The sequence below is a fragment of the Atractosteus spatula genome, chromosome 11, assembly GCF_055471065.1.
Source record: "Atractosteus spatula isolate fAtrSpa1 chromosome 11, fAtrSpa1.hap1, whole genome shotgun sequence".
Lineage (NCBI taxonomy): Eukaryota > Metazoa > Chordata > Actinopteri > Semionotiformes > Lepisosteidae > Atractosteus > Atractosteus spatula.
In genome coordinates this window covers 25,710,386-25,782,474 of record NC_142716.1, presented here as the reverse complement: position 1 = coordinate 25,782,474, position 72,089 = coordinate 25,710,386, and the positions used below count along the sequence as shown (strand labels likewise).

The 72,089-nt window shown below is 39.0% G+C and overlaps 1 protein-coding gene across 1 annotated transcript; it reads right to left on the bottom strand.

Annotated features, from left to right (window-relative positions):
- Nucleotides 1-30,005: 30,005 nt before the first annotated feature.
- LOC148823731 (deoxyribonuclease-2-alpha-like) lies at nucleotides 30,006-68,817 on the bottom strand. The gene is made up of 3 exons (XM_088928096.1): nucleotides 68,637-68,817; nucleotides 33,025-33,189; nucleotides 30,006-30,343 (listed from the first exon to the last, which is right to left on the bottom strand). Exons 1-3 carry the CDS (start codon nucleotides 68,815-68,817, stop codon nucleotides 30,006-30,008), a joined length of 684 nt encoding a protein of 227 aa, XP_088784222.1.
- Between the last annotated feature and the right edge of the window lie 3,272 nt (nucleotides 68,818-72,089).

Sequence of the window (72,089 nt, the reverse complement as noted above, 5' to 3'; positions counted from 1 at the left end):
GCCTTTTACTAGAGCGCCACACTCCCTTCATTGCAGAGTTCTCCTAAGCACTATTATAGCCGAGTGTGCACTTCAAAACCAACACTGACTTTTTCCATTAGATTTTTCATTTGAACTCACACCGATAGAATGTGTTTGTATATGTATAAGAGTGAAGGCTGAGCTACTGTAGTTTGTTGATCTAAACATTTCGATTTAAGATGTACATCTTGGATACAGTGGTTAACCTTGTTATCTCGCAACACTGGGGCCAGGGGCTCTATTCTGGGCCTGAGGTGTTGTTATCTGTGTGGAGTTTGTATGGTCTCCCCATATTCACATGGGTTTTTCACGGTTTGCTCTGGTTTGCTCCCACAGTCCAAAGCCATACTATACTGGTAGAAAAAAAGGTTTCTAGGAAAATTGGTTCTAGTGTGAATTTGTGTCTGTGTGTGCCGTGCAATGGACTAAATTCTGGTCAAGGGTGTATATCGCCTTAAGCCCGTTGCTTTCTGGGATAGGCCCCGGCTCCCTGCAGCCCTTAGATGAGGCAGTTAGATTAGATGACGTGGATGGAAAGGGATGGATGGAAGTTCAAGTCGTTTTTCAGCCTTGTCTGGCAAAGAAGACTTATAAATTCTGTTTTGGACTACACACAAAAGCTGCCTGTATTAACGTGTTTGGAAAAATATGTTTGTTTGCACTGAAAATGGATTAAACTCTACAGAGCAGTACAGATAAGCACTGAATGCTCCGATTGGGGTGGTACAATTAGTGGTTTACCACAAAGAAAGACATCCAGATATATTGCCCAGCCTCAATGAATAAAAAAAACTCTCTTTTTTTTAACTCTGTTATCTTGAACAGAGACGACTACAAGGAGACCTGTTTCAAATATTCAAAATCCTCACAGACAAGTCTGCTTGTTGAACGCTGACTTCTTTCAAGAAACAGCTGGATGAGACTCACAGACCAATTAGCAAGTAATTACCAAACAGGCTAAGGAGCTTCCTCTCATTCGTAACTATTCTTATGATATGAAACCCATATCCTGCATGCAGAAAGGACTATATGGGCTATAAACAACACAAAGTAGCATGAAAAGATGTACAGTATGGTTGAACTAACAAGAAGAAGCTAAAATAGGCTAGAGCAGTGACAAACATAAGCAACAACATCATCAGCGTCAAAACACTAAAACAGAAATGAGCTTTATAGCAATTAGAGAAGAAACTGAAAGAAAAAACTGAAATTGATCCTTAGAATACAAACACAGTCAAGGTAGAGACCTCCTTGAAGAAGACATGATGACAGCAATATATTCAAAGGTGCATAATGGAGAGATCTTATGGAAGCCTTCATCCAGAAACGTTACTGATTGAGGGCTGGATAAAGGCAGAAGTCTATGATGAAGAGTCAGAATCAGATGGATGGTTGTTTAAAAACATCACACTTACCTGTTTAGTCGCATAATTTTTGTCATACTGCAACTTCACATTGCTTAGGTAGTTATGATATTGATTGTATTCTTTCAAAGAGCAGAGGACCTGAAAACAGACAAAACATGTTTCAAGTACTGTCTAGGAGGTTAAAGAAAATGTTTTTATTTTTATTTTACAAATCTAGAGCACAGTCAAGTACTTATTGAGCATAAGGACTTTAGCACAAACCATAGGCCTGCTTTGATTACATCTATTATTACATGCTTTGATTACAACCATAGGCCTGCACACCGAATACATCTATGCTGTAGTGCAGACATGAGTTAAATCACACTACTGGAAACTATTACAGCTAAATGAGCTAGAACCTGGTCTATGTTTTTTTTTTTGACAACACCTCACTCCTTCACCATACCAAAAAAGCCTCATTCTTTGCACAAACTCCAAACAGCCTTACTTTTTTCTGCTCATTGATTAAGCCTCTGTTCTGCAGAGACTCCTGCATGCCCTTGCGATGGTAATAGGTGCGCAGGTGGGGGTCATGGAGGCTGTTGTACTTCGAATCCAAAAGGAAACCGCGGGGATCAGTCAGAGTGAAGTCAGGAGATGGCTGGTGCAGCTGAAATAGAAGGTAAGTATTTTATTAAAACATGATATGTATAGGTAAACACAGATATGTATCCCCCTATGTTTCTGAACATAAAAATGAGAATGTTTTTTTTCTCCCCCCTCTGAAGGCTGTCGCCAGTTTCTTGGAAGACTACTCCAGAATCACTGTTACCATTTTTCCTACGTTCTTCAACATCAAATTCCAATTTCTCAGTCATTGTAGCCAACTAAAAATGACTGAATTTCAAAAAGACAATAAGCACAATAAGCTTTAAGGCATACAGTACAGCTGAATTTCAATAATGTGATCAATATACTGCGTCTAGAAAAATATATAACCTTACTTCTGATGTTATATGCACAAAGATGCCAAGGGAGGACAGCTTGCTTACAGTTTAATCATTACAGCAACCACATTATACTAACACACACAGAAATGTGTTAATGTGTCCCAGGTATCATTTCATATTATAACATTTTACATGTTGGTTTACCCCTAAAAAGAAAGAAAACCATGAATAAACATGTCATTTTTTACAATTTAAATGTTTAGAATTAAATGAGAATAAATGTATTCATGCTTTTCATTTTAGGTTACACTTACTTTCTCCGAAAGAGCAGTCCTGCAAAATTGAGGTTTAGACCCTGGGATTAACGGCAGTTTAGTGCCGACGGGTCTCTCCAACAGCTGCTGCTCTCCCCGCAGTGCATACAGCATGGTGTAGCAGCCCTGAAACACAGAACATAGCTATCGTACTTCACAGAACCACAGCCAAAACGCCAGAAAAAACAAGCAGAGCTGATGGCAGAAATTATTTCATCTGTCACAGAGTGAAATAAAATGGCTGTGGGGGCAACAGCAGGTATCAAGGACAATGTTGACTTGAAGTTTGCATAGAATGACCAGTGACTTCGATGAGGGTGGTAATATGTGTCTTTCTTTGTTCTGGGGCTTCCTAATGATCAAAGATGCTTGTTAATTACCACACAGTTCAGAGAAGACACATGGAATGTCAAAACTGGCCTAGCTGAGCCTCAGACTGAGGAGGTGGGTCTAGAACATAACAATTCTAGAAAATCTAGAATGTTCTAGAGCAATGTTACACTTGGCCATCTGTATATAGCCATTTGATCAATGAGCCCCAAGAAGTTAGCTCTGCTTACACCCAAAACTATCAACCCCCACCTCCCCCAAGAAAGGTAGGGAGGCTTTAATAACCCCAGTGACAGAGCACACAGAAACAGAAGAAACAGGAATAACCAATTTGTACCACAGCACCCAGGAGAGGGTTTGGACACCAGGGACTCTCTACAGTGAGCAAGGGAGGAAGGCTTTAGCATTGTCTTCCTCCCCTCTCCACTCAAAAAATTGACTCAGAGACAAATGGGGGGGGCATATTAAAAACCAGACTCAGCCAGGACTGAGGAGGATCCCTAAGACTACACAGAGTGTCTTTGCTATGACAGAAGCAGGCACACCAGGTCTCCAACTGGGACTGGGTTTGGGAGAATATTTGCAGCTGGACTTTTCCTTTGGAACTCTGGTTTTGGTAACTGGGCTCAAATGGGGCTCTTGAGCTGGTCTGCAATGTGTTCTGTGAGTAAGTAAGTACCTCTAGTGGATAAGTTGTCATATGTGTTCTGTGGATTAGGCTATAATAGATACTGGAATTGCAAAGTACTGTAATAAAAATGGAAATTATGTAGGATGACTGTCTTGTCTGGTCTGTGGATGCACTGGTGGTTCTGGAAGATAAAAAGAACTTGTTGCTGGGGGAAAAGGTCTTTAGAATTGCTAGGTGGTATAATCAGCTACAAAACTACCTTTTAAAAGCAGTCCCTGCATTTAAGGGTCACGGTTCCTGACATATCTTTTTATAGATAACTAAGAAGAGTTACCCTAGGGTGTTTAGAGGGCTAAATCAGTTCATAACATTCTTTTTTTTTTCTTCTGCACAAACGAGTTGATTCTCTGCATCTGGGCTAAGGATCTAAGTCTGTTTAGAGGTTTAGATTAGGAAGGCATATTCTCACGCAAGACATTTTAAGACAACAAAAGAAAAGTACAGTACGTATATTCCCATAAAATACAGAAAGGGTTAACAATAAATTATTATACCACGATTTCAGAAATAGAACACATAGCTGGAATTTTAAAATCACGTTCCATTTATTTTACCTTCTAGAGCTTTTAAAACAGTATTAGAAATATTACTACGTTTTTACTGTTTTACTAAACCTTACATTTTAAAGCTAAACTAATGCTGATTTTTTTTTACAATTCACTACCTAAAAGTTGAAATATATAAACGTATGGATAGTACACTCACAGCTCCAGATCCCGGTTTCTTTCTCTCCATTTTTATCCCTGATCTCGTTCCATTAATCCATTAATCAATTAATCTATTTTGAGAAAACAATTCCGTCGTGTTCGTGAGCGTTTCAACTTTATTTTGTATAATACGGACTTGAGCATAAACCACCGTATAACCAAAATGTTGTCTATTATTACGTCAGATCTGCAAAGCAGTTGCCTTATCTGACGTATCCAGCGTGTACAAGTTAAGTAAAGACGTCATTAAAAGCTGCCGCAGGGAAGCTACAGTATTCGTCCCTGTACGGACTTGTTTTTTATATATATATATTTATAATTAGGTTTTCATTAGAAAATCCAGACAAAAGGGCGATGTCCGATTTAATGTTTAATTTGAATGTCGCCATTCTAACTCAAAGCCTTCACGGTATCAAACCTGTGTGGTCGCACGTCCCAAACAGTCTGGCTCTGCCAGTGGAGCCTGGAGACCCCAAAAATATAACACACGTTTTGCCTTTTAATAAATTACACCTCTAATAATAATAATAATACAAAGTAATAAACACCTTGTTTGAAAAGCGCGGACTGATTAGTAATTTGTACAGAGCAACATAACAAGACAGTGGCCACAGTACATACGGAAATCTCCAACTATACTATATTTAAAAACTGTATCTTTTTTCTGTATATCAAGACCTAGTTTTCAGTGACTACCGCGATACGCCCTTCAATTCCTTACTTTGTTATAGAAAGCAAGTGGCGCTGCTGAAGAAAATATCCTAAAAATAACTACTTTTTGTAGTGTCCGTAATGTGACGAGGGGTCCGGTTCACCTTCAGACTTAATTTCTTATATTAGTATATTGTATATACAGTAGGTTTTACAGTCTGATAAAACCCTTTTTTTCGAAGCGTTTTATAACGCTACTCTTGCACTCTGCTGTCTCCTCGTTCCTTTCAGTCGGGCTTCACCGGTGAAATAAGGATGAAAACATCCTCTCTCTGCCCAGTCTTGCTTTTTGGCGGTTGATGTGTCTTTTCTAGATATGTCTAAAACGGCACCTAATCTGCAGGAAGAAGCTGTTAAATTGGTAAACTGGTATCTGTAGCTGGGTAGCTGCAGAAAGGGATTGAAAACGCACCGACAGAAACTTTTTAAAAACAAATCTGGGCGCGACGGTAGGATGACGTCACAACGGAACGGCCATTTCACGAGGTTCCTAACTCCTCAGCCTCGAGATGTGTTCTGGTTGTTTTCGGTTCGGCTGAAGGTATTTGTACCGTAGCAATGCCGTGCTTTAAATTTCATACTTGGTTATTTAAGATCCCTGTTTATAAGAATAGGTGTGTTAACCCCTCTGTATTCTGGCTAGATTTCACTCTGGAATTCTTAATCTGGCCTTCCTAAAGTTTTTCCTTAAAACAATTGGTGAAGACATTTCTCACTTTTCAACCACTTTTCATCTGTAGCTCTGAGGAACTGCTGGTATAGTGGTGGACAATGCGTGATGGACTTTGGGATCCTTTGGGGTGGAAAAGAAGTGTAGAAATGCAATTTTAATTATGGTCAATTATGGCATTGCAGCCATTTATAGTTATACAGGTCTTGTCCTCAATATTCTCAGTCACAGCATGACACATGGAATATTATCCATCCATTGTCTAATCACTTGATCCAATTCAATGCTGTGGAGAAGGGCTCTGCAATTACCAGAGGTCAGTTTCTTCATTTCTGTTGCAGTGTGAGAGCAAAGAAAATTACAGTCATCAACAATTATACTGCTTATCTGTTAAGTTGCAAGAGGATTATCCTTTCTTTTGGACAGAATATGCATTCGGATTTGTGACCAAGATTACATAATACAAATGCCAAAGCTTGGAACGTCTGAAAAAGACTCAGTGGATGACAGAGGGATCAAATTAGCTAACTGAATGTGTGTTCACTGATTGATCTGCAGAGTCGCGCCGTCAGGCTGGGTGCAATAAGATGTGGATACAGTCCTTCAAATTCACACCCCTAGTAAAAAAAAAGAGCATACAATCCATTTTATCCAGCAGCCATATCACTCTACAACTCACAACTGGCAACCTACTGAAGCTAAGCAGGGACACTATATTGTAAACAGGCGCCATCCTTCGGATGAAACGTAAAACTGAGGTCCTGACTCTCTGTGGTCATTAAAAATCCCAGGGCATTTCTCGAAAAGAGTAGGGGTGTAACCCCGGTGTCCTGGCCAAATTTCCCATTGGCCCTTACCAATCATGGCCTCCTAATAACCCCCATCTATGAATTGGCTTCATTACTCTGCTCTCCTCCCCACTGATAGCTGGTGTGTGGTGAGTGTTCTGGCGCACTATGGCTGCTGTCGCATCATCCAGGTGGGGCTGCACATTGGTGGTGCTGGAGGGGAGTCCCCATTACCTGTAAAGCGCTTTGAGTGGAGTGTCCAGAAGAGCGCTATATAAGTGTAAGCAATTATTATTATTATTATTTTAATACCCTGAATGTATGAAATGAGCACATGCTTGTTTTTAGCCTAGTCTTACTGACAATCACATTGCTGGTCTGATCACCTGCAGGATACGAGAACTCCGTTTCTATAATATTTTGTCTTTGAAGAACTGGCATCTGATTCATTTCCAGTAGTCTCTCTCATTACTTGACTGTCTGTTGGGAACTGTTAGTCCTGCTTGTGTTTATTCTGCAGTCTGGTGAACAACAGGTCGTGAAATTAAGATCTATTTGATTAATTGTCTTTTATCCACCCTTTATCAGAAGGCTACTTATTCCTGTTTAAGGGTTTGCTGACCAGGAGTCTATCCCAGAATCCCAGAGGTGTAACTCGGCATTAGTAGTATACTTGTCCCCTTGTAGGGTACATACACAAACACACAGGGCGATGTAGACATTCCAGTGAACCGAACAAGCATGTGTTGAAGATGGAAGATGGAGGGAATCACCCAAAGGAAGATTATGTGAAAGCAGGGAGAAGACACAAACCCCCTACATAAGGTGCACACGTCTGGAATCAAATTCAATGACCCCCAAACACGTTCACCAATTTTATTTCTAAAAAGATAACTTTCTGCATTATGATAAATGATGAATGCACCCTCGTGTTTATTAAAATTTAATTCTAAATGATTTTTAAAAATTGTGTTATTTTTATGTAAGAACTATTTCAATCAAACGCACTAGAAAAAGAAAAACAATATTTTAGGAAATGCAAGATGGTTGAAAAGCCTGGAATGCAAGTGTAATCCTCACTTAAGGGGAGCCGGGATTTAGAACTGGCTATAGTTGCTCACGGACGTCGCGTTGTCTTTATGAACTACAACTCCCATAACGCACTGCTCAAGTTTACGTCACAGTCCCTATTCTGCCTGGCTGTGGTGACCTCTAGCGGGGCCCTCTCAGTTCTGGCAGCTTTACCGTTGATCGTGTGCACTCACCGGCGCGCGCAAGAGGAACTCACACACGGCTCCCTTTTTTAAAGTTTATTTTCTAAAAAAATAGAAAAAAACACGGGAGGGTTTCCAGAGATATGTACAAGTCAGGTTTACAGCAGGCTGGAAGCGAGAGTCAGACTCCTACCCTCATACATGTTGTTTTCCCCTGTTTAAGACGTTTACTATAACACCATTTAAACGCGACACAACATAACAACTCAACTCACTAAGAACTTAACTCACAACACACAGACAGTTTTCATCTAGCGACTTCACACAGTTAGCTAACGAAGTTCAATTTCGTCTCTGATAACCCGCAGAGCCCGAATACACTTTTGATACTCCTAAAACAAATATAAACGCGTAAACCTTAAACCGAAACTATGACATCAGTAAACATAAATTTACAGACCTTTTAAAAAAGCCTTATTACTTCAGATCTTACCTAAAAGATTAGAAAGAGCCATGGGAGAGTTTCCAGAGATACGTACAAGTCAGGCGTACAGCAGGCTGGTAGCGAGGGTCTACCAGCCTGCACGAGGCGCTGTTCCCGATTCCCGGGCCCAGCTGCTCATCACCTGGTTGCACAAGCTTTGACTTTTCATTTTCATTACTATATTTTCACGTTGTGTTTTTCATACCACTACCGAAAAAAAAACATATTTTAGAGGAAGATGTCAGCTTGATTAAAAAAATATTACTCCTTAAGCCTAGTTCCTTACTGTGCTAATTCTGCCACCTACTGGACAAGGTAATAAATAAAACAAGGAGAAAATCATAGAATATAACACCCACATTACAGGCCAGCCAAGTAAAGGGTGTAAGATGACCAGGGGAAGGGTCATTCATAACAGGTATTTTCGGAATAACCTACTTAAAATACTAGATATGGACCTAAGCAAAATGGCTGCCAAAAAGAACCAGCTGACCCGTATATGGAAAGGGTCTACCCTGAGAAACAATGAGACACAGCTGAGCCGCATCAGGAACCGAAATATAAGTGGCCCGGAGGCAGTGGACAGGGTGGAAACCGATCAGGTGAGAGCGGAGAGCGGTTTATGTTAAAGATCGGACTAAGGAATAACGGACTACTGAAAGGAGAAAAGGTTTATGGTTTTTGGATTGCGGATAGTGGATAAGGATACATCGCGGATTGGCTTTATTACGGATTTTTGTAACTCGGATCGGAACAGGATTAAGAGAGCGGATTACGGACTGGATTTGGAAGATAATTGGAGGAAGAAACGCCACGAAACTCAGGAAAGAAAAGTGTGGTGTGAGTACTTCTCTCATTTACATAACCTTTCCCCCGGAGGCACCACAAGGGATATCTGAAGGACTGGAAAGAAGTGCACTGATTGTCACATTATCTAAGGTTGTCTTTTAAAATGTACTTGTATTCCATTAACAGCATCTATTGCATTGCCTGAGAAAATCAGAAATTACTGTATGTAATCTGTTCGAATTGGGTTTCTATGAAAAAGACTTGTGAAGAAACCCAGCTGGGACTCAAAACCCTTGGTATCTTGTCAGAAGAAGAGAATGCAATGTGCCCCAAGCAGTATGATTTTCAAAACACAGAGAGAGGTAAGAAGGGAAAGCAAATGAAAGAAAAGTCCAGAATAGGCTGTAGGCTGTAGAAAAAATGAGAATAGAATATGACATATTCCAAGGAGAAGTCGAAACAAAATAAGACCTTAAAAAGAAATCAGCCTATCACTGTTTGCTGGGAGAATGGATGAATCCTGTCTAATGCTCAGCTGACACCCTGTTAAAAGCAATAAAAGACAATGTTAGTCCTCCGTGGTTAACCTACATTTATGCTGTTGCTTTAAAACAGATAACAATGGAAGAACTGAATGACATGGCGGAGAATATAGTGGCGTGGGTGGCAGTGTCCATTATCAGAGTGCTGCTCCCAGCCATCTCCCTGTACAATGAAAAGAGGAGCCGGAGAAGAGTCTCTTAATCACCTGCTGCAGATCTAATAACCTTGCCTCTGAATTGTGGATGGTGTTCTTGAATGTGTCAACTCTCCCTTGTCAGCAAATACGAAAGAATTCCCACCCCAAAGACTGTGCGTCTTAATCAATCTGCAGACTCGGAGACTGACAGTGAGATTTTACAGGTTGTCTCTAAAAGCTTGAACCACTTTCACTGTATGTACTGAGTCAGTGTCAGTCTACGGTCTCCATATTAAATGAGATGTAAAGTCTCAAATTGCACTTAATGAGCATGTTTTCTTTAGTGTTTCAATGAGACTTTTGGGCAGCAGAATGTACTGTATGTGGTGTTTTTTGCAATGGAATGCACAGCAGCACTGTTTCAGAAGGATATACAGTACAAAAGGTAAAATGTAATATTGTGGTAAAATAGTTGATAGCTGAATGGATATGATTTAAAATTACAGTGGTTTCCAGTAGTAAAATTAGTGTTAAAAGGAAAGAATTCTCTAAAGGTTATGAAGGTTTTAATCCATCCATTTTCTAACTGCTTTATCCAACACAGTGGAGCCAGAAGCAGGATTCACTCACACCAGGGACAATTTTCACAAAAGCCAATTAGCTGAAGACAACCCAAGCAAACACATGTAGAACATGCAAACCCCAGGTCTGAGGACGAACTCATGGCCCCAGTGCTCTGAGCCATACACATACCAATAGAAAGTCTTATACTACTGTTTGTGCAACAGTACATGAGTATAGTTATTAATTTATTTAGATACGTGAATCCATATTATATTCCCTATTAATCAAATTCTGAAAGTATGCTTTTGTTTACTCCGATAGCGAGCGTATTCGCAGAAAAGGTTAAAATATCACTTTTCTCACAAAGTATATAAACAATATGGTCAGAAGGAGCACGTAAAAACGTTTCCGAAATAACCACATGTAAGACTTTGATGCTTAAAATGTTTAGGGAGAAATGGAATACTGGTGTGTATTTTTTCTTTAAACTACCAATACCAGCAATATACACTTTACATAATGTTTATGTTACTAAATTAATATCGTTTATGACCTATAACCAGATGCATTATGCTCCTATTTTTTTTATGCTCAGCTACTAAAATTTCCCTTTAGTGGTAAAATTCCATGTAAATATTCAATACTAAGCGGATTAAAACGTGCACAGTAAAGAGATGAAATGATTCAATCTTTTCACTACCGACCAATGCCCCACGAGTGCCCCTGTCGGTCATTTTGGCCAGCCAATCACGTACCGCGGTACGGCGCGGGGGCTTGTGCATAGTTGCGTGCGGTATGGGGTTTGTACCGCGAACTTTGAATGGCTGCATCTGTATTCAATTAGTTTTTCATTTTGAAATGTAAAATTGTTACTTTGAAATTAAGACTATGTCTCCGATTGATTTATTCTGATTTTCCAGCCTCACGATGACCCACTTTAATGGCATTAACACTTCTTTGGTCCTCATGTTGAGAGACAGCAGGAACAGACTCGATGCAAATGCTACATCTAGAACCAGCTCTAGACCTTTTGTTAGCTCTCTTGCGCATGAACTAATGATGCAAATACACACAGCTGGCCAAGAAACAGAGCAGCCAAATGTCCAAATACTTTTGGTCCCCTAAAATGGGAGGACTATGTATAAAAAGGGCTGTGATTCCTATATGGTTCACCCAATATAGACGTAAATATCCTCGAATTAAAGCTGACATCCTGCACTTTAACCTCATATCCATTGTTTCATTTCAAACCCAATGTGCTGGAGTACAGAGCCAAAACAAGAAAAATTGTCACTGTCCAAATACTTACGGACTGTATTATATATAAAATAAATGTACAGTGAGTTATCTAAATTAAGCAGGTAGATAACTGTGTGAATAAAAGATGACTTAGTTCTATTGGTCTAGAATCTGGGCCATCTAAATCAACATCCAGATGGAAGGAAGTGAAATTCACTGTTCAAGGGGTGGTCATGACAATCAATGATTATATTGGCCTTTAGCGCTATTTGCTTGATGTAGTTGTCTGAAAGCTGTAGTTGTACACCAATAATTTTGTTAGCTAGCTTCACAATCCTGCTCAGTTTGGTTTTATTACACCTGTATGAATGAATGTTAAGACGGATTCAAAGAAAGTTCTAAAGAACAAAGTCATTGTTGTAGTACATGCATTAAAAGAGCAGATTTTTCTTAGGAGGAACTATCACTGTTGTTTCTTTTTACATATGGAATCTGTGTTTTCCTCAAAGGTTAGTTTGTAATTAACAACAGTGCCAAGATATTTGTAACTGTTGACAACTTCAATTTCTTGCTCTTCAATAACTGTTGGTTTTGCAGCTGGTGGTTGCTTTCTCTAATCAATGATCATGTCTTTGGTTTTTGACACACTATGCTGAAGGAAGGAGCTGTTACACCAATCAACAAAATAACCCACGACAGGCCAATGATCAGTGTCTGTGTCTTGGAGGAGACTGAAATTGACAAGTCATCAGCAAACCTAATGATGTGCCTGTCCACTAAAGGGCTTCTACAGCTGTCTGTATACAGAATGTTCAGGATAGGGGACAGCACACAGCCCTGAGGAGACCCCGTGGAAGAACAAAGCTGCCCTGATACAAGACCACTTACCCTCACTCTTTGTGATCTGTTGGTCAAAAGTCTAAGATCCAGACTACAGTATTAAAGTCCAGATTAAAATTTGAGAGTAATCGCTCCACTAACAAGCATGGTTGAATGGTGCTAAAGGCTGATCCGAAATCTGCTGTATAAATCAATCTCTGGCATGTGTCTTGGGACCTTTCAGATGTGAATTAATTAATAAGAGATTCAGTAATGTTAGGGTAGCATCTTTGACCAGCAGGTGCTCTAAGTGGTGGGGAACATGCCTTTTAACAATTTACTCAAATCATTTTATAACTAAAAAGGACAATGCCACTGCTCTGAAATCTTTTAATCTTGGGGCATTTGTGTTTTGCAAGTGGCATGACTGTTACCTGTTTCCCCAATTCTGGGTAATTTCTGCTGATTCATACACATATTGAAAACATAATGAAATACAGTACAGAACTGCTCAGCACATAACCTCAGTACCTCAAGTTCAAGTTCAAGTTTATTGTCATTATACTCATATACAGGTATATGGTATAACGAAATGCTATTTAGCTAGCTCTCAGACATAAGTAGTACAAAGAAAAAACAACAACAACAACAACAATACAATTGTATAACAAAAGAAAGACAGAGACAACAGGCAGTGTGCAAAAAAACAACAACAGGCAATGTGCAAAACAGCAAAAAGGTAGCCGGTTATGTGCAAAAACATGCATCAACAGAATGAAATAAAGGGATAGAAATTATGGGGAGTGAGCTTTTGAGATGTATGGTAGAGATAGATTTTCAATGTGTGTTTGTGGTTTTTGGTAAGAAAGAAAGAAGGCACTGTGAGGTTCAGATCATGGGTGAGAGGTGAGGTGAGAGTGAGAGAGGCTGGGAGTTTAATAGTTTGATAGTGCGGGAGTAAAAACTGTCTCTGTCTGGTAGTCCGGGCCCGAATGCTCCAGTACCGTTTTCCAGATGGTAGCAGATCATAAAGTCTGTAGCTGGGGTGTGTGGGGTCTTTGATGATGCTTAGAGCTTTCCTCAAGCACGGTCTCTCATAAATGTCCTGTATAGATGGGAGGGCAGCCCCAGTGATGGACTGGGCAGTTCTCACCACCCGCTGTAGGGCTTTGCGGTCAGCAGCACTGCAGTTGCCATACCACACTGTGATGCAGCCTGTCAGTGTGCTTTCTGTAGTGCATCTGTAAAAGTTAGTGAGGATCTGGGGACATATCTTAGCTTTCTTCAACCGTCTTAGGAAGTACAGGCGCTGTTGCGCTTTCTTGATCAGGCAGGTGGCATTGAGAGACCATGTGAGGTCCTCGGTGATATGGACGCCAAGGAATTTCAAGTTACTGACCCTTTCCACTTCAGTCCCATTGATGTGGATAGGGGCATGTCCGGTTTGCAGTTTCCTGAAATCAACGATCAGCTCCTTGGTTTTGCTGACGTTGAGGGTGAGGTTGTTGTCATCACACCACGTTGTAAGGAGATTGACCTCCTCCCTGTAGGCCCTCTCATCATTGTCTGTGATCAGACCTACAACTGTGGCGTCATCGGCAAACTTGATGATGGAGTTGGTGTTGTGTTTGGCCTTACAGTCGTGGGTGTAGAGGGAGTAGAGCAATGGACTAAGCACACACCCCTGGGGGACCCCAGTGTTCAGAGTTAGTGTGCCGGAGGTGTGGTTTCCAAGCCTGACAGCCTGAGGTCTGCCTGTCAGAAAGTCCCGAATCCAGTTGGAGAGGGTGGTGTTGAGACCCAGTGCACTGAGTTTCTTGACTAGTTTCTCTGGGATGATAGTGTAAAAAGCTGAACTGAAGTCGATGAATAGTAGTCTTGTGTATGAGTTCTTTTTGTCCAGATGGGATAGGGCACCTGCTCACTGAGGTTATGAGGTCTGAGACTTTTCCTGACTTTTCTTGAAAATGTCTCGTTGAGTATCACCTTGAGTTACATTGAGTATCAAATTCAACCTTGGTGTTGGCAGCGAGCTTCTCTTTAATACTAAAGCAATGTTTGTCAAATGTATGTTAAAAATGCAAGAGGCAGAACAGACAAATCTTAACAGCATAGAACTTAAAAGTCACCACTACATTTGTTTCACATTATATGCATTAAAAGATGCTACCATGGGACATGTAAAAGTCAAACTGAAGAGACAATGGCAATAAAGCTCTAGCAAGTAAACATACAGTATAGTAATTACCTTCTGGAGAAGGATCAAGTCACCTTTGATAAGAGTATCTCCTAAGCTTCAAATTACAGTATTCTGGAGAAGTTATAATACAGAGAACTTCATAACAATATCAGCTCTAATATCCATATGGCTGTCACTTAATCTTTTCTTGCTCTGCATTAATTAATTACTATTACTGCAATTATTACTTGATAAATAATGTCTTTGTTAGTGCTTTTCATCCAAGAGATCCCAAAATGGTTTACATACAGAAAGGGCTGCTCTTCATCTGCCACCTAGGTCCCCCCTAGGTTTTAAAATAAAATAAAGGTTTTATTTACTTATAGGAATGTTACTTAGAAACGTGGACGTTTCCTTTTCCACGGTGGGTCTAATGTGAGACATATTTGGTTTAACATGTTCAGTGTTCAGTGTGTGGTAGTTTGTTTGGTGCGAGTGAAGTCTTATTTAATCTCTGACCCAGGGAAAAGTGTGGTGTGGACGGCTGAGGACAGAATGCAGGCTCGCGCTGTGTCCGTTATTTTGATTCTTTGTCTTCTTCTTGCTTGATCGGCTAGTTTACTTTTTTTGTTTTACCAATAAAGTTTGATAATCGGCCAGTAAAAGCTCTGTTGTCCTTCACCTGAATGCCCGAAACATTTTACCGAACCCAGGATTTTACATATTTGGTGGCAGCGGCGGGTTTATTTTATTTGTGTGTGTGTGTGGTCTTCACGGACAAAAACTTCAGCACCGTGCCTTGCCGTTTGGACATTTCTTTTGGATGATTCGCTGTTCGCAAAAGGACTACACGTGAGTTTACTACACTGCTTTGGCATTTCATGGATTCAGTAGGATGAGCATCATTATCTGACTGAGTATTTTAATGACTTTAGGATATATGTTTTTATCAATATTACCTTGAAACGAAACATACTGCAATTCGTTACTTGTTCGCCTCAAGTAAAATCTTCAAGTTAAGAACTTTTAACTTTAATACTGCCATCTCCGATCACATTTTGGATATTTTTTTTTGGCTTTGTGTTATTCTGTACTTTGCATACGGATTTGTTGGGGTTTTTTTTTTTCGTCCGGCCAAAATCACTATAATATTTCTGAAGATTATTGGAGTGAATCCGTTAGGAGAAAGTCACAGTTTTGAAACTGAGGATGTCTACAGACATGTCTGACGATGACACATTCACTGCTGTGGTGCACTTCAAAGCCGTTTTGCCGGCGGATTTCACTGGTGAAGGAACCGAAAGTTTTTCACAGTGGGTTAGACGTTTTCAAGTGTGCTGTGAGACTTCAGGTATGGATAAAACACAAATAGCTAAAATTCTTCCATCGAGATTGGCGGGTGCTGCATTTAGTTATTGGGACAGTCTCCCAGATACAGTGAAATGTGATTATGATAACACTTGCAAGCACATGCAATCCGTTTTCGGACAAAAACAGGAACTCAGGACATTTCAAACATATCTGAATGCACGGCCGCGTCAGCCTAATGAACCTTTGGAGGTGTATGCAGCAGAGTTGCGTCGCCTTGTACTGCAAGCTTTCCCAGATTATGGGCAAACTGCCATTACATGAGAAATCCTGAGGCGTTTCATTGCTGGACTTGACCTTGAGTTACAAGCAAAATTGTACTCAAGTTTGGCGTTACCACTCTTGATGAAGCTCTTAAGGTAGCTGGCCAGTGTGAGAGAGCGTGTTCCACATTCCATGGCATCTTCCCAGCAGCAGTGTCAATGACTACTCCACCGCCTGCTCTCTCCACCCCAGTCCATAGCTTGACTAATACCAGTGTTGACAAGCTAGCAGCCCAGCTAGACAAACTTACACTTCAAGTGGACAGATTGCAGTCAGCTGTAACATCACTGACTCGCACCCAGGCATGTACCCATTCTCATTCCCCGGAGGTCCAGTCTTCATCTGCTGCACGTAGGAGACCACAGTCCCCAGACCACAGCAGAGGCAGATCTCCTTCACGCAGCTGCATCAGTCAAAGCCGACCTTTTCGCAAGCCCCAGTCCTGGTGCCAGGTCATACCAACAACACCACGGTTATCATGAGCCTTTACACTGGGACCGGCAGGTGTCAGGCCATCATCAGACACATGAAGCTTGGGACACGTTGCTGAGATCCATTCAGTTTGCCTACAATACAAGTGTACATGCTAGCACTGGGTATACACCATTCTATCTGGTGCATGGTCGTGAGGCTCGGTTGCCAGTTCATCTATTATTTTTGCCTAAGGCTGAACTATCATCTGCATCTCCAGGAACACCAGCTGAATATGCTGCATTTGTTTGTCGTAAACTCCAGCATGCTTATCAGTCCAGCCAGGAACATTGTGAAGCTGCACATCTACAACAAAAGACCCAGTATGACAAAAAAGTAAAGTACTCACCTTACCACAAGGGAGACTTAGTTTGGTTGAACGATCCAGCTCATTTACGGTGTAAACTGGCGCCACGTTGGAAAGGGCCATACTGTATCATACAGTTAATACGTCCTGCTGATGGAGATGGGGTGCTGTATGTCATTAGACAGAAAGACTCCCCTGATGGACCTACCCAAGTTGTTCATCACAACCGTCTGAAAGCTTATTTGACACCTGGTTTTCCACAGACAGAATGTCTCCCTCCAACTGCACCTGTCGAGCTTCAGCAGACTCAAAGGGTGCAACCCCAGGACAACCCAGATGTACAGGTACCTAGTGCTACCCCTGAGTTGCTTTCTATCATTTTCTCTGGTGTGAAGCAGTGCCACCATCCTGCCAGACATACAATTAATGAACAGTCAACTGCACAATGCGTCCAACACCTGAGGCTGAAGACTCAGCTGTTGAAAAGTAGAGCTTTGAGAGCTCTTTAACCAAAGATACAATAATGGCATTGGACACTTCATGATTTTTGGACATTACTGCTTTGTATAATGCAATAAGGGAGCCATTTTCTTGCAGCAAGTCATTGTACACTTTTTCAATCATTTGGTCTGCATCCGAAGGCTGAAGAAAGATGCATCTGTCATGCTCAGCTGTGCCTATAGTAATTCCTGGAACAGCTGATAACTGCATGATCACAGATTCAGTAATACTTATAACCATTTCACTCAAGGTTTGCAGAGGTCTCTTCAGATCTTCAGTACTGGACTCAGGGCTGGAACGGTTTAGCTGAATTTTCTTTAGCAGATTATCTGTGACTCCATGTACTATTTCAGAAGAAACAAGAGAAACTTCAGAAGACTGAGCACTGGGTGTTGCCTCTTTATTGTGCTTACTAGTGATTCTAATATCACTCATCAGCTCATCAACCTTCACATCATGCGAAGAGGACTCCAGAGGTTGTGTTTTCATACAGTCTGGCCTCAAGGAGCTCTTCTTAGTCTTCTTAACTGTCTTCCCTGAAGCCTTACACTGCTGTACTCCTTCTAGATCCTGGACTCTTTGAACCAGATAATCTCCAGGCTTGTCTGGGGTCTCAGAAGCTAAGCAATCTTTTTTCTTATTAGAACAAGGTGTCACACCAACAGCTTCTCCTAGGAGACGTGATGAGCAGGGCTTATCCATAGTGTCTTCTGGCTGGAAACTGTTTTCAAAACCACTTGGGACTGTTGGAGAAAAGCCTTTTGGAGACTTTGTCATAGAAGACTGCAGTTTTTTTACTTCTGACTGTTCGACCAATAACAGGTGAAGGTTCTAACTGGTCCGTTTTGGTGCACATGAGCTGCTCAGTGCTCCGGGTTTCCATATCAATGGCAGCTTGAGGAGTACTGGACTCAGGGCTGGAACAGTTTAGCTGAATTTTCTTTAGCAGATTATCTGTGACTCCATGTACTATTTCAGAAGAAACAAGAGAAACTTCAGAAGATTGAGCACTGGGTGTTGCCTCTTTGTTGTGCTCACTAGTTATTTTAATATCACCCATCACCTCATCAACGATCTCACTTGCTTCTCTGCTAATACTGGTCTCTGGTGAAAGGGATGAACATTGGGAAGCTGAATGTGTCAGCTTGGAAATGTTGGTCACCATAGAACTGATTATGGTTTTGACCACTGTCTCATTTCTGGAGGCTGCAGCTTTCTGTAGAACCTGTTGGGATCCAGTTTGACACAGCAATTCATTGTGAACAGAGCTGGCAACCTGCTGAATCTTGTGTGGTTCATGAAACACATCATTATCCTGTTTCACAACTGTTATCTCCTGGTTTTCTGACAAGTCCTGCAACACACTGTCAAAGAGGTCCACAGCTAGCTGACTCAGCAAAGACACAGACATCTTCCCTGGGATTTCTGTAGAAGTTTCCTCTTTTATCAAAGTAGGGTATATCTGCAATAGCAGCTGTGTTATGATGTTTTCCACAGTCTCAGTACACACTAAAGTCATATTAAGTGATTCTGTTGATTTAGCCATAGAAATTTCCTGGAGCCCAACTGAGGAAACCGGTTCAATATTCAACGGTTCTACAGGGACACTGAGTGGTTTGATTTCAGAACTGTTTTCAAGGTGGGAGTCTCTTTTCAGTTCCTCAGAAGAACTCTTCTCAATTTCTGATGTCATCCTGGCTGCTGGTATATTACCTATGATAACAAAGAGCTTTTTATTTAATGATAGTAAAACAAAATATCAGAAAGTATGTACAATTGAAACAAAAACTAAATTATATTGAGAAGTAACGAATGACAGGCATCACAAAATATTTGAGTATAAAGGTTCATGTTCCTGTAAAACTATTACATCTTGGAGCTCAGGTAACTACATACAAAGAAGCAGCCATATTCACAGATACTGTATATATGGCTACTGAATATATGGCTATATTCACTCATTCTCTCATTCATAGTCATGGCCTACACTATCTTGGTCTAAATACATCAAAAACATTTAAAAGATACAACAGATAGAAAATCAAGGTACTGTATATTTATATACAGTCACTACATTTTTTAAATTGTACTTCATAACAACTAAAATGTTAATACACTATTAAATGATTTGATTTGATTTCCTTCTTACCTTGATTTTCACTGTCTTCAGGCTCCATTGATAAATCACACGCAGAAGACAAAACATCCATGACAGACTTTACAAGCAAGCTGGAAAGCTGATTAATTGCATCATGGTACATCTGTGAACTGGGCACTGATGGTTCAGTACTTTTCTGTGGTCTGTGATCCTTGGCAGTCACAGACACTTTCTCTGAAATCCTTTGGGAAGACTTAAATTCCGTATTTGTATCACAATCTTGAAAAAGTGAAACATCTTTCTCATTTGTGGCAAAAATTGGAGAATCAGGAAAACTGAGGCACTGCTTCAACAGCTTTTTCACTGATTTCTCAGTACATGAATACAACAACTGCATAGAGAGCTCTGAGGACTTTGGATGGGATAAATCCTGAACTACTAGAGGGCTCTTTAAAGTTGGATCTGAATCAGATTTGTGAGCTGTGCCCAATTGTACTGCAATTCCCGATTTCAAAATTAAATGGAAAACATTTTTGACAAGTTCTTCTGAAAATACACGCAGAGAACCACTCGAGACAAGTTGTTCCACTTTCCTTTCAATAGGACTCATTGTAGAACTCTCTGTGGAGGTCCTGACTTGGTCCTTAGGCTCTTCTGAAACCCTTGTCTGCAGTGGGGGGAGATTGTGCTTTGCTGTGGCTCCTGGTACTTGAGATGCACAGGACGCCTCTTCAGCTGAAAGCTTTTCAATGTTCAAGTTAACGTTATTGGAGTGGGTTTGAAATGCTTTATTCTCAGTGACGAGACCAGCAGCACACTCTGATTTCTTTTGGCTTGCTCTAGACTTGCTTTTTGTATCTGAGGCCTCCGTTACATCAAGTTCGCCCATAATAATGTCAACAATACCCATGGCAACAATTTCAATGTCAGACACTGCAGACTCTGCACATGCTATGTGTTCTGCTGAGAAGTCAAGCTTTGGTGAAATGAGAGGGCTTGGCTGGTCTCCTTCCTCAACATTGTCAAGTGTTGTTTTCTCTGAGCCTCTCTTTTGTTCTGCAGCATTTAAGCTGTTTTGATCTGTAAATGAATCTTCTATCTCATTGCTTTTGCAAGGAAGTTCCATGAACTCTTGTTCACCCAGTCCCATGTCATTTGAAGTAGAGGGTTTCTTCCAAACCCAGGACCAGGGAACTCGATTGCTTTTACATGTCAATTCATTTTCTTGTTCTGCTGTAGGAGTAGGTTGATCCTGAAGTTTTGATGAAGCATCAGTCAGGGCTCTATAGGGAGTGTCCCGACTCATGACTTCTGTGTCATCTGTATAAGAATCAATCACCATCCCAGGCACATTTATGGGTGGGAAACGTTGAACAGAATATTCTCTGCGGTTACTTTTAGTGTACTCTTTAGTGTACTCGTCTTGGTGGCCATGGACTATTTTACGAAGTGGCCGGAGGCCTACGCCCTCCCGGACCAGAGTGCCCCCACGGTGGCCGATGCACTTCTGGAGGGGATGTTTGCCAGGCTGGGGGTGCCGAAGGAGTTACACAGTGACCACGGGTGTAAGTTCGAGTCCCAGGTCTTCGCAAGAGTGTGCCAGCGCCTGGGGATCACTAAGACGCGGACCACCCCGCTGCATCCCCAGAGCGACGGGTTGGTGGAGCGGTTTAATCGGACGCTCGCCACCCAGCTGGCCACCCTGGTGTCCCGGAACCAACGGGACTGGGACCGCCACCTCCCCCTTGCGCTCTGGGCGTATCGGACCGCGGTCCAGGAATACACCGGGTGCACCCCGGCCTCGCTCATGCTGGGCCGGGAAATGCGAACCCCGGTGGACCTGGTCTTCGGCCCGCCGCCCGGAGACGGGTCGGCACCGCCGGCTGGACCGGACTACGAGTGGGACCTGCGGCAGCGGATGCGGCGGGTGCACAGCTTTGCACGGACCCACCTGACTCAGATGGGGGTCCGGCAGAAGCGGCACTACCACCTGCGCTGCAGGGGGCCTGCCTTCCAGCCCGGGGACTCAGCCCTAAGCTGGCGCCATCGTGGGAGGAACCCGCTGAGGTACTCGGGGTGGTGGGCGAGGTCTGCTACCGTGTCTGGTTGCGAAGAGTGGTGGGAGAGTGGTGGTCCTGCACCAAGGCCACCTGGCCCCCTACCGGGCCCGGGAGGAGGAGCCGTGTGGGGAGGCTCCAGACTTATAAGTGTATAGCGTGTTGTTAAGTAATTACCACCCTAAAGATGTGTACGTGTTCCATCAGTCTCCTCATGTGCATGTATATCCTGTGTTTGGTTTTGTGGTTGTTAATGAATAAAGCTATCCCTTGGTTTGTTAATCGCGTCTCCACTGGTCCTTTGTTCTGAAAAGAACCTGTAAACGCTACAGTATATTGTATATACAGTACAGTAGGTTTTATAGTCTTATAAAACATTTTTTTCGAAGCGTTTTATAATGCTAATCTTGCACTCTGCTGTGTCCTAGTTCCTTTCAGTTGGGCTTCACTGGTGAAATAACGATGAAAACATCCTCTCTCTGCCCAGTCTTGCTTTTTGGCGGTTGATGTGTCTGTATGTGTCTTTTCTAGATATGTCTAAAAAGGCACCTAATCTGTAGGAAGAAGCTGTTAAATTGGTAAACTGGTATCTGTAGCTGGGTAGCTGCAGAAAGGGATTGAAAACGCACCGACAGAAACTTTTTAAAAACAAATCTGGGTGCGATGGTAGGATGACGTCACAACGGAACGGCCATTTCACGAGGTTCCTAATTCCTCAGCCTCGAGATGTGTTCTGGTTGTTTTCGGTTTGGTTGAAGGTATTTGTACCGTAGCAATGCCGTGCTTTAAATTTCATACTTGGTTATTTAAGATCCCTGTTTATAAGAATAGGTGTGTTAACCCCTCTGTATTCTGGCTAGATTTCACTCTGGAATTCTTAATCTGGCCTTCCTAAAGTTTTTCCTTAAAACAATTGGTGAAGAAATTTCTCACTTTTCAACCACTTTTCATCTGTAGCTCTGTAGATCTGGGATGGAAAAGAAGTGTAGAAATGCAATTTTAATTATGGTCAGTTATGGTATTGCAGCCATTTATAGTTATACAGGTCTTGTCCTCAATATTCTCAGTCACAGCAGCATGACACATGGAATATTATCCATCCATTGTCTAATCACTTGATCCAATCCAATGCTGTGGAGAAGGGCTCTGCAATTACCAGAGGTCAGTTTCTTCATTTCTGTTGCAGTGTGAGAGCAAAGAAAATTACGGTCATCAACAATTATACTGCTTATCTGTTTAGTTGGAAGAGAATTATCCTTTCTTTTGGACAGAATCTGCATTTGGATTTGTGACCAAGATTACATAATACAAATACCAAAGCTTGGAACGTCTGAAAAAGACTCAGTGGATGACAGAGGGATCAAATTTCCTGACAAAATGTGTGTTCACTGATTGATCTGCAGAGCCACACGGTCAGGCTGGGTGCAATAAGATGTGGATACAGTCCTTCAAATTCAAATCCCTAGTAAAAAAAGAGAATACAATCCATTTTATCCAGCAGCCATATCACTCTGCAACTCCCAACTGGCAACCCACTGAAGCTCAGCAGGTGTGAGCCTGGTCAGTACCTGGTTGTGAGACCTCCTGGCAAAAACTAAGGTTGCTGCTGGAAGAGGTGTTAGTGGGGCCAGCAGGGGGCGCTCACCCTGCGGTCCATGTGGGCCCTAATGCCCCAGTATAGTGACGGGGACACTATACTGTAAACAGGCGCCGTCCTTCGGATGAGACATAAAACCGAGGTCCTGACTCTCTGTGGTCATTAAAAATCCCAGGGCGTTTCTTGAAAAGAGTAGGGGTATAGGATTTCCCATTGGCCTTTACCAGTCATGGCCTCCTAGTAATCCCCATCTATGAATTGGCTTCATTACTCTGCTCTCCTCCCCACTAATAGCTGATGTGTGGTGAGTGTTCTGGCGCACTATGGCTGCCGTCGCATCATCCAGGTGGATGCTGCACATTGGTGGTGGTGGAGGGGAGTCCCCATTACCTGTAAAGCACTTTGAATGGAGTATCCAGAAAAGCGCTATATAAGTGTAAGCAATTATTATTATTATTATTATTTTAATACTGGACTTTTCTTTCTAATTTTAATGTATGAAATGAGCACATGCTTGTTTTTAGCCTAGTCTTACTGACAATCACATTGCTGGTCTGATCACCTGCAGGATACGAGAACTCCATTTCTATAATATTTTGTCTTTGAAGAACTGGCATCTGATTCATTTCCAGTAGTCTCTCTCATTACTTGACTGTCTGTTGGGAACTGTTAGTCCTGCTTGTGTTTATTCTGTAGTCTGGTGAACAACAGGTCGTGAAATTAAGATCTATTTGATTAATTGTCTTTTATCCACCCTTTATCAGAAGGCTACTTATTCCTGTTTAAGGGTTTGCTGACCAGGAGTCTATCCCAGAATCCCAGAGGTGTAACTCAGCATTAGTAGTATATTTGTCCCCTTGTAGGGTACATACACAAACACACAGGGCGATGTAGACATTCCAGTGAACCGAACAAGCATGTGTTGAAGATGGAAGATGGAGCGAATCACCCAAAGGAAGATAATGTGAAAGCAGGGAGAAGACGCAAACCCCCTACATAAGGTGCACACGTCTGGAATCAAATTAAATGACCCCCAAACACGTTCACCAATTTTGTTTCTAAAAAGATAACTTTCTGCATTATGCTAAATGATGAATGCACCTTCGTGTTTATTAAAATATTATTCTAAATGATTTTTAAAAATTGTGTTATTTTTATGTAAGAACTGTTTCAATCAAACTTACAAGAAAAAATCAATATTTTAGGAAATGTTGGAAAAGGAAAAGATAGTTGAAAAGTATGGAAGCCCGTTTCCGCCAGGGAGAAAAAAAAAACGCGCTATGGTATCTCAGAATTCCGATTTAGTATCTCAGAATTGCAACTTAGTAACTCAGAATTCCAACTTAGTATCTCAGAATTGCAACTTAGCAACTCAGAATTGCGACTTAGTATCTCAGAATTGCGACTTAGTAACTCAGAATTCCGACTTTATATCTCACATTTGCGACTTCGAAACGGGCTTCTATAGAAAAGCCTGGAATGCAAGTGTAATCCTCACTTAAGGGGAGCCGGGTTTTAGAACTGGCTATAGTTGCTCACGGACATAGCGTTGGCTTTATGAACTACAACTCCCATAACGCACTGCTCAAGTTTACGTCACAGTCCCTATTCTGCCTGGCTGTGGTGACCTCTAGCGGGGCCCTCTCAGTTCTGGCAGCTTTACCGTTGATCGTGTGCACTCACCGATGCACGCAATAGGAACTCACACACGGTTTCCTTTTTTAAAGTTTATTTTCTACAAAAATAGAAAAAAACATGGGAAGGTTTCCAGAGATATGTAGAAGTCAGGTTTACAGCAGGCTGGTAGCGAGAGTCTGACTCCTACCCTCATACATGTTGTTTTCCCCTGTTTAAGACGTTTACTATAACACCATTTAAACGCGACAACATAACAACTCAACTCACTAAGAACTTAACTCACAACACACAGACAGTTTTCATCTAGCGACTTCACACAGTTAGCTAACGAAGTTCAATTTCGTCTCTGATAACCCGCAGAGCCCGAATACACTTTTGATACTCTTAAAACATATAAACGTGTAAACCTTAAACCGAAACTATGACATCAGTAAACATAAACTTACAGGCCTTTTAAAAAAGCCTTATTACTTCAGATCTTACCTAAAAAATTAGAAAGAACCATGGGAGAGTTTCCAGAGATACGTACAAGTCAGGCGTACAGCAGGTTGGTAGCGAGGGTCTACCAGCCTGCACGAGGCGCTGTTCCCGATTCCCGGGCCCAGCTGCTCATCACCTGGTTGCACAAGCTTTGACTTTTCATTTTCATTACTATATTTTCAGGTTGTGTTTTTCATACCACTACGGAAAAAAAAACATATTTTAGAGGAAGATGTCAGCTTGATTAAACAAATATTGCTCCTTAAGCCTAGTTCCTTACTGTGCTAATTCTGCCACCTACTGGACAAGGTAATAAATAAAACAAGGAGAAAATCATAGAATATAACACCCACATTACAGGCCAGCCAAGTAAAGGGTGTAAGATGACCTGGGGAAGGGTCATTCATAACAGGTATTTTCGGAATGACCTACTTAAAATACTAGATATGGACCTAAGCAAAATGGCTGCCAAAAAGAATCAGCTGACCCGTATATGGAAAGGGTCTACCCTGAGAAACAATGAGACACAGCTGAGCCGCATCAGGAACCGAAATATAAGTGGCCCGGAGGCAGTGGACAAGGCGGAAGCCGATAAGGTGAATGCGGTTTGGAGGAAGAGAGAGGAAAGAGGTTTATGTTAAAGATCGGACTAAGGAATAACGGACTACTGAAAGGAGAAAAGGTTTATGGTTCTTGGATTGCGGATAGTGGATAAGGATACATCGCGGATTGGCTTTATTATGGATTTTTGTAACTTGGATCGGAACAGGATTAATAGAGCGGATTACGGACTGGATTTGGAAGATAATTGGAGGAAGAAACGCCACGAAACTCAGGAAAGAAAAGTGTGGTGTGAGTACTTCTCTCATTTACATAAACTTTCCCCCGGAGGCACCACAAGGGATATCTGAAGGACTGAAAAGAAGTGCACTGATTGTCACATTATCTAAGGTTGTCTTTTAAAATGTACTTGTATTCCATTAACAGCATCTATTGCACTGCCCGAGAAAATGAGAAATTACTGTATGTAATCTGTTCGAATTGGGTTCCTATGAAAAAGACTTGTGAAGAAACCCAGCTGGGACTCAAAACCCTTGGTATCTTGTCAGAAGAAGAGAATGCAATGTGCCCCAAGCCGTATGATTTTCAAAACAGATTTAGTACCAGAAACAAATAATTTGTAGCTATTTTATAAGAACCTTTCATCTTGTGTTTTAATTGTAATACAGTGTATTAAAATGCACAATGGTTTGGTTTTGGGAGAGAGAAGGAATAGGAGGGAGAGGTAAGAAGGGAAAGCAAATGAAAGAAAAGTCCAGAATAGGCTGTAGGCTGTTGGGAAAAAATGAGAATAGAATATGACATATTCCAAGGAGAAGTCGAAACAAAATAAGACCTTAAAAAGAAATCAGCCTATCACTGTTTGCTGGGAGAATGGATGAATCCTGTCTAATGCTCAGCTGACACTCTGTTAAAAGCAATAAAAGACAATGTTAGTCCTCCGTGGTTAACCTACATTTATGCTGTTGCTTTAAAACAGATAACAATGGAAGAACTGAATGACATGGCGGAGAATATAGTGGCGTGGGTGGCAGTGTCCATTATCAGAGTGCTGCTCCCAGCCATCTCCCTGTACAATGAAAAGAGGAGCCGGAGAAGAGTCTCTTAATCACCTGCTGCAGATCTAATAACCTTGCCTCTGAATTGTGGATGGTGTTCTTGAATGTGTCAACTCTCCCTTGTCAGCAAATAAGCCAATAAGAAAGAATTCCCACCCCAAAGACTGTGCGTCTTAATCAATCTGCAAACTCAGAGACTGACCGTGAGATTTTACAGGTTGTCTCTAAAAGCTTGAACCACTTTTACTGTATGTATTGAGTCAGTGTCAGTCGACGGTCTCCATATTAAATGAGATGTAAAGTCTCAAATTGCACTTAATGAGTATGTTTTCTTTAGTGTTTTAATGAGACTTTCTGGTAGCAGAATGTATGTAGCGTTTTTTGCAATGGAATGCACAGCAGCACTGTTTCAGAAGGATATACAAAAGGTAAAATGTACTGTAATATTGTGGTAAAATAGTTGATAGCTGAATGGATATGATTTAAAATTACAGTGGTTTCCAGTAGTAAAATAATGTTAAAAGGAAAGAATTCTATAAAGGTAATGAAGGTTTTAATCCATCCATTTTCTAACTGCATTATCCAATACAGGGTTGCAGGGGAGCCAGAGGCATGATTTACCCTGAACTGGACACTTGTCCATCACAGCGCACACTCACACCAGGGACAATTTTCACAAAAGCCAATTACCTGAAGACAACCCAAGCAAACACATGTAGAACATACAAACCACAGGTCTGAGGATGAACTTATGGCCCCAGTGCTCTGAGACAGCACCACTGCCCCACTTTTTTATGCTACTATATTCCAGTTAAATACCAGAGTTTACTGTTGCTTATTTTAGCCTGGAAGAGATACATTATGATCATTTGATACTGGCAAATATTCTTGTGGCACAAGGAAAGCGGTACAAACATTATATTTCCACTTGGCAACACTGTATTTTTATGGTATATAAATGAGTTATTTCTGGATAATCACTTCAGGAACTCACTTTATCCCCTGAACAGTAGTCACTGTAAATATAATTTGTCTTTTACTTCCCAAAACAATTCAATATTTCCCACTGTACTGCATACAGTATTTAGCCTCTAGAATTTAATTTGCTCAATGGTAGTCTTGAAGCATGTAGTTAGTACTGTATAGGTAATATCATTTAACAGCATTCATGAGATACATTCAAACAGAATATTAATTCCATATATTCAATTGAACCTTTCAAAGAGAACAACCATTTCCCTGTGAAATTAGGCTTTTCTCTGTCACTTCTCAGGTGGCTCTGACAATCAGCTGCCGTTAAATTGTGGCTGTGGGCATCTGTTTCAATGGAGTTTCTACTCCCTCTTTAAGTGTGATATTAGAAATACATCTTTTTTTGCTCAAAAACTGCTTTTTACAAATTAAAGATACGTCTATAAATTAATATGACGTTTTGGCTGTGAAGCCTTCTTAAGGTGTGTGGAGACACACCTGAAGAAGGCTTCACAGCCGAAACCTTTTCTCTCTTCTCTTTTCAGCATGGAATAAACCTATTGTTCCTTTACAGACTACGCATGCTGACGCAGCTACCCACCTGCACTACTATAAACGAATATAGCATACAATGGCATCTAATTATAACAACTTATACTTGGGATTTTTTAAAGAATCTTTTGTTTTTAATCCATAGCATAATATTACATTATGAAAGACAGTTTTGTGCAGAAAAAAAAGCACCTTTACATTTTACTTTATTTATTTAAAAACTAAGAGCTTTTTTTTAAGTGGTAAGAATGGTAAATTGTGCCATGTGAAGTTCATTTTTCAGTTTCCACTGTCTACATTCCCGGGCACGGCTTATATGTGGGTTAATATTTACCTATCGGATTAGCAAAGGTTAAAATAACACAACTGAAACAGGATGAGGAAATGTGCACACACTCCTCTGACATACTCATGAGAGAGAGTCTTTCCCCACTTGACATGCTTTGAGCTTATAAAAGAGAGATCACCCACTGGAGAAGAACACGACTGTGAGTGACATCACTGTGAGGTCATAGGCATTGAGCAGGTCAGACAATCAAGACTGCAAGGGGAGACTCAATCCTACCCAACATTAGAGACATGCCTGCTTTTGCAAGTGCCAGCTTGATAATGGTTTAAGTTCCTCAGATATTTTTTAACTTCAGCTAGGCGTATGGCCTTTGACTTAAAAATCAGTAAATCATTAAGGAATGCTGGAAGGTTTAATAGACTTAAGATATTCTTACCAGATCGAAACACCAGCACGGCACTGTAACCTTATTCTTTATAAAAATGTGAACATAAACTCTCTCTTTTAAACTGTACAGGCCTATTACAAAGCCAGTCGAAGTGGACAGCTCCACAGAGTAAACAGTCATATAATCCAATGCTTCAAGTTGATCAATAATGTAGTAACTGTACTGTATATGAAGATGTGGTGATTGTTTTTATTTAACCTTATCCACCTGTTCTGAAAAGCATAGGTTGTCTTGTGTTTTGCAATACGTAGTCTGTGGTGTTATTGATTTAGCTAGTAAAAATATATATATTACTCATCCATTGTGTGGTTTCTGTGTAAAGTGTTGTCAGCATTACACTATTAATATATTACAATACTGCTGTGAAAACAAACTTATTGATTATGTTTAAAAGACACTGGAGATCACTTGCATTTGCAATATTTTGAGAAAAGTGTAGTGTTGAAAGCTAATACACACGTATATTCCCCCCCGATATATTCAGTACTTCATTCAAAAAATGTTTTTTTAGATGCATGACTTCCTCATGATACATATCCTTTCTAAATACATTTTACTTTTGCTATTAAGGTCAGTACTGAATAGTTTTGGAACATGTAAAGGTTTATTCCATGCTGAAAAGAGAAGAAAAGAAACAATATTTCAGCTGTAGAGTCTTCTTCAGGTGTCAGTTCCCGTTTCTTTTCTTCTCTTTTGCAGCCTACGCGTGTTGACGCACTACCTACTTGAGCTACTGCAGAGTTTTCTTACATATTACTTACCACCATTTGCTTTGACTTGGAAAAACTATGCAGTATCGTTTGAAAAGCAGCCCTTTCTTGTTCGTCTATTTCTGCCAGCCACGTGTTACTGGCAGTCCTCAAATGTGTCAACTACTGTGAGGAAGGCCTTCCACACTCCAGGCCTGCTTGTGCACACAGCCCCGCCTCCTCTTCTCGTTTGACTGATCTCTCGGTTCGTGTCCGCGATGCAGGTCCAGTGCGGACCCCCGCCCTTCGTCACACACCACTTGGAGTGGTCCACCATGATGCCGAAAGGCCTGGCCTCTGGCAGCTGCATCGTCGTCACGTTGTACACCTTGTGCACCACGGAGCAATTCGGCAGCAGAGGCCGATGAAGCTTCCCCCAACTTTTGGCAAAGAAGTCGTCTCCTAAATAGTTAACCAGCAAACCCGAGTAGAGATCTGAAACGGAACAGAGTCACAGGTTCCATGTTAGAATCTGTCCCAGGCACACTTTCTACCCAAGAACAAGTGAATGTGTATTTCTCCCCCCCCTCTCTGAATGCTGTACTGTACTGGCTGCTACCCAGAACGTTCTTTTTTAAATCAACACCACCAATATACAGTAGATCAAGTGTGAAGTGTGACATATTGCTTTTGAAGGGCGGTGTTTAAAACTTACTGGATTGTTCCTTTTCTACATAACATTTTTTTAAATGTATTTAAATAAAATATGACAACCGTTTCCAATAACCTTTAAAGTAACAGCAGAATGAGATCCTTGGATCAATTAATCAATTTCTTTTCAAAACTAGTTGAGATTAATGGAACAAACTGCACATGTTATTTAAGTCCTGGTTCCTTTCAAGAAACAGCAGGATGAGATCCTTGAATCAACTACTAAGAAATTAGCTAAATGGGCCAAATGTAACCTCTCGTGTTCTTAGGTATTAAATGGTATCTAAAGAAGCTACACAAGTTATATTTTTATCCTTTCTTGTGTTTAAATCAACATACCAAGAGAAAAACATTTGTTTTAGATTGTTGTATGAATAAAAGATTGAAATATTCTATTAATCAATTTGCTCAAGAATTGGGCTTTACAGAATGTTAATAAAGCACCTACAAACTACCTCAGACACAAATCCTAAACCTAAATTACTACTGAATATAAATGAATGCTTTACTAACATCCCATAAAATCTCTGTTGAAAGAAAGCGATGCTATGAAACCTTAAATCTAAAGTGTAACCGCAGAACCATGTAGGAAAGTTCAGTTGCCAGGTGGCAGATTGAGAAAGTTTCACCAAAACGAAGTCTGCTTTTTTATATAAATACATCTTCAATTGGGAAAGGCTTTGACTAAAAATAAACTGGATATTGTTCCAACAAAATCTTTGTGAGAAAGTGGGTCTTGCTGGCTAGAAACGGCCAACATACAATAGAGTTAGACTTTGTAAAAATTAAATAAATTCAGATTCTGAGAGGCTCAATAAGTGCTTGTTCAGAGTAAATCAGACACTGTTGACCGAGTTTCAGCAGTGATACATAATTCACTGAATACCAACACCAACACAACAAGATTGGGCACTTTGGGATATCCAAGCGATCTCAAACGCGTCCAATAACTGCAACCTCTATGACCTTGTAGTGTTGTCAGTGAAAGAAACATCATTGGTACAACTTATGCCAACTCCGACACTTAGCATCACTGTGGGGCTGTTATAGCACATATTTTGAAGGAATAAGTACATTTCGTCATCTATTCCAAGCTGGTACTGGTCTGGAACTGTGATAATTCATTTGTGATTTTAAAATGTAGAGGCATGCAAAAAATTAGTTAACCAGCAAACTATTGATTCCAAATATCTAAAATGAGAAAAATAACTGATGTGACATTTTCACTTCTCCAGGAACAAACTGCAATAATGAAGCACAGAGATTGTATATGGATCATGGCAACTGTGTTGTTCACTACTGTTTCTGTATTTTGAATTGGAGAATAGTTTCTAAAGAAGCGATCAGTTGGGAAAAAACCGTGATCCATAGACTTTACTGATTTTTTTGTTTTGCAGACTCTAACTCTGCCTTGGCTTTCTTTTTCTGAACACTGACAGGTTTTGTGCCTTCGCAATGTTGTTTTCCCCCCATCTCACACATTGTTTGAGCAGCTTTTGAAAAGAAATGCGAATTAAGGGGGATGTCTGAAGTAAGTTGTAGAACAGAAAAATACGTTTTGTTTAATCTTAAAACCAATATCTGGCATTGGTATGGGTGGTAGTGCCATTTGCATAAGGGAAATTTCAGATCGACTTGCATTTATCAGAAACTTCATGAAAAGGAATTGAGATTCGAGAGGGAAGAAGTGGTGCTCACCGTCGTTAAATCTAGAGTATTTTGCAAAGCTGGTGAAAGTTTCCCCTGCTAAAGATGTCAGGGGCAGCTGCTTAAACCAAGGCTCTTTCCTGGGATAGCATGTTCTCTGAGCCACACACTGAAGGTCTCTGTGGAAGGTTTGGGGGATGTGATAGTCAAAAGAGTATACATGGATATACTGGAGTTGCACAGCTGTAGAGACTGAAAAATGAAAGAATGAAAAATAACCAAGAGTAAGTATGGCATTTTCATACATCCAGGTCAAATGCCCCCTTTCTTTTTCCATTAGTTTGGAGAGTTACCTTTATTTATTTTCATTTGTTAAACTATCCTCCAAGTTCTAAAATGTTGACATACATTTTCAGCAGCCACAATACACATCATTTAGATTCAATTAGAAAGTCTAAGGCTATTTCGATATTTATTTTCATCTGTATACACAATGAGGTGTAAGTCTATTAGTGTCCACCTATTCTCAGGGTTATATTAAGCGTTCATATGTAATTGAACCACCGACAGAAAATAACAGAATAGACTGGTTTTTGCCCCACAGGTAAATTTAGAATAGGAAAAGAAAAGGTGCACCAAACCAGAACAAAAACTGCAAATAACCAATACTTGAATCTTAAAATCTGGAAAAATTGTACCAAAGGCTTTCAGAAAGTGATAGACAGCTGCGATGTCAATGCCATGGACATACTAAAGCTCAGCAATCAAAGTTGTTCAAGAAAAGCTTCACACAGCTGTATGTACATGTGAACACCTACCTATGTCCTTGAAGGTGCTGTATGTGTAAGTCCCGCAGAAGAAGGTCTGTGCATTTTCATGCCCACTGGAGGGCCAGAATGATGTAGAATGATTTTTCACATCTGGAAGCTCCGGGGTGCTGTGAACCAGCCACACTCCTGTCTGTCTGTCTAACATCACAATCCCTGAAAAAGGTCACACAAGATACATTCAAATCTCAAAATTTGATCGTTTTTGATCCGTCTGGTTTTTCAGTTTCAATGTTTTTAAAGGACAAGTCTGCTCTTTTTGAACAGAGTCCATTATCAAGCCTGCTCCCAGCTGACGAAGTCAATTAATCAATTCAGATCAAAAGTCAGATTAAGAGAATTGAAAACCATAGTCCAAAATAGGACTATTCTTAATCCTATTAATTATTTTCAGTTCTCTTGAACTGACAATTGGCCATGAAGTATGTAGATTTATTTCTTAATCTCAACAATTTAATTTACTGTATTCATTTAGAAATGGGCTACTGTAAATTCAATTCAATAGAAACCTAGAGCCCAAAACAAGCATCTTTAGTTTTGTTTTACCCAGCAGATGAATCTTTTATTATAAACATCAGTATTATATTGACTTACAGAAGTGTTTTTAAACTCAGTGATTTTCACCAGGAGAAAAAGCTCTGATGGCAACAGATTTGTTCTTAGCTTATGTGATGCCTCAGTCAAAGAAATGTAAATGGGAAAAAAAATAATGAACAAAAACAAGATGGAAATATATACTTTAAAGCTTTATGATTCAAGTTTTAAAACCAGAAAACACAGAAAGCTTGTGTTGGTATTCTTCAGACACAGTATATACTTCGGACGTTCCATCATGTCTTGACCATACACAGTAAATCATCAAATAAATGTTTTCTACTGAATCAATGATTTGGACAAAATCTGCAGAATCACACATGTAAATGTTCTACCCTGAAATAGTGTAAATTTTAAAATATTTTATTTTAGATATATATAAAATGAACAATTCACATCCTGCATATGTAGCAAACATTGCACTTGGCTTTAATCATAGGAATAAGCAAGCAAACCCAGCAAGTATTACAGATACAATTATATTGTTTGTTGTGCTGTCTGTGATGTTTTTTTCCCCCCCCATTTTCTGTGTCCTTCTGTCTTGTACAGATGCAGCCATTCAAAATGGGTGGGGTATTTCGCGGCATACCCCGGTGGGCGTGTCGCGGTATCACGCGGTTAATCGACGTCATTTGACGTCATGCCGGAAACTATCCAGCATCACCTTGTAAAACCGCCAGGGGGAGCTTAACCTCTCATGTACAGCATTTGAGCTTTTAATTTTGAACTGTGTATTACAGCATGTTAATCATCAGTCATTAAAATGTTGGTATATTTTATGAAAGCAAGATTGCTCAGTTGGACAAAAGTACACAACCTACCTTTATCAGAAATATTTATGCATCAAAGCCTTTACCAAAGATATTACTAATAGTATTAATAATGAATGACTTTGGACAAGCTGTATACTCAAAGTATAATTTCTTTAGCACATTTGTACAAGCGCTTGGAATCTGCCCAAGCCATACTTTGTCAGGCATTTTGTTTTACTTCAACGGGCATAAAAACTCCCTTGCTTTTAACAGGGCGTTTCATAATTTCTAACTACGAAAATGATTTAAAATGCGACACTTATCATTCAACTAGAGCTCAAAATATCACAAGGATCCTCAAGAGCACAGCAAAGACTGTATTAAAAGATACTTGTATGAGATACATGAGAATCCAGGCTTTTTTTATCAATGCTTTCTTTTCCGTATACCAGATTTTATGGAACCACTTCAGAAGGGTGTCAGCCAGTCAGATTCCAGGAATCGGTACTTTAAAGGAAAAATACACACCGGTATTCCATTTCTCCCTAAACATTTCAAGCATCAAAGTATTTAACTAGCATGTGAAATAGCGTGTGAAAAAGTGGTAGTTTTAAGCTTTTCTGCTAATATAATATGGAATCGCGTATCTAAAGAATTTAATAACGATATGATTATATTCGTGTACTGCGACAGGGCTGTGTAGGGCTGTTTCGCCTCTCTCTTCATGTGACTTCCCTTGTAGCCTACTGGTCTACGTGCCTGATTACCAACTCACGGGTTGTGTGTTCAAATCCAGCTGGTGCTGGACTTTTCTCTTAACAAACATTTCTTCGAAAAAATAGAATAGCGATATTATGGACAATCAATTGACTTTTATATTTCAAAATATCACAACATGATCGATTCTAAGTCATTTTTGATAACAATGAATAGTCACCTTCTTCCCTTCTGACAACGGTCCCTGCTTCTGCTTCCTGCTTCTATTGTGTGTGTGTGTGTAATAGAGTAAATTTTTATAGAGAAATGGAGGCTGGACAGTATGCGATACAATATAAACATTTATATTGATTTAAATCGTGTTTTCATTTAAATCGCAAACGCGTGTTTAATTATATGTGTTTTTTTAATCATAATCAGGCTAATGCAACATAAATTGATACAGTATCTCTGTCTTCTAGGTATCTTAATAAACTTTCAGCATAGCTTTCTACCCGTTTAGATTTATATTTCTTGGGATTTTGGGATCAAACGTGGAAGGATTAGATTGTAATCGTTTTTATTTTTCAAATACGTTTTAGAAAAGTGTAATCTATACCTGCCCAGACTGTACGCCTTCCTAAACCCCGCCTTTCACTAGTGTCCTGCTCTTCCCCGCGCACCCCAGCCGGGCGCTCTTCGGCCTGTGACCGGGACGAATGTATATTTTAATATTTACACCCGGCGCGGCACCGAGGGAGCGTCTGCATTTATAACTTACAGATGCAGCCATTCAAAATGAGTGAGGTATTTCGCGGCATACCCCGGTGGGCGTGTCGCAGTATCACGCGGTATGACGCAGTTAACGTGGTGTCACGTGGTTAACTATCCGGCGTCGCCTTGTAAAACCGCCAGGGGGAGCTTAACTCTCATGTACAGCTTTCGAGCCTTTAATTTTGAACTGTGTATTACAGCATGTTAATCATCAGTCATTAAAATGTTGGTATATTTTATGAAAGCAAGATTGCTCAGTTGGACAAAAGTACACAACCTACCTTTATCAGAAATATTTATGCATCAAAGCCTTTACTGAAGATATTACTAATAGTATTAATAATGGATGACTTTGGACAAGCTGTATACTCAAAGTATAATTTCTTTAGCACATTTGTACAAGCACTTGGAATCTGTCCAAGCCATACTTTGTCAGGCATTTTGTTTTACTTCAACGGGCATAAAAACTTCCTTGCTTTTAACAGGGCGTTTCATAATTTCTAACTACGAAAATGATTTAAAATGCGACACCTATCATTCAACTAGAGCTTAAAATATCACAAGGATCCTCAACAGCACAGCAAAGAGTGTATTAAAAGACACTTGTATTTATCAACGCTTTCTTTTCCGTATACCAGATTTTATGGAACCACTTCAGAGGGGTGTCAGCCAGTCAGATTCCAGGAATCGGCACTTTAAAGGAAAAATACACACCAGTATTCCATTTCTCCCTAACGATTTTAAGCATCAAAGTATTTAACTAGCATGTGAAATAGCGTGTGAAAAAGTGGTAGTTTTAAGCTTTTCTGCTAATATAATATGGAATTGCGTATCTAAAGAATTTAATAACGGTATTCGTGTGCTGCGACAGGGCTGTGTAGGGCTGTTTCGCCTGCCTACTCATGCAAGCTGTCTTGTAGCCTACTGGTCTAGGTGCGTGACTACCAGCTGATGCTGGACTTTTCTTTTAACAAACATTTCTTCGAAAAAATAGAATAGCGATATTATGGACAATCAATTGACTTTTATATTTCAATATATCGCAACATGATCGATATTTGCGATATTTTGAACATATCTTCCCTTCTGACAGCGGTTCCTGCTTCTATTGTGTGTGTGTGTGCAACAGAGTAAATTTTTATAGAGAAATGGAGGCTGGACAGTATGCGTTACAATATAAACATTTATATTGATTTAAATCGTGTTCTGATTTAAATCGCAAACGCGTGTTTAATTATATGTGTTTTTTAATCATAATCAGGCTAATGCAACATAAATTGATACAGTATCTTTGTCTTCTAAGTATCTTAATAAACTTTCAGCATAGCTTTCTACCCGTTTAGATTTATATTTCTTGGGATTTTGGGATCAAACGTGGAAGGATTAGATTATAATCGTTTTTATTTGTCAAATACGTGATTGTATTTCTGAATGTTATGTGACACCTACAGTAGTTCACTGCTTTAAATACATCGAATTAAGAAAGTTATGTGTAGCACTTTAGATCTTTTTTCTGAACCAGGGAAAATCTGATCATGTTTCTCTATAACAATAATAAAAAACTTTATTTTACATATCGCCTTTAAAAGTGGCATCTCAAAGCAATACAGTAGATCGAAAAACAGTTAAAAGGGACCAAATTAAATACCAGACAATCGCAAACGCGTTTTCAATAAAATTATTTTATTCATTCAGCAGTTTGTGAGAGGGACATCCAGCAGGGGAGACACACCCACCGGTTTTCATTGACAAAATTGTTTTTTTTCAATTCCTCTTGTCTAACAGGAATGTTTTGTTTGTGGACAGACTGTTAGACAAGAGGAAAAGACCGCCTCCTCCTACGAAGCATTAATCGCGTATCTAAGGAAAATTGCAGTATACCTTTGTTCATGCACATCATTATACAGTACAGTATCTCAATTTGTATTTCGATAAAAAAAATCGTTTGCCCAGCCACTACTGTTGTTATTGTTTTTATCCTGTAAAGCGTTTCCTTTTTCTGCGTTTTCCATTTCTTTTTTCTGATCACTCGCTTTCTGGATACACATCTCACCTGTCCTGTTCTTTGTTTTCCTGGTTTGCTGATTATGCCTGCTGCGGTCCACTCCTACCCTCACACCTAAAGAATACTATTTTAAATTTCTTGGCGCAGTTCATTAACCCTTGTATGTGCTGTCCGCGCCGAAAATGCAATTAAAAAAAAGTCAAAAAACGCGCTCAAAATACAATTTATAGCTTAATAAGATACACTCCACAGGCAAAATTAAAGACAAAATTAAAGACGATTAAAATCTGTAATCTTTCCACTTGTACTGTGAGTCATCGGACAGTTTCTGCTTTGTGTAAGGATGGTGAGAAAGCTGTGCTCAATGTATTTAAGGGACTTAAAAGTTAAAGGAGATGCTTAATATTGCTTGACTAATTTTAAAAACCAAGTTATAAATGCAGACGCTCCCTCGGTGCCGCGCCGGGTGTAAATATCAAAGTATACATTCCCAACAAGAATTGTACCCATCTTTCATGCAAATAAAACACCTTGAATTGAATTGAATTGAGGGAGAGATGGGGGTAGTGGGACAGAGATACTGTAGACAGACTCAAGGCAAATAAGATACTTATGGGTACGCAGGCATTCACGACAGCAACATACAAAACGTTTGCACGTACTGTATAGTTAAGTTATTACTTGGTTTTCAAAATGCAACGAAATACAATATTGTTGTTGCTGCTGTTCTGGTTGTTTTTATCCCGTAAAGCGTTTTGAGAAGCCACCTTTAAAGGCGATATATACTGTAAAACCGCTGATTCTTATGGAATGTGTTCCGCAGGAGATTCAAATTTTTATTTATTTATTTTTTAATCGCGTATCTTAGGAAATCTCAGTATAACTTTGTTCATGAACAGTGGCATGTTACATTATCATTCGTTTTTTTAACAAGGCTCGCCAGCTAATGTGAATTGAAACCTGTCTTGCTAGCTTTTAAAGTCGTGCATGTGTAAACTGTACTAGAGGGCATGCAAGTTACTCTGCCCCTTTCAGCTGCAGGGAGTCCCTCTGCTGCAACACACAGCAGACAGAACGGGAGACTATTGCCTTTCACATCTGACACCAGTGAAGTAAAAGGGGTGTCTAAAGGGGTGATTTCAGACCACATTTTAGTTACTTTATTTTGTTTACTTTTAACATTTCTGTAATTTACAGTAGATGTCACAATAGAAGCCCGAAGCCTATTATACTCAGTCTAGCCTTGGATCCTCTGAGTCCCATGACTCAGTCTTGTCTGCTTTCCTAGAATAAAACCAGTTAAGTCTTGTGTACTATGCAATTTATATTTTCCGATTCCATGCATTCCCTTAATGTTTAGAGTTTACTATATTCTCCAGACTCAAACACATAAGTACTAATAGCTCTGTCCCTTTAGGAGACTCTTTGCAGTACTGTGTCCCACTACCCCCATGAATTCTTTAGGTTGGGTCTAATATTTTCCAGTAATATACAGAATGGGATACAAAATGCTGTCAGGCAGGTAACAGAAAAGAGAAAAATATAAATATTTCCATTTTACAGACGTTCACACATTTATAACATTTTGGCTCAATAAAAAGCTAACCCAATAATTAAATGTGATAAAGTATAGTTTGGATGTTTATACATTCATGTTAATCGTATTCTTGATTTATTTCATGTTTCATTTGCTAACTTAGAGCATATTGTGCAATGAAGAATAAAATAGCTGCATGACAAGTGACTTCCTTCTCTCAGTGGAAATTAAAAGGTAGCCTGATAAATTATAATAAGACAGTAAGAAAGGTTCCAATCAGGAGGAGACAATTCTTTCCATTTTTTTGTTTGATTGCTGGTAGCAAACTGATCTGAGGATCTACTCCAGCTCTTTCTCTTTTTATCATACAGTAAATCTTATTTTCTTGCTTTCTGAAACACAATATAACAAAAAATAACCTCACAAACTCAAAGAAAAAATCCTTGCTCCCCCCCCTTCCCTTGGCAGTACTTCCTCCCATGCTTTTAACTAAGGGCATCTAAAATACTGTCAAACAGCTACAATGGTATCTCTGTACAAGGCTTTGACTGTGTCAATCACAGCACCTACCATTCCCTTACCAGCAACAACATGGATTCTAACACTCAGACATTAAAAAAAGTCAGGCCAAGAGAGAAAATACCGAGCTTTACAACATGCGGTACCAGTAACATTTTACCCACAGTAGACTCACCAACCAGATGTGTTTCAGTTTCTGTGATAAGCCTAGATTAATCATATCCTCTCCTCTAGTAGGAGCACCAAGTGTAAACATGTAACGCCCCTATTAAAAATAATGGCAAAACAGAAGTTCACTCTTTCTAGAACATACCTTCCTATGGACACTCCTAAAATGTATAAAATAGTGTCCACAGCATCTCATAATAGAGGCAAATGGGGAACTACAAACTCATTTCATACAATGCCATCCATGAGGGGTTAAATACACCCTGAGAGAAATTAATTTCTGGATAATTCAACGGCTGTGATTTCTGGAATATGTATTATCCCAAATATTTTCAAAAGAAATTGAATCATTTCAATGAATCTGTGCCATTCAAGTACCTGCTCCAGACAGTAACCACTGCTAAGGGTTTATATGAAGCTTGCATTAAAAGACTTTAAAAAAATGTCATGTTCCCATAAAAAAGTCATGCCTTGGAGTATAGACCCCCAAAGGAATGCCATAGACTCAAACTGCAAAATAAACACATACAGAAAGTATTTGTATTGTAATTGCAAATCCTGGTATGAGTGATTGGTATGACTTTCCTCATTACAAATCTCTTATTAGAATTTAAATTTCTCTGTAACTCCAGGTCAGAACAGAGAAAATGTAACTGCCTTAAGGAGTTTACGATTATGAAAAATAGAAGGATAAGCATGATACGTATGTCTTCTGTCATTTTCTAAGTCATGTTACTGAGCACCAAATCTTATTGAGAATATGAATCCATTTAAGGTTTATACCATTAAAGTAAAGGTTTATTCCATGCTGAAAATGTTTGTACCAGACTTTTTTGAGGCCTGTTTAATTGTGTCTGAAGTCTGATGTTGTAAATTTTATTGTTAAAAAGATCCATGAAAATGTCACTACTAAAGTTAGCTGGTACTGTTGGTATTGTAAGTGGCAAGTAGAGCTCATATTTTAGATTTTGTGTAGTTGCTAGCTTTGAACTGTGTGTTGGATGCACATGAATTGAAGGAATGGGCAAACATAGCTGATGCGGATCCACAGAGCCAGCATATTAAGATGTTTATAATTAGAGGCAATTTGTTTAAATAACTAGGTATGATGCAGCCATTCAAAGTGCGTGGCACAGACACCGCGGTACAGATACCGCAGGTATGATGACACGGGATACCGCGGTGCGTGATTGGTTGACCGACAGGGGCACTCGTGGTCCGTTGGTCTGTCGTAGAAAGACTTACTGTAAACGTCTTTACTGTGCCCGTTGTAGATATTGAATTTTACCACTGAAGGGAAATCTTAGTAGCTGAGCATAAAAAGAATAGGAGCATACTGTAACGCGTGTGAAGGCCATAAACGATATTAATTTTGGAACGTAAACATACAGTATATAGCTGGTCTTGGTACTTTAAAGAAAAAAATACACACCGGTATTCCATTTCTCCCTAAACATTGTAAGCTTCGAAGTCTTTAACTAACGTGATACCGGAGTCAACAAGCATACTTTTAGAATTTGATTAAAAGGGAATATAATATGGAATCGCGTATCTCAAGAATTTAATAACGGTATGATTATATCCGTGTACTGCGGCAGGGCTGTGTAGGGCTGTTTCGCCTGCCTGATCATGCGAGCTCTCTTGTAGCCTACTGGTCTAGGTGCGTGACTATCAACTGGCAGGTTGTGTGTTTGAATCCAGCTAGTGCTGAACTTTCATTTTAACAAACATTTCTTCGAAAAAATAGGTAAGCGATATTATGGATATTATGTGTGTGTGTGCAACAGTACATTTTTATAGAGAAATGGAGGCTGGACAGTATGTGTTACAATATAAACATTTATACTGATTTAAATCGTGTTCTGATTTAAATCGCAAACGCGTGTTTAATTATGTGTTTTTAATCATAATCAGGCTAATGCATTTCTACATTTTCTGTATGAACCAGCTTAGAGGTTCATACAGAAAGACAGCTTGTGTTTAAATTGAGTGTAAGGTAATTTATGCTTCTAAAGTCATGGTCAGTATTATTGTACTGTGCTGTACTGTGTCACATTATTTTATAGCGTTTTTATTGCGTTATTAAATCCGGTGGCGCTGTGTTAGTTTCCTGACTCACATTATTTAAACTACCACATTGATCATTCATCTCTAAATAAACTTTATTTTATATAGCGTTTTAAGCGATTAGGTAATTAGATTGCTCATAAACCTAATCGCTTTTTCTACATAAACACAGCGTGATTGCTCTCTGAAAATGCTTTTCCTTTATTTTTAAAGTAGGCTCAGATTTCAACTATAGATCGTATTATTATAAACTTTCTTGGAAAAATGTATTTTATGTAAACCATGTTTGCTATTAATTCATTTAGGGCTAAAATACGTTCATTGTCTTCCAATCGAGTCGAGTTGACATTGGAAGCCTGCCACACCCGGACTGTTAAACCAACGCATTAGCACGTCAAAGCCCATTGAGCCAGTATTGGCTTTAGTATCCCCCCCTTCTCCCCTCAATTCAATTCAATTCAAGGTGTTTTATTTGCATGACAGATGGGTACAAGCAGTGTTGGGTCTGTATATTGTAACGCTTACGGCAGACAGGCACTGTGTAAGAGCCGGTGCACCAGAGCAGCGCACCGAGGGAGCGTCTGCATTTCTAACTTAGTTTTTAAAATTAGTCAAGCAATATGAAGCATCTCCTTTTACTTAGTGCCTGAGCATAAAAAGAATAGGAGCATACTGCAACGCGTGTGAAGGCCATAAACGATATTAATTTTGGAACATAAACATACAGTATATGGCTGGTCTTGGTACTTTAAAGAAAAAAATACACACCAGTATTCCATTTCTCCCTAAACATTTTAAGCATCGAAGTCTTTAACTAACACGATACCGGAGTCAACAAGCATACTTTTAGAATTTGATTAAAAGGGAATATAATATGGAATCGCGTATCTCAAGAAATTAATAACGATATAATTATATTCATGTTGCAAAAGAACTGCAACGGACATAAAAACTCCCTTGCTTTTAACAGAGCGTTCCATAATTTCTAACTACGAAAATGCCAGGTGAAAGGATTTGTAAACATATTTTGTTAAAGCAAGTCAGTTTTTTCCACAACACATAAAAGACATTTTTCCAAGAAAGTTTAGCCTTTGTCACTAATGAAACCACTAAATAAAGACATAAATATAGAAATCTTAAGATTTGTTCTATTTAATGTTGGTAGCAGGATGAACTGTCAGAGTGTATATTTTGTCGCAGAGTTGCTGCAAGATGTTAACAGTGAAAAAGGTATTTAGAAATGAGTTATTTCAAGATGAAAATTTTCAGAATAATTGCAAATCTAGCAGGATAGAGAAAGCACAGAAAACTGGCAGTTAGATTGATCAGATTAGTATGAAAAGTCATTTAGCAAAGGGAATTAGAAGAGTGACAAACTAGTATACTTTAGATCTTTTTTTCTGAACCAGGGACAATCTGATCATGTTTCCCTATAACAATAATAAAAAACTTTATTTGATATATCACCATTAAAGGTGGCATCTCAAAGCAATACAGTAGATGTAAAAACAGATAAAAGGACCACAGATTACAAAGTAAATGCATATAAGAAAGACAAGCAGTTAGAGGTGCTACCAAAATTAGAAAATGAAGCAGATACAGACACTAAGTCTTCTGAAAAGAAAGGTTCTGAGGTTAGATTTAAACTGGCCCTGGTGTGTGTGTGTTTGTGTCTGTCTGTCCTGTGATGGACTGGCGCTATGTCCAGGGTGTATTCTGCCTTGTGTCCGTCGCTTACTGGGATAGGCTCCAAATCCTCTGTACTGGATAAAGAGATTAGAAATGGATGGAAGTAAAGGCACTGTGTGGATGGAACTATACACAGTGTTAGAAACCCACTATGAAATGGCAGCATCTCACTGAGAATAAACCATTTTATACTGCTGGCTTAAGGAAACAGCCTTTCCACCTCTCTTGCACATCAGTATCCATACCTAGTTATTTAAACAAATTGCCTCTAATTATAAACATCTTAATATGCTGGCTCTGTGGATCCGCATCAGCTATGTTTGCCCATTCCTTCAATTCATGTGCATCCAACACACAGTTCAACGCTAGCAACTACACAAAATCTAAAATATGAGCTCTACTTGCCACTTACAGTACCAACAGTACCAGCTAACTTTAGTAGTGACATTTTCATGGATCTTTTTAACAATAAAATTTACAACATCAGACTTCAGACACAATTAAACAGGCCTCAAAAAAGTCTGGTACAAACATTTTCAGCATGGAATAAACCGTTACTTTAATGGTATAAACCTTAAATGGATTCATATTCTCAATACGATTTGGTGCTCAGTAACATGACTTAGAAAATGACAGAAGACATACGTATCATGCTTATCTTCTATTTTTCATAATCGTAAACTCCTTAAGGCAGTTACATTTTCTCTGTTCTGACCTGGAGTTACAGAGAAATTTAAATTCTAATAAGAGATTTGTAATGAGGAAAGTCATACCAATCACTCATACAGTACCAGGATTTGCAATTACAATACAAATACTTTCTTTCTGTATGTGTTTATTTTGCAGTTTGAGTCTATGGCATTCCTTTGGGGGTCTATACTCCAAGGCATGACTTTTTTATGTATAAACATCAGTATTTACTGCTATTAATTACTGTACGATTTATAGTTGAAATCTGAGCCTAGATATAAAGTTAGATATAAAGTTAAAATCTCGACAAAGCAATGTAGGAAATACAGAGAAAATAAATCCTTTCTGACATCTAAAATCAGTTTCGATCAAGGTCTCTAAAACGAACAAGAAAAAGAAGATTTTCGGAGGGCAATTACGCTGTGTTTATATAGAATAAGTGATTTATGAGCAATCTAATTTCTTGTTCGTTTAAAACAGTGAAATGTCAGCTGTAAAAGATCGCACCAGAAACAGCACTCTCTCTGCCTGTCATAGACGTTCAGGAAAGGCTGAATGAAGTCATGTCAAGTACAATAATTCGGAGATCAATAATAACAGTTGTAGGACAGTATATAAGGAGGATAAGGATTTTGAAGTTGACTCGAAATCTGATAGGTAACCAGTGCAAGGACTTGAAAACAGGTGTAATGCATCCCTGATAGGATTCTTGCTGTCATATTCTGAACATATTGAAGATTGCTCAGTGTGGATTTAATTTCCTCAGTGAACAGGATGTGCATTTATTAATTCTAGAAAAAAACTAGATTTCTCTAGTTCTTAGTTTCTCTAGTTCCCTTTAAAATAAACTATTATTCCACAATGCAGAGTATTACATGGCCAGTATTTACACATGATATTTGTGATTTAAAGAAATTAACACAAGCAGCTTTTGGAGATTTAAGTGTTGGCTGAGTTATTGCAGGATAAAAGACTAGAGATGTTGGCAAGAAGAAGATAGTTTGGGGAAAGCTGAGGAATACACTTATAACAAGAACACTTCCTAATGGGGTTAGGCATACTTTTGATGAAGATGATGAAGTTAACAGACTATATGTTTACATAGATACTGAAATAAGGATTGTATTTTAGATTATGTGTAGTTGCTGGCATTGAACTGTGTGTTGGATGCACATGAATTGAAGGAATGGGCAAACATAGCTGATGCGGATCCACAGAGCCAGCATATTAAGATGTTTATAATTAGAGGCAAGTTGTTTAAATAACTAGGTATGGATACTGATGTGCAAGAGAGGTGGAAAGGCTGTTTCCTTAAGCCAGCAGTATAAAATATTTTATTCTCAGTGAGATGCTGCCATTTCATAGTGGGTTTCTAACACTGTGTATAGTTCCATCCACACAGTGCCTTTACTTCCATTTCTAATCTCTTTATCCAGTACAGAGGATTTGGAGCCTATCCCAGTAAGCAACGGACACAAGGCAGAATACACCCTGGACATAGCGCCAGTCCATCACAGGACAGACAGACACAAACACACACACACCAGGGCCAGTTTTCCCATAAACCAATTAACTTACCAGTATGTTTTGGAGTGCGAGAGGGAGTCATATCACACATATGGAGAAAAACCATGTAACCCAGAGAGAACATGTAAACCCCACACACACAGGATGGCAGGAATTGAACCTAGGACCCCAGTGCTGCAAGATAGCAATGCTAACCACTTTGCCACCATTATAAATGGATGGATATCTTAGTTATCTTTCTAGTTCACAGGTTTGCATGCATAATTTAATTTTGAAAGCCACTGAGACATCAGGTACTACTGTTGTATTTATGAAAAAGAAACAAAACAAAAAACATACTAACAACTGTGCCATCCTACTCCTTAGCTAATACATTTTATTATTCATAAACAGTTAACATTGTTAGCAAAATATTTTGAATTATATTTAACCCTATTTTTTCTTTAGTTTTGTATTTAACTTATTATATGATAGTCAGACTTAATGTATATTTGAACAATGAAAATATATTTTTACAAGATTTTACATTAAGCACTTAAAATTAATATGGTTAATAATAGTAAACTGTAACATGCTGTAACAAGATCGGTTAAACTGCGAAGAAAATGCTTTCAGAGAAAATGTTTCAGGTGTGAAGAACATAGATCTCCAATGCAATTTCAACCAAACCTGTTCCCACACACCCTGCCCCCACTACCATTAGAATATACACAAAGCACTCAAATCTTTCGAGCTAATGATCAGGTGACCCGAGAGAGAGCGAGAGAAACACCAAGGGGTGCGGAACCAGGGAACTATTTACATGGAAAACGGGCGATCTCCCCAGACTGTCCGCCCGTTTCACTGTTACCTGGATACCTCTTTATTTAGAACTCACAGACACTGATTTTTAGTTTAGAAGGATTCAAGTAGGGTTTTAGATGAAAGGCAGCGACCTTAATCAAGCCCAAATCACAGTTGAACCCATTCAGAGCCTACATTACATTTTAGCGTTTCATTCTGAGCAGAAGACCCTCACACCTGAAGAAGGGGGAGGTGTTTTTCGCTGGAAATCTCGCCTGCTTCTACTTTACAACCGGAGTGCTGGCTGTGACGAATTAAACCGGTTTTACAAGTTTCAATCACAGACCATGTGACATGGGAGTCAGGAAACTCCACCGGATTTGATAACGCTATAAAAACGCTATAAAATAATGTGACTTGGCACAGAACAAGTTTACAGCACAGTTCAATAATAAATGCTGACCATGACTTTAGAAGCATAAATTGCCTTACACTCAATTTAAACACAAGCTGTCTTTAGCCCTCTAAGCTGGTTCATACAGAAATGTAGAGATCCAGGCTCAGAACACACAGCTTCATTAGCGAATACATATGCAGGACAACTAGAGAAGACGTTTTACAGAGGATGGATTTTTAGAAACATCCCATCAGTGACATCACTGAAGTCAACTCCTACTGTAGGTACTGTAACTGTCGTGTGGATAGTTTCACAAGAATCAGACAAAGGTTTAAGCATCGCTTGTTCTAGATAAAACTGCATAAAAAAAACAACAACCCATAATGTACTTCTTTGCGGCTCTGTTTGCCCAAATCATATATTCACAACGTGAAATCTAGAAAATAATATTACGTAACCAAAATCCGCAATATGGAAACAGAACCTGTGTAATTGTTGATAGATGATGTACTCGTAACATTTTTTCAAGACGAACTACAACATTTAAAAAATGACTTGTATGTACTTGATATCTCTAATCAATCCACGGGTCCCAGCACGCATACCGTTTCGCGCTTCTTATTAGTTGCTCAAAAGTAATTTGACCTTATGAAATGCATAATATAAACCTAGAAACATATACGTGAGCAGTACTTAAGCACTGTAGTATCGGTGTTAAGACATACCTCTCAAATACTGTAAATCAAGTTAAAAATATCTCAAGACAGATTCTGGTCATAATGAAACCATGTTTCGTGTATGTTTTCTTTAAAGTACCGAGACCAGCCATATACTGTATGTTTATGTTCCAAAATTAATATCGTTTATGGCCTTCACACGCGTTGCAGTATGCTCCTATTCTTTTTATGCTCAGCTACTAAGATTTCCCTTCAGTGGTAAAATTAGATATGAATAGTCAATACTTAAACGGGCACAGTTAAGACATTAAATATACATATACATACTGTATACAGTACAGTTTGCATACGGTAATATGTTTATGTTCCTAAATCAATCTCTTTTATGAGCATGTGAAAGGCATGGTGAATCACTGTACTTTGCATGATTGGAAACAAATGCGTGATTGCGAAATGCTGTGGTGTTACTTTTACAAAGATGGTCAATGAAAAAAAGAATGTTGACCAGGGCAATACTTTGAGTTTACACTTACAGCTTGTCCAAGGTCATTCATTATTAATACTATTAGTAATATCTTCGTTAAAGACTTTGATGGCCACAGCTCAAACATGAGAGGTTGAGCTTTATTAGCTCCACCTTGCGGAAATTCCGGATACTATTATTTTGCTTGTCGTATTATAGGAGAATTTACGGTAACTCGCGGTATTTACCGGTAGCTTGCGGTAGACTGCGTACAGCGTACCGCAAAATAATGCGGTATCGCCCGCGCATTTTGAATGGCTGCATCTGTATGGATACTGATGTGCAAGAGAGGTGGAAAGGCTGTTTCCTTAAGCCAGCACAATAAAATGTTTTATTCTCAGTGAGATGCTGCCATTTCATAGTGGGTTTCTAACACTGTGTACAGTTCCATCCACACAGTGCCTTTACTTCCATCCATTTCTAATCTCTTTATCCAGTACAGAGGATTTGGAGCCTATCCCAGTAAGCGACGGACACAAGGCAGAATACACCCTGGACATAGCGCCAGTCCATCACAGGACAGACAGACACAAACACACACACACCAGGGCCAGTTTAAATCTAACCTCAGAACCTTTCTTTTCAGAAGACTTAGTGTCTGTATCTGCTTCATTTTCTAATTTTGGTAGCACCTCTAACTGCTTGTCTTTCTTATATGCATTTACTTTGTAATCTGTGGTCCTTTTATCTGTTTTTACATCTACTGTATTGCTTTGAGATGCCACCTTTAATGGTGATATATCAAATAAAGTTTTTTATTATTGTTATAGGGAAACATGATCAGATTTAAAAAGATCTAAAGTATACTAGTTTGTCACTCTTCTCATTCCCTTTGCTAAATGACTTTTCATACTAATCTGATCAATCTAACTGCCAGTTTTCTGTGCTTTCTCTATCCTGCTAGATTTGCAATTATTCTGAAAATTTTCATCTTGAAATAACTCATTTCTAAATACCTTTTTCACTGTTAACATCTTGCAGCAACTCTGCGACAAAATATACACTCTGACAGTTCATCCTGCTACCAACATTAAATAAAACAAATCTTAAGATTTCTATATTTATGTCTTTATTTAGTGGTTTCATTAGTGACAAAGGCTAAACTTTCTTGGAAAAATGTCTTTTATGTGTTGCGGAAAAAACTGACTCGCTTTAACAAAATATGTTTAAAAATCCTATCACCTGGCATTTTCATAGTTAGAAATTATGGAACGCTCTGTTAAAAGCAAGGGAGTTTTTATGTCCGTTGCAGTTCTTTTGCAACATGAATATAATTATATCGTTATTAATTTCTTGAGATACGCGATTCCATATTATATTCCCTTTTAATCAAATTCTAAAAGTATGCTTGTTGACTCCGGTATCGCGTTAGTTAAAGACTTTGATGCTTAAAATGTTTAGGGAGAAATGGAATACTGGTGTGTACAGATGCAGCCATTCAAAGTGCGCGGTACAGACACCGCGGTACAGATACCGCAGGTATGATGACACGGGATACCGCGGTGCGTGATTGGTTGACCGACAGGGGCACTCGTGGTCCGTTGGTCTGTCGTAGAAAGACTTACTGTAAACGTCTTTACTGTGCCCGTTGTAGATATTGAATTTTACCACTGAAGGGAAATCTTAGTAGCTGAGCATAAAAAGAATAGGAGCATACTGTAACGCGTGTGAAGGCCATAAACGATATTAATTTTGGAACGTAAACATACAGTATATAGCTGGTCTTGGTACTTTAAAGAAAAAAATACACACCGGTATTCCATTTCTCCCTAAACATTGTAAGCTTCGAAGTCTTTAACTAACGTGATACCGGAGTCAACAAGCATACTTTTAGAATTTGATTAAAAGGGAATATAATATGGAATCGCGTATCTCAAGAATTTAATAACGGTATGATTATATCCGTGTACTGCGGCAGGGCTGTGTAGGGCTGTTTCGCCTGCCTGAGCATGCGAGCTCTCTTGTAGCCTACTGGTCTAAGTGCGTGACTACCAACTGGCAGGTTGTGTGTTCGAATCCAGCTGGTGCTGGACATCTATTTTAACAAACATTTCTTCGAAAAAATAGGTAAGCGATATTATGGACAATCAGTTGACTTTTATATTTCAAAATATCGCAACATGATCGATATTTGCGATATTTTGAACATATCTTCCCTTCTGACAGCGGTTCCCGCTTCTATTGTGTGTGTGTGTGTGCAACAGTAAATTTTTATAGAGAAATGGAGGCTGGACAGTATGCGTTACAATATAAACATTTATATTGATTTAAATCGTGTTCTGATTTAAATCGCAAACGCGTGTTTAATTATGTGTTTTTAATCATAATCAGGCTAATGCATTTCTACATTTTCTGTATGAACCAGCTTAGAGGTTCATACAGAAAGACAGCTTGTGTTTAAATTGAGTGTAAGGTAATTTATGCTTCTAAAGTCATGGTCAGTATTATTGTACTGTGCTGTACTGTGTCACATTATTTTATAGCGTTTTTATTGCGTTATTAAATCCGGTGGCGCTGTGTTAGTTTCCTGACTCACATTATTTAAACTACCACATTGATCATTCATCTCTAAATAAACTTTATTTTATATAGCGTTTTAAGCGATTAGGTAATTAGATTGCTCATAAACCTAATCGCTTTTTCTACATAAACACAGCGTGATTGCTCTCTGAAAATGCTTTTCCTTTATTTTTAAAGTAGGCTCAGATTTCAACTATAGATCGTATTATTATAAACTTTCTTGGAAAAATGTATTTTATGTAAACCATGTTTGCTATTAATTCATTTAGGGCTAAAATACGTTCATTGTCTTCCAATCGAGTCGAGTTGACATTGGAAGCCTGCCACACCCGGACTGTTAAACCAACGCATTAGCACGTCAAAGCCCATTGAGCCAGTATTGGCTTTAGTATCCCCCCCTTCTCCCCTCAATTCAATTCAATTCAAGGTGTTTTATTTGCATGACAGATGGGTACAAGCAGTGTTGGGTATGTATATTGTAACGCTTACAGCAGACAGGCACTGTGTAGGAGCCGACGCACCAGAGCAGCGCCTGCATTTATAACTTAGTTTTTAAAATTAGTCAAGCAATACGAAGCATCTCCTTTTACTTAGTGCCTGAGCATACTGCAACGCGTGTGAAGCCCATAAACGATATTAATTTGGAACTTAAACATACAGTATATGGCTGGTCTCGGTACTTTAAAGAAAACATACACACCAGCATTCCATTTCTCCCTAAACATTTTAAGCATCGAAGTCTTTAACTAACACGATACCGGAGTCAACAAGCATACTTTTAGAATTTGATTAAAAGGGAATATAATATGGAATCGCGTATCTCCAGAATTTAAAGACCAGACAATCGCAAACTCGTTTTCAATAAAATTATTTTATTCATTCAGCAGTTTGTGAGAGGGACATCCAGCAGGGAGAGACACACACACCGGTTTTCATTGACAACATTGTTTTTTTTTCAATTCCTCTTGTCTAACAGGAATGTTTTGTTTGTGGACAGACTGTTAGACAAGAGGAAAAGACCGCCTCCTCCTACGAAGCATTTCGTTGATCCGATCACGAATTCTTTTCCAGTCGTACGCAGCAAGGGTTGAGAATCTCCGATTCACCATCGTACTAATGGTTTCCCGGAGATTGCAAGGCAAGGCACTTTTGCCTCTGGACCCATCGAAATTTACAGACGTGGTCCACCCCCAGTAAATTTCAAAAGTCACAAGATTTCGAAACACGAGGGCGGCGTAGCGGTCGGCTCTTGCTTTCCCGTCTATGCCGATGCACTGCAAGTACAACCCCCCCTCCATCTCCTGGGTGATGGGTAGCAGTTGGACATCTGGGAGAATTATTCGTCCCACTGGCATCTGTGAATTCCGCTGTGCTTCCTGGGGGGAGATAGCCGGCGGGGACAGCATCAACAGAGTCCTGCGCGGTGGTGAACTGAGAGGCCGGGATGGAGTTTTTTAATTTGTTAGACAAATTTCCTCTTGTCTAACAGTCTGTCCACAAACAAAACATTCCTGTTAGACAAGAGGAATTGAAAAAAAAACAATGTTGTCAATGAAAACCGGTGTGTGTGTCTCTCCCTGCTGGATGTCCCTCTCACAAACTGCTGAATGAATAAAATAATTTTATTGAAAACGAGTTTGCGATTGTCTGGTCTTTAAATTCTGGAGATACGCGATTCCATATTATATTCCCTTTTAATCAAATTCTAAAAGTATGCTTGTTGACTCCGGTATCGCGTTAGTTAAAGACTTCGATGCTTAAAATGTTTAGGGAGAAATAATTTAATTTTGAAAGCCACTGAGACATCAGGTACTACTGTTGTATTTATGAAAAAGAAACAAAACAAAAAACATACTAACAACTGTGCCATCCTACTCCTTAATTAATACATTTTATTATTCATAAACAGTTAACATTGTTAGCAAAATATTTTGAATTATATTTAACCCTATTTTTTCTTTAGTTTTGTATTTAACTTATTATATGATAGTCAGACTTAATGTATATTTGAACAATGAAAATATATTTTTACAATATTTTACATTAAGCACTTAAAATTAATATGGTTAATAATAGTAAACTGTAACATGCTGTAACAAGATCGGTTAAACTGCGAAGAAAATGCTTTCAGAGAAAATGTTTCAGGTGTGAAGAACATAGATCTCCAATGCAATTTCAACCAAACCTGTTCCCACACACCCTGCCCCCACTACCATTAGAATATACACAAACATTTTAGCGTTTCATTCTGAGCAGAAGACCCTCACACCTGAAGAGTGCTGGCTGTGACGAATTAAACCGGTTTTTCCGGTTTCAATCACAGACCATGTGACATGGGACTCAGTAAACTAACAGCACCACTGGATTTGATAATACCTAACCAAAATCCGCAATATGGAAACAGAACCTGTGTGATTGTTGATAGATGATGTACTCGTAACATTTTTTCAAGACGAACTACAACATTTAAAAAATGACTTGTATGTACTTGATATCTCTAATCAATCCATGGCTCCCAGCACAAAACGAAAGTAAAACGCATACCGTTTCGCGCTTCTTATTAGTTGCTCAAAAGTAATTTGACCGTATGAAATGCATAATATAAACCTAGAAACATATACGTGAGCAGTACTTAAGCACTGTAGTATCGGTGTTAAGACATACCTCTCAAATACTGTAAATCAAGTTAAAAATATCTCAAGACCGATTCTGGTCGTAATGAAACCATGTTTCGTGTATGTTTTCTTTTTCATCTTGAAATAACTCATTTCTAAATACCTTTTTCACTGTTAACATCTTGAAGCAACTCTGCGACAAAATATACACTCTGACAGTTCATCCTGCTACCAACATTAAATAAAACAAATCTTAAGATTTCTATATTTATGTCTTTATTTAGTGGTTTCATTAGTGACAAAGGCTAAACTTTCTTGGAAAAATGTCTTTTATGTGTTGCGGAAAAAACTGACTCGCTTTAACAAAATATGTTTAAAAATCCTTTCACCTGGCATTTTCGTAGTTAGAAATTATGGAACGCTCTGTTAAAAGCAAGGGAGTTTTTATGTCCGTTGCAGTTCTTTTGCAACATGAATATAATTATATCGTTATTAATTTCTTGAGATACGCGATTCCATATTATATTCCCTTTTAATCAAATTCTAAAAGTATGCTTGTTGACTCCGGTATCACGTTAGTTAAAGACTTCGAAGCTTACAATGTTTAGGGAGAAATGGAATACTGGTGTGTATTTTTTTCTTTAAAGTACCGAGACCAGCCATATACTGTATGTTTATGTTAAGATTTCCCTTCAGTAGTAAAATTAGATATGAATATTCAATACTTAAATGGGCACAGTTAAGACATTAAATATACATATACATATTGTATACAGTACAGTTTGCATACGGTAATATGTTTATGTTACGTGATTAAAAAATAAATAAATAAAACTGGAAGGTCCAGCACCAGCTGGATTTGAACACACAACCTGCTAGTTGGTAGTCACGCACCTAGACCAGTAGGCTACAAGACAGCTCCCATGAACAAGCAGGCGAAACAGCCCTACACAGCCCTGCCGCAGTACACGGATATAATCATACCGTTATTAATTTCTTGAGATACGCGATTCCATATTATATTCCCTTTTAATCAAATTCTAAAAGTATGCTTGATGACTCCGGTATCACGTTAGTTAAAGACTTCGAAGCTTACAATGTTTAGGGAGAAATGGAATACCGGTGTGTATTTTTCCTTGTGATATTTTAAGCTCTAGTTGAATGATAGGTGTCGCATTTTAAATCATTTTCGTAGCTAGAAATTATGAAACGCCCTGTTAAAAGCAAGGAAGTTTTTATGCCCGTTGAAGTAAAACAAAATGCCTGACAAAGTATGGCTTGGACAGATTCCAAGTGCTTGTACAAATGTGCTAAAGAAATTATACTTTGAGTATACAGCTTGTCCAAAGTCATCCATTATTAATACTATTAGTAATATCTTCAGTAAAGGCTTTGATATTTCTGATAAAGGTAGGTTGTGTACTTTTGTCCAACTGAGCAATCTTGCTTTCATAAAATATACCAACATTTTAATGACTGATGATTAACATGCTGTAATACACAGTTCAAAATTAAAGGCTCAAATGCTGTACATGAGAGGTTAAGCTCCCCCTGGCGGTTTTACAAGGCGACGCCGGATAGTTAACCACGTGACACCACGTTAACTGCGTCATACCGCGTGATACTGTGACACGCCCACCGGGGTATGCAGCGAAATACCTCACGCATTTTGAATGGCTGCATCTGTATGTTTTCTTTAAAGTACCGAGACCAGCCATATACATATACATATATGTTTAAGTTCCAAAATTAATATCGTTTATGGACTTCACACGCGTTGCAGTATGCTCCTATTCTTTTTATGCTCAGGCACTAAGATCTCCCTTCTGCTTTGTGTAAGGATGGTATCAAAAGCAATCTTAAGTGGTGAGAAAGCTGTGCTCAATGTATTTAAGGGACTTAAACGTAAAAGGAGATGCTTCATATTGCTTGACTAATTTTAAAAACTAAGTTATAAATGCAGACGCTCCCTCGGTGCGCTGCTCTGGTGCGCCGGCTCTTACACAGTGCCTGTCTGCCGTAAGCGTTACAATATACATACCCAACACTGCTTGTACCCATCTGTCATGCAAATAAAACACCTTGAATGGAATTGAATTGAGGGGAGAGGGGGTGAATACTAAAGACAATACTGGCTCAATACCAATACAGGCTTTGACGTGCTAATGCGTTGGTTTAACAGTCCGGGTGTGGCAGGCTTCCAATGTCAACTCGACTCGATTGGAAGACAATGAACGTATTTTAGCCCTAAATGAATTAATAGCAAACATGGTTTACATAAAATACATTTTTCCAAGAAAGTTTATAATAATACGATCTATAGTTGAAATCTGAGCCTACTTTAAAAATAAAGGAAAAGCATTTTCAGAGCGCAATCACACTGTGTTTATGTAGAAAAAGCGATTAGGTTTATGAGCAATCTAATTACCTATTCGCTTAAAACGCTATATAAAATAAAGTTTATTTAGAGATGAATGATCAGTGTCGCAGTTTAAATAATGGGAGTCAGGAAACTAACACACAGCGCCACCGGATTTAATAACGCAATAAAAACGCTATAAAATAATGTGACTAGACACAGAAAAAGTTTACAGCACAGTACAATAATAAATGCTGACCATGACTTTAGAAGCATAAATTACCTTACACTCAATTTAAACACAAGCTGTCTTTCTGTATGAACCTCTAAGCTGGTTCATACAGAAAATGTAGAAATGCATTAGCCTGATTATGATTAAAAAACACACATAATTAAACACGCGTTTGCGATTTAAATCAGAACACTACCCCCCTCTCTCCCTCAATTCAATTCAATTCAAGGTGTTTTATTTGCATGAAAGATGGGTACAATTCTTGTTGGGAATGTATACTTTGATATTTACACCCGGCGCGGCACCGAGGGAGCGTCTGCATTTATAACTTGGTTTTTAAAATTAGTCAAGCAATATGAAGCATCTCCTTTAACTTTTAAGTCCCTTAAATACATTGAGCACAGCTTTCTCACCATCCTTACACAAAGCAGAAACTGTCCGATGACTCACAGTACAAGTGGAAAGATTACAGATTTTAATCGTCTTTAATTTTGTCTTTAATTGCCTGTGGAGTGTATCTTATTAAGCTATAAATTGTATTTTGAGCGCGTTTTTTGACTTTTTTTTAATTGCATTTTCGGCGCGGACAGCACATACAAGGGTTAATGAACTGCGCCAAGAAATTTAAAATAGTATTCTTTAGGTGTGAGGGTAGGAGTGGACCGCAGCAGGCATAATCAGCAAACCAGGAAAACAAAGAACAGGACAGGTGAGATGTGTATCCAGAAAGCGAGTGATCAGAAAAAGGAAATGGAAAACGCAGAAAAAGGAAACGCTTTACAGGATAAAAACAATAACAACAGTAGTGGCTGGGCAAACGATTTTTTTTATCGAAATACAAATTGAGATACTGTACTGTATAATGATGTGCATGAACAAAGGTATACTGCAAAGTTTCCTTAGATACGCGATTAATGCTTCGTAGGAGGAGGCGGTCTTTTCCTCTTGTCTAACAGTCTGTCCACAAACAAAACATTCCTGTTAGACAAGAGGAATTGAAAAAAAAACAATTTTGTCAATGAAAACCGGTGTGTGTGTCTCTCCCTGCTGGATGTCCCTCTCACAAACTGCTGAATGAATAAAATAATTTTATTGAAAACGCGTTTGCGATTGTCTGGTATTTAATTTGGTCCCTTTTAACTGTTTTTCGATCTACTGTATTGCTTTGAGATGCCACTTTTAAAGGCGATATGTAAAATAAAGTTTTTTATTATTGTTATAGAGAAACATGATCAGATTTTCCCTGGTTCAGAAAAAAGATCTAAAGTGCTACACATAACTTTCTTAATTCGATGTATTTAAAGCAGTGAACTACTGTAGGTGTCACATAACATTCAGAAATACAATCACGTATTTGACAAATAAAAACGATTATAATCTAATCCTTCCACGTTTGATCCCAAAATCCCAAGAAATATAAATCTTGACGGGTAGAAAGCTATGCTGAAAGTTTATTAAGATACTTAGAAGACAAAGATACTGTATCAATTTATGTTGCATTAGCCTGATTATGATTAAAAAACACATATAATTAAACACGCGTTTGCGATTTAAATCAGAACACGATTTAAATCAATATAAATGTTTATATTGTAACGCATACTGTCCAGCCTCCATTTCTCTATAAAAATTTACTCTGTTGCACACACACACACACAATAGAAGCAGGAACCGCTGTCAGAAGGGAAGATATGTTCAAAATATCGCAAATATCGATCATGTTGCGATATTTTGAAATATAAAAGTCAATTGATTGTCCATAATATCGCTATTCTATTTTTTCGAAGAAATGTTTGTTAAAAGAAAAGTCCAGCACCAGCTGGATTCGAACACACAACCTGCCAGCTGGTAGTCACGCACCTAGACCAGTCGGCTACAAGACAGCGCGCATGAACAGGCAGGCGAAACAGCCCTACACAGCCCTGTCGCAGCACACGAATACCGTTATTAAATTCTTTAGATACGCGATTCCATATTATATTAGCAGAAAAGCTTAAAACTACCACTTTTTCACACGCTATTTCACATGCTAGTTAAATACTTCGATGCTTAAAATCGTTAGGGAGAAATGGAATACTGGTGTGTATTTTTTTCTTTAAAGTACCAAGACCAGCTATATACTGTATGTTTATGTTCCAAAATTAATATCGTTTATGGCCTTCACACGCGTTACAGTATGCTCCTATTCTTTTTATGCTCAGCTACTAAGATTTCCCTTCAGTGGTAAAATTCAATATCTACAACGGGCACAGCAAAGACGTTTACTGTACTGTAAGTCTTTCTACGACAGACCAACAGACCACGAGTGCCCCTGTTGGTCAACCAATCACATACTGCGGTACCACGCGTCATCTTGCGTCACACTGAGCGACGCCACCTGCGGTACGTGTCTGTAACGCGCACTTTGAATGGCTGCATCTGTATGTGTAAGTCCCGCAGAAGAAGGTCTGTGCATTTTCATGCCCACTGGAGGGCCAGAATGATGTAGAATGATTTTTCACATCTGGAAGCTCCGGGGTGCTGTGAACCAGCCACACTCCTGTCTGTCTTCAATGTTTTTAAAGGACAAGTCTGCTCCTTTTGAACAGAGTCCATTATCAAGCCTGCTTCCAGCTGACGAAGTCAATTAATCAATTCAGTTCAAGAATCAAACAAGAACTGTATAATTGATCAAACTAAACAAAAAAACTTCTATTTTGGGCTAGTTTTCAATTCTCTTAATCTGACTTTTGGCTTTTTTGTCCAACCCAATTTAACTGAACATACTTCATGGCCAAAGGTCAGATTAAGAGAATTGAAAACAATAGTCCAAAATAGGACTATTCTTAATCCTATTAATTATTTTCAGTTCTCTTGAACTGACAATTGGCCATGAAGTATGTAGATTTATTTCTTAATCTCAACAATTTAATTTACTGTATTCATTTAGAAATGGGCTACTGTAAATTCAATTCAATAGAAACCTAGAGCCCAAAACAAGCATCTTTAGTTTTGTTTTACCCAGCAGATGAATCTTTTATTATAAACATCAGTATTATATTGACTTACAGAAGTGTTTTTAAACTCAGTGATTTTCACCAGGAGAAAAAGCTTTGAAGGCAACAGATTTGTTCTTAGCTTATGTGATGCCTCAGTCAAAGAAATGTAAATGGGAAAAAAACTAATGAACAAAAACAAGATGGAAATATATACTTTAAAGCTTTATGATTCAAGTTTTAAAACCAGAAAACACAGAAAGCTGGTGTTGGTATTCTTCAGACACAGTATATACTTCGGATGTGCCATCATGTCTTGACCATACACACAGTAAATCATAAAATAAATGTTTTCTACTGAATCAATGATTTGGACAAAATCTGCAGAATCACACATGTAAATGTTCTACCCTGAAATAGTGTAAATTTTAAAATATTTTATTTTAGATATATATAAAATGAACAATTCACATCCTGTATATGTAGCAAACATTGCACTTGGCTTTAATCATAGGAATAAGCAAGCAAACCCCGCAAGTATTACAGATACAATTATATTGTTTGTTGTGCTGTCTATGATGTTTTTTTCCCCCCCATTTTCTGTGTCCTTCTGTCTTGTACAGATGCAGCCATTCAAAATGGGTGGGGTATTTCGCGGCATACCCCGGTGGGCGTGTTGCGGTATCACGCGGTTTCACGTGGTATCACGCAGTATCACGCGGTTAATCGACGTCATTTGACGTCATGCCGGAAACTATCCGGCATCACCTTGTAAAACCGCCAGGGGGAGCTTATACTCTCATGTACAGCATTTGAGCTTTTAATTTTGAACTGTGTATTACAGCATGTAAATCATCAATCATTAAAATGTTGGTATATTTTATGAAAGCAAGATTGCTCAGTTGGACAAAAGTACACATCCTACTTTTATCAGAAATATTTATGCATCAAAGCCTTTACCGAAGATATTACTAATAGTATTAATAATTAATGACTTTGGACAAGCTGTATACTCAAAGTATAATTTCTTTAGCACATTTGTACAAGCACTTGGAATCTGTCCAAGCCATACTTTGTCAGGCATTTTGTTTTACTTCAACAGGCATAAAAACTCCCTTGCTTTTAACAGGGCGTTTCATAATTTCTAACTACGAAAATGATTTAAAATGCGACACTTATCATTCAACTAGAGCTCAAAATATCACAAGGATCCTCAAGAGCACAGCAAAGACTGTATTAAAAGATACTTGTATGAGATACATGAGAATCCAGGCTTTTTTTATCAATGCTTTCTTTTCCGTATACCAGATTTTATGGAACCACTTCAGAAGGGTGTCAGCCAGTCAGATTCCAGGAATCGGTACTTTAAAGGAAAAATACACACCGGTATTCCATTTCTCCCTAAACATTTCAAGCATCGAAGTATTTAACTAGCATGTGAAATAGCGTGTGAAAAAGTGGTACTTTTAACATTTTCTGCTAATATAATATGGAATCGCGTATCTAAAGAATTTAATAACGATATGATTATATTCGTGTACTGCGACAGGGCTGTGTAGGGCTGTTTCGCCTCTCTCTTCATGCGATTTCCCTTGTAGCCTACTGGTCTACATGCCCGCTTACCAACTCACGGGTTGTGTGTTCAAATCCAGCTGGTGCTGGACTTTTCTTTTAACAAACATTTCTTCGAAAAAATAGAATAGCGATATTATGGACAATCAATTGACTTTTATATTTCAAAATATCACAACATGATCGATTCTAAGTCATTTTTGATAACAATGAATAGTCACCTTCTTCCCTTCTGACAACGGTCCCTGCTTCTATTGTGTGTGTGTGTGTGTGTGTAAGTGTGTGTAATAGAGTAAATTTTTATAGAGAAATGGAGGCTGGACAGTATGCGATACAATATAAACATTTATATTGATTTAAATCGTGTTTTGATTTAAATCGCAAACGCGTGTTTAATTATATGTGTTTTTTTAATCATAATCAGGCTAATGCAACATAAATTGATACAGTATCTCTGTCTTCTAGGTATCTTAATAAACTTTCAGCATAGCTTTCTACCCGTTTAGATTTATATTTCTTGGGATTTTGGGATCAAACGTGGAAGGATTAGATTGTAATCGTTTTTATTTTTCAAATACGTTTTAGAAAAGTGTAATCTATACCTGCCCAGACTGTACGCCTTCCTAAACCCCGCCTTTCACTAGTGTCCTGCTCTTCCCCGCGCACCCCAGCCGGGCGCTCTTCGGCCTGTGCCCGGGACGAATGTATATTTTAATATTTACACCCGGCGCGGCACCGAGGGAGCGTCTGCATTTATAACTTAGTTTTTAAAATTAGTCAAGCAATATGAAGCATCTCCTTTTACTTTTAAGTCCCTTAAATACATTGAGCACAGCTTTCTCACCACTTAAGATTACTTTTTGATACTATCCTTACACAAAGCAGAAACTTTCCGATGACATACGGTACAAGTGGAAAGATTACAGATTTTAATCGTCTTTAATTTTGTTACGTTATACGTTTTAGGAACGTTTCATCTAAACAAACACCACAAAACTATTCTCGATTGTATTTCTGAATGTTATGTTACACCTACAGTAGTTCACTGCTTTAAATACATCGAATTAAGAATGTTAGGTGTAGCACTTTAGATCTTTTTTTCTGAACCAGGGAAAATCTGATCATGTTTCTCTATAACAATAATAAAAAACTTTATTTTACATATCACCTTTAAAAGTGGCATCTCAAAGCAATACAGTAGATCGAAAAACAGTTAAAAGGGACCAAAGTAAATACCAGACAAATGCAAACGCGTTTTTAATAAAATGCTTTTATTCATTCAGCAGAGAGTGAGAGGGACATCCAGCAGAGAGAGACACACACACCGGTTTCCATTGACAAAAAGTAATTGTTTTTTTTACATGTTTTGTTTGTGGACAGACTGTCCACAAACGTGAGACTGTCTTTCTCAGACTTACATCCCCGAATGTCCCCCGCCCCGGTCAACAATCCTAGGAAGGCTAGGTGCCTTTTGCCGAAGTCGGGAGACATTAGAGGCTTGCCACACCCGGACTGTTAAACCAACGCATTAGCACGTCAAAGCCCATTGAGGACCCGGGCGCAATAATTGTTTTGTCCCTTGATTTACTGATCTGCATTAATTATGGAAATCGAGTTCCTGCTCTGTGCAGACGACCTGGTCCCGCTGTCGCCCACAGAACAGAGGCTGCGCCAGAACCTGGCACTGCTGGAGCAGCACTGTCAGACCTGGGCGCCGACAATCAATCTGGACAAGACCAGAGTTATGGTTTTCCAGAAAAAAAGCCAGACCTCAGGGAAACAGGTACAAATTCACACTTAACAACACATTAACACCTAACAACGGGAGCAGGGACGAATTAGGCCAGTACCCACTATTGTTAAACATACAGAAAAGGATATTAAAGTATTGAATATTAGTATTGGCTTTAGTATTAGCCATACAGAACATTAAAGTGCCCCTTTTCCATTCAGCGGGTGCCTGAGCCGCTGTGTCCTATCTTCTGACAGTCGCCGTTGTGAATGTCTGTAGAGTGTATCTTATTTTTAGTAAATAAAGTGCATTTTTGCACACTATATGTGCAAACGTTTTATGATATGTCGCTGTTGTGAATGTCTGTGGACATGTGCTGGCTGGACAGGAGGCTCTACTGTACACAGAGAGCTTAGAAGACAAAGATATCAATTTATTTTAGTAAAAAATTTATATATCACCTTTAAAAGTGGAATCTCAAAGCAAAGTAAATACCCAACACTGATTGTACCCATCTGTCATGCTAATAAAACACCTTGAATTGAATTGAACTGAGGGAGAGAGGGGGGGAGGGCGCGCGAGATAACCAGGACGCAAGGCAAATAAGATACACTCCACAGACATTCACAACAGCGACATATGAAACGTTTGCACATATAGTTAAGTTATTACTTGGTTTTCAAAGTGCAATGAAATACAATATTGTTGTTGCTGCTGTTCTTGTTGTTTTTATCCTGTAAAGCGTTTTGAGAAGCCACCTTTAAAGGCGATATATACTGTAAAAGCGCTGATTCTTATGGAATGTGTTCCGCCGGGGATTCAAATTTTTATTTATTTATTTTTTAATCGCGTATCTTAGGAAATCTCAGTCTAACTTTGTTCATGAACAAACAGTGGCATGTTACATTATTATTAGTTTTTTTATTTCGAGAGACATGATAAGTAGTTCAAGTGTTTTTTTTAACTTCCTGAAAAACAACTAATAATTTAACTATATGTGCAAACGTTTTATGATATGTCGCTGTTGTGAATGTCTGTGGACATGTGCTGGCTGGACAGGAGGCTCTACTGTACACAGAGAGGGGCGGGAGGAGGGGACAAGCCGATACATACTCTTAGAGTTTGATTAATAGGGAATATAATACAAAAATATAGTACTAAAAATAAGATACACTCTACAGACATTCACAGCGGCGACTGTCAGAAGATAGGACACAGCGGCTCAGGCACCCGCTGAATGGAAAAGGGGCACTTTAATGTTCTGTATGGCTAATACTAAAGCCAATACTAATATTCAATACTTTAATATCCTTTTCTGTATGTTTAACAATAGTGGGTACTGGCCTAATTCGTCCCTGCTCCCGTTGTTAGGTGTTAATGTGTTGTTAAGTGTGAATTTGTACCTGTTTCCCTGAGGTCTGGCTTTTTTTCTGGAAAACCATAACTCTGGTCTTGTCCAGATTGACTGTCGGCGCCCAGGTCTGACAGTGCTGCTCCAGCAGTGCCAGGTTCTGGCGCAGCCTCTGTTCTGTGGGCGACAGCGGGACCAGGTCGTCTGCACAGAGCAGGAACTCGATTTCCATAATTAATGCAGATCAGTAAATCAAAGGACAAAACAATTATTGCGCCCGGGTCCTCAATGGGCTTTGACGTGCTAATGCGTTGGTTTAACAGTCCGGGTGTGGCAAGCCTCTAATGTCTCCCGACTTCGGCAAAAGGCACCTAGCCTTCCTAGGATTGTTGACCGGGGCGGGGGACATTCGGGGATGTAAGTCTGAGAAAGACAGTCTCACGTTTGTGGACAGTCTGTCCACAAACAAAACATGTAAAAAAAATGTAAAAAAAACAATTACTTTTTGTCAATGGAAACCGGTGTGTGTGTCTCTCTCTGCTGGATGTCCCTCTCACTCTCTGCTGAATGAATAAAAGCATTTTATTAAAAACGCATTTGCGTTTGTCTGGTATTTACTTTGGTCCCTTTTAACTGTTTTTCGATCTACTGTATTGCTTTGTGATGCCACTTTTAAAGGTGATATGTAAAATAAAGTTTTTTATTATTGTTATAGAGAAACATGATCAGATTTTCCCAGGTTCAGAAAAAAAGATCTAAAGTGCTACACCTAACATTCTTAATTCGATGTATTTAAAGCAGTGAACTACTGTAGGTGTAACATAACATTCAGAAATACAATCGAGAATAGTTTTGTGGTGTTTGTTTAGATGAAACGTTCCTAAAACGTATAACGTAACAAAATTAAAGACGATTAAAATCTGTAATCTTTCCACTTGTACCGTATGTCATCGGAAAGTTTCTGCTTTGTGTAAGGATAGTATCAAAAAGTAATCTTAAGTGGTGAGAAAGCTGTGCTCAATGTATTTAAGGGACTTAAAAGTAAAAGGAGATGCTTCATATTGCTTGACTAATTTTAAAAACTAAGTTATAAATGCAGACGCTCCCTCGGTGCCGCGCCGGGTGTAGATATTAAAATATACATTCGTCTCGGGCACAGGCCAAAGAGCGCCCGGCTGGGGTGCGCGGGGAAGAGCAGGACACTAGTGAAAGGCGGGGTTTAGGAAGGTGTACAGTCTGGGCAGGTATAGATTACACTTTTCTAAAACGTATTTGAAAAATAAAAACGATTACAATCTAATCCTTCCACGTTTGATCCCAAAATCCCAAGAAATATAAATCTAAACGGGTAGAAAGCTATGCTGAAAGTTTATTAAGATACCTAGAAGACAGAGATACTGTATCAATTTATGTTGCATTAGCCTGATTATGATTAAAAAAACACATATAATTAAACACGCGTTTGCGATTTAAATGAAAACACGATTTAAATCAATATAAATGTTTATATTGTATCGCATACTGTCCAGCCTCCATTTCTCTATAAAAACTTACTCTATTACACACACACACACAATAGAAGCAGGAAGCAGAAGCAGGGACCGTTGTCAGAAGGGAAGAAGGTGACTATTCATTGTTATCAAAAATGACTTAGAATCGATCATGTTGTGATATTTTGAAATATAAAAGTCAATTGATTGTCCATAATATCGCTATTCTATTTTTTCGAAGAAATGTTTGTTAAAAGAAAAGTCCAGCACCAGCTGGATTTGAACACACAACCCATGAGTTGGTAAGCGGGCACGTAGACCAGTAGGCTACAAGGGAAGTCACATGAAGAGAGAGGCGAAACAGCCCTACACAGCCCTGTTGCAGTACACGAATATAATCATATCATTATTAAATTCTTTAGATACGCGATTCCATATTATATTCCCTTTTAATCAAATTATAAAAGTATGCTTGTTGACTCCGGTATCTCTTTAGTTAAAGACTTCGATGCTTAAAATGTTTAGGGAGAAATGGAATACTGGTGTGTATTTTTTCTTTAAAGTACCAAGACCAGCCATATACTGTATGTTTATGTTCCAAAATTAATATCATTGATGGCCTTCACACGCGTTACAGTATGCTCCTGTGTCATCTCCCAGAAAGTGAGGTCAGGATATACATTGTCTTTTCGATCTGTTTATTTTCACAGGCTTCTCTTATAATTCAAAAGCCTTTTGTGCAATACAAATACAGACTTTGTATTGATATTTTTTATATTCCTTCCTAAAAGACTGTGGACTTTGGGTATCTTCTATACAACAATCAACCTCCAAAGTCATTTAAACCTGCTCCTTCATCTTTTGGACACAGCAAAGGTAAGTAACATTTTATAATGTACAGATGCAGCCATTCAAAGTGCGCGTTACAGACACGTTCCGCAGGTGGCGTCGCGCATTGTGACGCAAGATGACGCGCTGCACTGCAGTACATGATTGGTTGACCGACAGGGGCACTCGTGGTCCGTTGGTCTGTCGTAGAAAGACTTACAGTAAACGTCTTTGCTGTGCCCGTTGTAGATATTGAATTTTACCACTGAAGGGAAATCTTAGTAGCTGAGCATAAAAAAGAATAGGAGCATACTGTAACGCGTGTGAAGGCCATAAACGATATTAATTTTGGAACATAAACATACAGTATATGGCTGGTCTCGGTACTTTAAAGAAAAAAAACACACCAGTATTCCATTTCTCCCTAAACATTTTAAGCATCGAAGTCTTTAACCAACGTGATACCGGAGTCAACAAGCATACTTTTAGAATTTGATTAAAAGGGAATATAATATGGAATCGCGTATCTAAAGAAATTAATAACGATATAATTATATTCATGTACCGCAACACAAGAATAGTACACGCTGTACGATCTCTGTTGATAATGTTTCTGTAGGGCTTTTTCAACAGTCCTCATGTGACCTTGCCAGTGGAGCTGTGGGTTAGGTTCCTAACTCACACATCACACGTTGGGTGTTTGAATTCAGCCGGAGCTGTGACTTTTTTTTTTAACAAACATTTCTTTGAAAAAATAAAATAGGGTTAGTGTTAGGGTTACTGTCAAACTAAATCAACAATTGATTTAAGGACGATCTGTCAAAGTGCAATGAAATACAATATTGTTGTTGTTGTTATTGTTGTTTTTATCCTGTAAAGCGTTTTGAGAAGCCACCTTTAAAGGCGCTATATAAAAGCGCTGATTCTTACGGAATGTGTTTTCTTTCTTCTTTTTTTCAGCATGGAATAAACCTATTACTTGATTCTTATGGATGCCCGGTTCCGCCGGGGATTTAAAAAAAAACCCCATGGAATCGCGTACATTATCTAAGGAAATAGCAGTATAACCTTATTCATGCACAAACAGTGGCATGTTACATTATTAATTTGGGTGTCTCCTCTTGCCAGAAACCTATAAATTGCATTTTGAGTGCGTTTTTTGACTTTTTAAAAAATTTTTAAATTACAACCCATAAATAAAGCTGATACTGTTTAGACTTTTAATTATTTAAAACTGTATTACAGCAGCACAATGCACAATGCAACGTTAATCGCTATCTTTGTCTTCTGTGTCTTAATGTTCACCTCTCTGTCCAGCAAATTAACAATAGTAATAATAATGAACTTTATTGTATATGGCGCCTTTAAAGGTGGCTCCTCAAAGCGCTTTACAGGATAAAAACAATAACAATACTGTTAGGCTGGGCAAACGATTTTTATTTTTTTTAAAAAAGAAATACAAAATGAGATATAAAGATGTGTTCCGGCTTAGACATTAACGAAGAGCATAACGAAGGTCATAAAGGTCATAAACGATATTAATTTTGGAACATCAACATATTATGTAAACTGTATGTTGCTGTTATTGGTATTTTAAAGAAAAAATACTGTAAAATTCTGGGTTCGGTACAATGTTTCAGGCATTCATGTAAAGGACAACAGAGCTTTCACTGGCCGATTATCAAACTTTATTGATAAATCAAAAACAAAAACTATCCGACCAAACCAGAAAAAGAAAAAAAAGAATAACGGACACAGCGCGAGCCTGCATTCTCTCCTCAGCCGTCCACACCACACTTTTCCCTGGGTCAGAGATTAAATAAAACTTCACTTGCACCAAACAAATTACCACACACTGAACACTGAACATGTTAACCCAAATATGTCTCACAATACTTTTATGGTACATTACTTTGCTAAAATGTATTTAAAAATAAAAACGATTACAAACGCCAGCAGAGAGAGAGACACACACACAGTTCTTCATTGTCAAAAAGTGATTGTTTTTTACTTTGTCAGCACCCAGACAAACGCAAACGCGTTATTAATGAAATGCTTTTATTCATTCTTAATCGAACTCACAAGTTGTCATCTGCTGTTGAAGCTCTGTGAGACTAGACTCACACATGGCTAGACTTGACTATTTAACCATGAGATTATGTTTATGTTTATTCATCTTCCTTGTTATGCACTGAGAATGATAAGCACCCCAAACACGAGGGCGGCGTAGCGGTCGGCTCTGGCTTTCCCATCTATACCGATGCACTGCAAGTACAACCCCCCCTCCTTCTCTTGAGTGATGGGCAACAGTTGGATATCTGGGAGAATTGTTCGTTCCACTGGCGTCTGTGAATTCCGCTGTGTAAACGGTGCTTCCTGAGGGGAGACAGACGGCGGGGACAGCGTCAGCCAGGTCCTGGGCGGTGGTGAGCAGAGAAGCCGGGATGGAGTGTCCTGAGGCGGTGTGTGCTCTGGGGGGGGCAGAGCTTCCGCCAGGCATTGCAACCTGCGCAGTGGGGGGAGCCACTCACCGGGAGACAGCTGCTCAAGCGTTTGACTGCCGGTACACACTGTCTCCGGCTTCTGCATCTTCAGGAGTGTCTCTAACCTCCCAATCCTCCCCTGTAATGCGTCGCACTGCTCCCGCTGCTGCCGAAAAGTCTCCATACAGGTGCTGCCTCTACAGGCTGGCACCCTTGAAATTCCTTGCATTTGGAATCTTTTTCCTGGAATTGAGCATTTGTTTGGTCACGTAGGTTTCCCATTATTCTGGAGCTGGTTAAAGTTCAGAAACCTTCCTGGACAGCACTGATTTTCATTCTGCACTGAGGAGAAGAGTCGGATAAAAACAGTCGACTCCGACTCTCGAAACGTCCAGAAATACATTCACATTTAAAGATGTTGAAATACTCCATGGTACATATGCTTATGTTCCAGTGATTTGCAATTCACCAGTGTGGACAAGTGGCCCCTTTGAACTTATTCAGATTTAATGTTTTGTCTTAGCGATGTATTACAGTCTTCTGTCCTTGCAGTCGTCTGTTGCCAGGCCACTGCCAAATGCATATTCATTTTTAGCACGTATTCTCTTCTTTATGGAAGTGTGGAGGCAACCCAAGTAAATGCACTTTTAAGTCCTAAAAACAAGCTAGCTAAATTCCCTTTGAATTCCTGTGCTCTCACATTAAAAGTGTGGCTTGGTTGTCTTGAGAAGCATGACAGAGACTTCCATCACCTTTCACAGGCCACAAAATTGCCCAGATTTTGGTCCTATTAAAAACATAGCTCAGTCCTGCACACCTTACTGTCATCATAACCTCTGCTGCAATTGTTATTGTAAAGATTGCAAATCCTGTAAAGCAATGCGACTGCAAGATGCTACAGATATTTCAGAACCAGTGAGATACTGTACATGCAACTTCCTGGTCATAGTTTTTACTCTTTACAGCATGATGACGGGCTTTGCTTATATTTTGGCCAGTGGTTGCATGTACAGGTTTGCAAAAGGCCGCACATTGTGAAGAGCCAAACATGAAAATGACAAAAGAAGAACGAGACAAATTACATTTTTTCATCCCAGACAAACATTAAAAATAAAATGCAGACAGCGAAAAGGGAAAACAATTTGGTCTTGACTTTATTCAAAGCTATCCATTACATGGTACAATGAGTTTATATAATGGTATATTAGCCACCAATATAATACATAAACTGAAACAAACTTTTCAGATTTGGCAAAAAACAATCTTAGTTTGATCATTTTTAACTAAGCTTAGTTAAATATCAATTTCAGATTAGATGCAATAATAAGATCAGAATGGAAAAATATTTAAACCATACAGTATATGTGTCTGTTTTCATAATCTTGCAATAACATAAAACATCACATTCGATAGTATATCACCAGCAATAAACTGCAAAGTGTGTAATATTGCTAGAAGCAGAATACATCCCAAGAAAACAAGACCTAGGTCCAAAATAATCATTTAACAGAGTTCGCATAGTTTTGAGATGAAAAATCCACTCCACCTACAGTGAATCATCCATCAGTCTTCTAACCACTTTATCCACTATAAAGTCACTGGGGAGCCAGAGCCTATCCCAGCAAGCAAATGGGAAGAAGGCAGGATACACACTGGACAGGATGCCAGGACATCACAGTGCATACAGAGACAAAAACACACAGCACTTACCCAAGAGTCAATTTTCCCAAAAGCCAAATAACCCAACTAGTCTGTTGTTTTTGGACTGTGGGACCAAAAACCGGAGCACCCAGAGGAAACCCCTGCAAACACGAGGAGAACATACAAACTGCACATTTGTAGTTCACATCTGTAGGGCAGAAACACATGTTGCGCTTCTAAAACTGTCTTGTTACAAGGGCTTTCCAATCACTACCAGTAGCTCTTTTATGTTGTTCTGTTGTGATTGTTATTAAAACATAAAAAGTTCTGAAAGAACTCAATTGGAAAACAAAGCACTGAAAACCTTTTAGTAAGGGGAAATGTTTCATTATACAATGTGAAAATGGCAGTAAAATTAAATTCCAGACCGGTAAGAGCTTTTTTTTTACTTTTCACAGAGTGTTTCCTTTCTCTTTAAACCAAGAAAGAGCCCTGTCTGGAGAGCCATTGTAGATGCTGTTAAATGCCTTATATTTCTACTTTGTTGACATACTTGAGGGTTGTCTTTTACAGACATCTACACTGGCTGGGCTGCTCAAGTTTTAAAGACTACTCTGTTGACGGAAACCTGGCAACGAAAAGAGCATGAACTGCCTTCAAACTGCTCCCTTCCTGAACACGTTTTAAATATCAAAAGAATTAAACTGCCGGGACCTGTGGAGTTCTGCTCTCACTTTGATCATGCCAAGTGGTGTGTATCCCAGGAGGATGGAGACCAGTGGATCTGCATTGGAGATCTAAACAGAGAGGACTGCCAGCAGTGGAAAAGTGGAGGACTTATTTGCTCACAAAACCCTGTTATCTACCACGCTTTCAGGGGGGCTGTGTCCTGGTTTGTTAGGTGCAGAGACATGTTTAAGCTGTAAGAGGGGGAATGTTTGACCCTGTTGTTGCAATTCAGTTACGCTGACTCTTTCTGTATCTATCTGTTGCAGATGCAGAGCAGTGTTAATTGCGCTCAGGTTTAGCAAATGCCGCTTGATATTTTGAAGCTAATGTTTGCTGAAAAGCAAGAAAAAAAGTTGCTCAAATGCAAATGTGCTTCTTTCCAGAACAACTAAAATGTATAGGTTTAAACATGGGTTGATGGCTAACACAAAAGAAGAAACACCCAACGACTGCAATTATCAATCCATTCATCTATTATCAGAAAGTAGCTTTTTTTCCTGTGAAGTGTAGTGGCAAAGCTCTTCATTTAAAATAAGAGGACACTGGTTGTAAATGTCAATCAGAATTACGTTGCGCAAATGTTTTTTCTTTATAGGTTTGGTTGGGTTCCCACCAGCAGTTCTGTGAAATCTTTCCTCATTTTGTGCTTTTGTCTTCTGTCGTGCAAATCCCATCTACAGCCAATAAATGATGGTGCTCGCAGCTCTGAATATATTAAGATTAGTGGAATTCCTGGTCTACCAGCACTCTTTTGTTGTGTGCATCTAATCTATAATCAATAAGTTAAGATAACAGCATATTATTTGCTGAGGTACGCAGATATTCCTGACTTCCATTGTTGGTGGAGCTGGGTCATATTTGCCTGGGAAAAAATGTGCACGACATGGTTTCTTCTAAAAAAACGTTTCTACTAGCATCTTGTGCTGTGTTCCTCAAATGTCTTATTTTTCCTGTTGGCACTGTTTTACTTCCCGTTTTCTTCTACCACCTTACAGTGCGCTCACAAATTATTGTCACCCTTAATGAAGAACAAAAAACCCCATATAAAATAAACAGCACAGATACTGGGTAAACTAGTGAAAAACACTGATTTTATTTTCTCTCAAACATTTCTTAGTTGATTTTTAAATG

Coding starts and splice junctions, on each gene's coding strand:
- LOC148823731 (XM_088928096.1), bottom strand. CDS start 68,817: ATGCAAGGAATTTCAAGGGTGCCAGCCTGTAGAGGCAGCACCTGTATG. Junction 33,190..68,636: donor GCTTGAGCAGCTGTCTCCCG/GTGAGTGGCTCC, acceptor GACCTTTTTCAG/GGATTGTGATGTTAGACAGA. Junction 30,344..33,024: donor CAGCACCTTCAAGGACATAG/GTAGGTGTTCAC, acceptor GTTCCGTTTCAG/ATCTCTACTCGGGTTTGCTG.